At 38.7% G+C, this 72,089-nt stretch overlaps 1 protein-coding gene across 1 annotated transcript; it reads right to left on the bottom strand.

The window, feature by feature from the left end:
* Positions 1 to 29,916: 29,916 nt before the first annotated feature.
* On the bottom strand, positions 29,917 to 59,069 carry SPACA1 (sperm acrosome associated 1; the record flags this gene model as incomplete). The annotated part of the gene is made up of 7 exons (XM_081346553.1): positions 29,917 to 30,127; positions 32,659 to 32,779; positions 47,284 to 47,419; positions 48,620 to 48,726; positions 51,905 to 52,006; positions 58,196 to 58,252; positions 58,814 to 59,069. 7 exons carry the CDS (start codon positions 59,067 to 59,069, stop codon positions 29,917 to 29,919), a joined length of 990 nt encoding a protein of 329 aa, XP_081202679.1.
* Positions 59,070 to 72,089: the final 13,020 nt, after the last annotated feature.

Raw genomic sequence — 72,089 nt, 5'->3', positions numbered from 1 at the left:
ATTCTTGTATAGTTCTTCTGTGTAATTTTGCCACCTCTTCTTAATCTCTTCTGCCTCTGTTAGGTCCCTGCCATTTTGGTCCTTTATCATGCCCATTTTTGCATGGAATGTTCCCTTCATCTCTCCAATTTTCTTGAAAAGATCTCTGGTCCTCCCTATTCTATTGTTTTCTTCTATTTCTTTGCACTGTTCATTTAAGAAGGCATTCTTATCTCTTCTAGCTATTCTCTGGAATTCTGCATTCAATTGGGCATATCTATGTTTTTCTCCCTTGCCTTTCGCTTTCCTCCTTTCCTCAGCTATTTGCAAAGCTTCCTCAGACAGCCATTTTGCTTTCTTGCATTTCTTTTTCTTTGGGATGGTTTTGGTTGCTACCTGTTGTACAATGTCGCGAACCTCTGTCCATAGTTCTTCAGGCACTCTGTCTATCAGATCTAATTCCTTAAATCTATTTGTCACCTCTACTGTATATTCAACAGGGATATGATTTAATTCATACCTGAGTGGCCTAGTGCTTTTCCCTACTTTCTTCAGTTTAAGCCTAAACTTTGCAAGGAGAAGCTCATGGTCTGAGCCACAGTCAGCTCCTGGTCTTGTTTTTACCGACTGTATAGAGCTTCTCCATCTTTGGCTGCAGAGCATATAGTCAATCTGATTTCTGTGTTGACCGTCTGGTGATGTCCATGTGTAGAGCCGTCTCTTGGGTTGTTGGAAAAGAGTGTTTGCTATGACCATCGTATTCTCTTGACAAAATTCTATCAGCCTGTGCCCTGCTTCATTTTGTACTCCAAGGCCAAACTTGCCTGTTATTCCAGTTATCTTTTGGCTTCCTACTTTAGCATTCCAATCCCCCATGATGATAAGGACATCATTTTTTGGTGTTACTTCTATAAGGTGCTGTAGGGCTTCATAGAACCGGTCAATTTCATCCTCTTCAGCACCGGTGGTTGGAGCATAGACTTGGACTACTGTGATATTGAATGGTTTGCCTTGGATTCGAACTGAGATCATTCTGTCATTTTGAGGATTGTATCCCAGTATTGATTTTCCTACTCTTTTATTGACTATGAAGGCTACTCCATTTCTTCTGAGGGATTCTTGCCCGCAGTAGTATACCTGATGGTCATCTGAATTAAATTCACCCATTCCTGTCCATTTTAGTTCGCTGATACCTAAGATGTCGATGTTCAGTCTTGTCATCTCTTGTTTGACCACGTCCAGCTTTCCTTGATTCATGGATCTTATATTCCAGGTTCCTATGGAGAAAAAATCTTTACAGCATCGGACTTTCCTTTCACCACCAGACACATCCACAGCTGAGCGTCCTTTCGGCTTTGGCCCAGTCGCTTCATTCTTTCTGGCGCTACTAGTACTAGCCCTCTGCTCTTCCCCAGTAGCATATTGGACGCCTTCCGACCTGAGGGGCTCATCTTCCAGCGTCATATCGTTTTGCCTTTTGGTACTGTCCATAGGGTTTTCATGGCAAAGATACTGGAGTGGGTTGCCATTTCCTTCTCCAGTGGATCACGTTTTGTCAGAACTCTCAGCTATGACCTGTCCGTCTTGGGTGGCCCTGCACGGCATAGCTCATAGCTTCATTGAATTACGCAAGCCCCTTCGCCACGACAAGGCAGTAATCCATGAAGGGGGACATATGCACTTACACGTAATTCTGTACTGGGAGTGCTTTGTAGCTCATATACAGGCAAATATACTAACACCTTTTGGGAAAAGACTGTTTTTAAATTAAAAATACAGCTCCCCCTTTTCTAATATAGTGGATGCAAACATAGCTGTATTGCAGAAGATTTCTAGGATACCATTCTACCAGGGGAAGGGCGTTCTCTGTGGCTGCGCCGGCCCTATGGAACCAACTGCCCACGGAACTTAGGATTGCCCCCGACCTTCGTTCATTTCGCCAGGACCTGAAAACCTGGCTCTTCGAGCTGTCTGGCTCAGACTGAGGGATTTTTAATTTTTAATTGGATTTTAGACTTAATTTTAGGGCTTAAATTACTGTTTTAACTGATTTTAACTTTTGTATTTTATGTTTTAATTGCCTTGTAAACCGCCCTGAGTCCTACAGGAATAGGGCGGTATATAAACTCAATAAATAATAATAACAACAATAATAGAAAAGGATGTGCTAAGATATCCAGAACTGATACCATGTGGGCCATAGGAAAGTGGTAGAACATGTGCTTGGCATTGAGAAGACCCCAAATTTAATAATTGGTATCTTCAATGCACCCGGTCACAAGAGATGGGAAGCTTGAAGCAGAGATGGGCAATCCTTCTAGCTAAGACTCCAGAAAGTTACAAGTAGACTACCTAATACAGTATGACAATAGAAGGGCAACTGATCTGGTAAAAGTCGCTTCCTATCTACATGCTGCTCTCTGTACATTACTTTCAAATGTTTATAAAAAGTAGAAGGCAGAGCGAATTAGCTTAATGCCCAATTCTGAAAACCCAATACCTTATAAGAAAATAAAATAAAACATAACACATAAAGGGACAGTGAGTAAAGCTAACAAAGACATCTTGTATTCTCACGCATGTTAGATCAATAAATAAAGTTAAAACTGGGACCATGGAAACAAGGGTTTATCTCTTCAGTTAACAAGAAAGCAAGACAGGTGTTAATAAATCTGTACTATCCCCGAAATTGTGCTTCTTCTAAATCCATAAAACAAATATACTTGCAAATGAAATGCTGAGAGAAAAATAAACACCCTCTCAAACATGAAACTATCAGCAGTGATTAAAACAAATCCTGTGTAACCATGTTTAGTCATCTATTCTACAGCACAGTAATTTTCACATTAAACTCAATTAATTTCTGAAAATCTAAAGGTAGAGATAAGTGTTTGCTGTCTGTCTACTGTATATCTAAGGGCCACATTCTCTCCAATATGATAAATTTAACAGCAGGTTGATTACTTATAAGGTATGAAGATGTATAAATAAGTATTTGTTTATTTATTTTTTACTTTACCAGCATTATATCCGGCCTTTTCTTCATGAACTCAAGGCATTCTTTTAATTCCTGACAATAAAAAAGACCCTTGGAGATAGGTTGGGTTGAGAGAGAATGAGAGACTGGCTCAAAGTCACCTAATTAGCTTCCACGTTGACGGCAAACTTGCACTTGGGTTTTTCCCATGTTAGTCCAAACCACTGAGCCATATTGTGTTTGTGTGGTATGAACTCTCTCCCCACCTACTTTTTCTCTCTTTCCATCAGTTTGGTTACTGTATAACAGACATGTCAAACACAAGGCCCGGGGGCCAGATCCGGCCCGCGAAGTGGTTTCATGCGGCCCGCGAAGCCATCCTGGAAACAGTGAGGGAACGGCCCGCACTGCCTTGGCCCTGGCCCTGAGACCCTCCTTCTGCCAGAGACCCTCAGATCTGTCCCACTCCTGCCCAGGCCCCCATAGGCACCCTTGATGCGAACGATGTAGAGCTGGCCACGCCCACCCAGTAGGCCATATGCACTCTAGCCACGCCGGCCCAGTAGGCCACGCCCACCCTGGCCACACCCACCCGGCCCCCTGAGGGCAACCGCAGTGCTGATGCGGCCCTCAATGAAATTGAGTTTGACACCCCTGCTGTATAAGGAGTAATCCCGTTTGGAACAGGGAATATCTTGTAGGGAGATAAAGCACTAGATTTATGGAAGAGACTGCTGAATTTTTGTCCAGGTCCACTATTGCAACCTTTAAATGATAGCTCAGTTCATTGCTTTCAAATATGACAAATGCATGTTTAAAGTACAAGCCTGCCAATGTCATGTCTTGGGAAGCCATAAGGCTTATTACTATGGAGAAGATGCTACTTCACCATGAGGGTCACAGCAATAAAATTTGCTTCTTATTTATTGATCATTTGGGCTTGGTTTGCTTGCATCATTTTCATTACTGACCTGATATCCTCAAACCTGTCATTTCTCCAAGGTTCAGCGTTTCCTTTTTAGTGCTGAGCTGCATTATTAATACTGCCATTGAGTGGAAGGTTTTTGGATGGAAGGCCTCTTAAACATATAGAAATTTTAACATCAGTAAAGGGATCCTAATATGTCACACAGCCGTCATTTCTGGAAAAACCTGATGCAACCATTTTAGGAAGTCATGGGTCCTAAGGAGGTGCCTCCTCCAGCATGGTATATCTCTGATTTGTTGGACAACAAGAATTTCAGTCTAGCAAACTGACTTGGGTGGCTAGGAATTCTCAAAGCTACAATCCATGCCAGGAAAATCCGAGTTTGGTGAGGGCTGCTTTACAAAACTTCCCTTGTGAACCATGACCCAAGACATAATGGAAGGTTCATTCTAAGGGCACACATTTTATGCAGTTCAACCAATGCTTGGTTCTATTGCTATTATTACTATTATCAGTGCTTTTTTTGTAAAAGAAAAAGGTGCCAGAACTCACACATGTCATACAACCGGCCTTGCCTACCCTACAAGGTTCCATCCCAAAAAGGTGCCGGAACTCCGTTCTGAGCGTTCTATGAGAAAAAAAGCCCTGACTATTATGTTTATAACTTGCATTTCCTCAAGAAGTTCAAGACCACCTACATAAGGGAGTCTTTCTCTTCCTTTTGCCTTCTCTGTGAAGTAGATTGGTCTGTGAATAGCAGTTGGCTCAACTTTCAACCCAACCCTACTCAACTTCAACATTTCATGGTTAAAGATACCATATTGGCTCAGAACAGTGAGAATGATTATTATTGCCAAGAAGAAGAAAGGCAGACTGAGAATTAGAAATGGCATTGTTCCTTTAATCTTTATATAGACCAAGGAAGTCAGCTTCTGCTTCAGTGTGTATTTTGACCAATAAAGAATGTTCAGTCTTCAAGAGTTCATTTAAATGGAACATAAAGGTACAAAGTATCAGCACCTCACAGATGGAAAGCCTTTATTTGCCTCCATATTAGAGATTTCTACAGTTTCCTCTAACAATCATGCAGACTAGGAAACTGAATTTCTATGCCTAATCTTGTGTGTGCATGTAAGTGTATATAAAACTGACTGGTTTGCACTTTCATGTGCTGTCCCTTTTAATTCCTAGACCAGGGATAGGCAACCTTGTCTCTTTTATGATTCGTGGACTATGCTGGCTCAGGAATTCTGGGAATTGAAGTCCATGAGTCATAAAAGAGACAAGGTTGCGTACCTCTGTCCTAGACTTTAAGAGCTTGCTGATTATGAATGATAAGTACTGCTGATGTTCAATCTTACACTCAAAATAAGCCAGTTTCTAATTATAACTTATTTTTAGTAATTAATGAAAGCAAAGGATTAGGTTAAAAACATTGGCAATATCCCGGATTAAGATTTTAAAATATGATTTATATACAATATATGGAAACTAGAACATGATAAAATAAAATGTAATTTGTCATTAAAGCCAGAACCTGTTGATGACCTAGACTCACAATGGAGCAAACTGACAGGGTGGATATGCCCCAAAAGTGAAATGAGTTCCTTGGGTTTTTGCATATTACAACAAACTCTGCAGAAAGTAAACAAACTGACTATCAACTTCTACAAACAGCATTTCATTTCCCACTCCGAAAGACCAGTTTTATGCTGCTCCTTTCCATTTCTTCTTCTTCCTCCTCCTCCTCCTCCTCCTCCTCCTCCTCCTCCTCCTCCTCTTCCATCTCCATCTGCTTTCCTGTTTACATTTTCTCTCTCTCTCAGCAAAGTGCATTATTGGAAAGTAACCTGCCACCACCATGTGTGGGGATGTAGAATATGACCTATTCCTTGGCTAAACACATTGTTTATACTGAGCTTGCAACCCCTGACTACAAATTATTTTTGGAGATTAATTATTCATCTTCATATTACTGAAGAGAACTACGGATACCTTGTAGAGTAGGAGGACTTAGGAATTTAGGCTAGCAAACAAGAGGAAGTACTCCATCTGCCCAAAGCTATAATGGCTGAGCTTGCAGCAAAACATTCTCAGTATGAAGCCACAAATTGCTCAAATTCCTCAGTGCTCAGAATCAGACAAACAGTGTCAAGACTACACAGCATTCTACACCCTACCAAGTCCTGCAGAATACTTTAATGATAATAATAAGGATATGAAGTCTCCACTTAGTTTTAGAACAAATGGACAACATCCTAGAAAATCATCTGGCCCTTACAACGAGAGTTATTTATTTATTATATTTTTCACATTTATTTATTATATTTTTCACATCTACCACCCATCTTCTTCAAAGTGGGACTCTGGGCAGTATACAGTAAATTGTTAAAATATAAAATGGTATCATCAGTTTCAGGTGAAGTCTGTTGTTCCCCATTCAGACCTCTGCAGCCTCAAGGCACCACAAAAGAACAACCACTGCATCACTCACTTCACTTGGAATGGAGATATATAACTGGATATCATAAGTGCATTGGATGATCTCATCCAAGGGTTTCAAGTACGTAAATGTTATAAAGGACCACCAATCCCTACAGCACCCTTAAATCAGGGGTCAAGAGCTGGACCTCTTACTCCTATTAATACTAATTGGGAGCAACCTCAGAGGGAGGAGATGAACCAGCACAGAACTATGCCACCCATCCCTAACCCCCTAAGTTTGCCCAAAAGGGTTAGCCCATGATCAACAGTATCAAAAGCCATCGAGAGGTTAAGAAGAGCATCTTCTTCTGTTGAAGATTAAAAAAAAACAAGGTCATGACCATATTCCAAGAAGAGCAGGTCACATTTGTGTTGAAACAAACAAACAAACAAACAAACAAAAAACTTCCACTGCCTTAAAGGTAAAAGGTAAAGGTTCCCCCGCACATGCGTGCTAGTCGTTTCCGACTCTAGGGGCCGGTGCTCATCTCCGTTTCAAAGCCGAAGAGCCAGCGCTTGTCCGAGGACGTCTCCGTGGTCATGTGGCCGGCATGACTAGACGCCAAAGGCGCACGGAACGCTGTTACCTTCCCACCGTAGTGGTCCCTATTTTTCTACTTGCATTTTTACGTGCTTTAGAACTGCTAGGTTGGCAGAAGCTGGGACGAGTAACAGGCGCTCACTCTGTTACGCGGCACTCGGGATTCGACCCGCCAAACTGCCGACCTTCTGATTGACAAGCTCAGCGTCCTAACCCACTGAGCCACCGCGTCCACTGCCTTGGATAGAGCTAAACATCTCTCCTAGAAAAGGGCAGTTGGAGGAGGGAAGGTCTTTTTCTCCATTCAGTTATCCCATCTAATGTCTTCTGGTGGCTTCCACAAGTGGACAGCTTCTGATCATCATAAGAAGCAGTCCTTTGAGTATTGTGTTGTCTTGTTTTGGATGCCTTGAAGCATTATAAGATTCAGAAACATCTTTACTGTCTAAGAAGCATCTTCAAACCAGCATAATTTTTAGTTATAGACTAGTGTAAAGTGCTGCAGAGAAGAAAAGGTTAGTTTATTCTGAGAGTAAAAATCCTAAAGCTTTGGTTTTGTGGCTCTTCATTCTAAACCACCATCTCTGTATGTACAGACTCTCATGAATAAGCCTTCATTGTCCCAGGCCAGCCTCCCATGTTGGAAGTGTCTCTGAGACAGCCTTCTGGGATTATTCTCTTTCACTTTTGAAAATTCCTTAGCAATGAGAAAAAGACAAGGAGTTGACATATATGCTTGGATTAAATCCATCATTAAAAATACTATAAAGTAACCAACAGCAGTAGCAGCACTAACAACAATAACAAAATAATGGGAGCAACACCAAAAGTAAAACCCAAACAAAGAATTGAGTCCTATGTCATCTGTGAAGAAATAGAAGACTTTTACCCTTTTGCTGTTCATATTTACCTGGGAAGCAAATCTCATTATTTTTGCGGAATTTAGTTCCAAGTAATTTTGTTTCATATTGCAGCTGCCTTTGGTTTCGTGTGTAACTGGGCAATGTACAGTCAATCAGCATGGGGTGACTGGGGGGAAAAAATCACCATATGGCGTGAGAAATTAGCTATGTGATTCCATTCTGGGCACTTTTAGCTTTGTTAGTAGATGTCACATTTAAACCTCTGAGATTGCCACAATGAAAGGCACTTCTTGTACATAAATACAACTTGGAAATGATACAGCTTCCCTGTTATCAAGAGAAAATGCAAATGGCACAGGGTGATGGGTTTTGGCTTAAAACCAATTTAGCAAATAATCATAATTTTGAGTGATGCACTTCAGAAGTAGGGTGACGTTTCCCAACATGTATTTATGGAGGAGGCTGTAGACACTGCTTTCCATATATTTACTTCTGTTAAATTTGTTCAGTGTTTATCCCATAGATGCCTGCATTATTAGAGGGGTGGGTTTTGTTTTTCTTTTTGTTTTGTTTCTTTGAATCTGCAGAAAACTTAACAAAAACTAAATCTGATAAGTGAATTGTCTTTTTCCCTGATTAAAAAAACAAACTTCCACTTATGCCAGAAATGATGTATCTATGGATCACAGGTGTTTGTCTGGGACAAATCACTGCAGCCAACTTCCCATGGTCATCTTGCTACAGCAGGGGTTTTCAAACTTGGCCCTTTTATGACTTGTGAACTTCAACTCCCAGAATTCCTCAGCCAGACACGCTGGATGAGGAATTCTGGGAGTTGAAGTCCATAAGTCATAAAAGGGCCAAGTTTGAAGACCCCTGTTGCTACAGCCATCTCACCATGGGACAACTCAATGCAGATAATTCTACACAGGATAACTTACAACAATATATGCTATCTGTCACTGTTTCTTTGACATTATTTTCATTGACAAAAATGGAAATAACATCAAAGAAACAGTGGCAGGTAATATGTATCGCATTGAGTTATCCCGCATGAAATTGTCTGCGGAAAGTTGTTCTGTGGCAAATTGGTCGTGGTGAGATGGCTACAGCAAATTGGCCACAGAGAAATGGCCATGGCAAATTGTCCCATTGTCCTGCAAATTGCATGTGGACAATACAACATCATGAATGACATCATGCAAAAGCCACGACTTGTGTCCTTTTGTCCAATGTGAAGATGCAAGAGTGCCATGAAAGCATTATGTTTATGATGTCATTGCAGGAATGACATCATTTTGCTGACATTGTTGCTTTGCTGGAGATTTTTTGCTGTTAACATCTTCCTTAATTTTCAACCAAATCCTTATTACACTTGATTTTAATTTTTTAAAGATTTATGTTTTTATTTAAAAAAATAACGGAGAGCTGGCAATGCTACAAAACAAAGCATCGGTTTCTGACATCATATTTTGAAACAAATTTCATAAACTTGTTTATACATGGTATCCACTATTTCTCTACTACAATTAGCATGTTTTGATTAGCATGTCTTCATTTTCCATCTTTGTTAAACATTCTATTAAGGTACAAAACCTCTTCTATTTGGTACAATTTTTCATTATTTTTCTACATCTGTCTATCCTACAATCAACTCAATTTTATCTGTCAAATATGCCTACCTTGGTATACGATGCATTAATTTTCACGTCAGTATTGTGCTCCTTTGTAATTCAAACACTCTGTTTAAAATTCACTGAAAAATTTCAAGTTTCAGCCAAGAACATGGCAACCTGTGCTTATAGAAGTGCATGTATCTTCTTGTCCACAACCAATACATTGCACATGTAACACAAGCATATCTTAAAGGTTTATTCATTAATATATAAAACAATAAAGGAAACATTATATGTCTTTGTTTTATTGCCTGGTGAGTTGCTATTCACTAAGCATTCCATTCATTCTTGTATGTGCTTTACTTCCTTCACATACTGCTCTTATCACATTCAGCAACCAATTCTCATATCCGCATTTGTGTAAAACGGTGCATCATTTAAGCTTATTCAATTTATCAACAAAAGTACATATTTTTCTTTCACACGTTCATATACTTTCAATTACTTGTTCAAAAAGAAAGATTTAATCTGCATACCCCATTTACCTCATGCACTATACTGAGCTATAATATGACTTGTTTCAGTTTGACTCAGTATTATATGTGAACCCAACTATTCTCCTTTCAATCAAACTGAGCTTCTGCTGATTACATGAACATATCAACATAGTTTTGGGGGCAATAGTATGGAAGAATTTTGCAAGTGTCTTCTTGCAGCGTGGTTTGTCTCTTTGTCTGTCTGTCTGTCTGTCTGTCTGTTTCTTTGTTGTTTTGAGTGTCCAGTTTAGTACAATCTTCTTGGTAGTCTCCCATCCAAATACTACCCCACCCCGCTCCCACCACAACACAAACAGTGTGATGCCTTACAATGCACTACATGCTTCTAGCATGTTAAATTTCTGAAGTGCATGTCCAAAACAGAGATCTAAAATAGATTATGAAGCAAAGAAAGAGCAAGTGGGGAATCTCCATCCCATAGCATGAGGGAACCAATAACAACATCATCCTCTTTGACATCAGAATTGGGATTTTGGCTGAATCAGGGCACAACCCTACTAGACAGTAAAAATTGCTGGAAAATGGTGGGTTTTTCCCCCAGGTAAAAGGTAAGAAGGGAAAAAATATTTTCAATGATTGATCTTGAGGCTGATTTAACCAATATATTTTACTAGGTTGTTGCACGTTTACTGGAAACACATTGCTTTGCTTATGTGGTGGAACGTAGTAAGGTGGTAGATCCCTAGGAGATAAGGGGTGCATTCCAGAGGAGTAAGAGGCATTCAACAGAATTTAACAGCTAGATTGGGGCAATTGGAAAATGACTGCCTGCAGAGGTTGTACTGAGGATAAAGGTTCTTGGATGTATCCACTGTATTTCTAATGAGAGCAGAAGAGTTGTTACCATTTTACTACTATCATAAGCATTGTTTGGCCTTATTGGCATTAGGGATGAAGGTCTCTGCATTGGGAGATAAGGAAAGAAGAGGAACTGGGATAGAACCAAGAGCAAGAGAAAACCAGAAAGTTTAATATGTACAGTGTGTGAACGATATGAAGAATGAGCCATTAAGATCATTCTCAGTGTTCCCTGTAGGGCAGCTTATGTATTTAAAGCTAAGCATGTGGTCAATTAACCAATTAAATAAAGTGTTACTCTAAAACTGTTAAACTCTAATGAAATCTACAGTATGTATGCCTCAAGATGTTAAAACACAACATATAATTAGGGAGAAACTGACTGAGCTCAGGGCTCCTGTGTATACTGTTGAAGAGAGGGAAGAATAACTCCATTGATAGAAATATCCTGATTTCTGTACACATACATCTCTAGGCTTAAAGCAGTTACTCACACTTCCCCCAATTACCACCGAAATAAAAATGGCATAAGGATACAAACACAGAGAAAAAAAGTAGGGAAAGATACAACAACCTTAATGTAACAACCCTCACAAATCCTGTCCCATAATATTTGTGGTGGATTGAAATTCATTGAGATAAACAGCAGTGGTACGTTTGGGCCAAACTACAATAGAGGTATTGTTTGGACCAAGAAGTTTGTAATTTGCACTATTCAGCTTTTCTTGAGTAAAGTAATAAGGGACCCTTAAAAAAAGGTTAATAGTTTTAAAAACGATAAGACAGAATTCAATCCAAAAGCACACCCTTATTTTCCTAAATCTAAGGAGAGGAGCAACAAGTGTGCAAATGTCCAAGGAAAATGGAGAATTGGTCGAAATGAGGAGATCAAACTCATCCAAATTGATAAATATAAATATAAATATTTAATAATATATTTAAATGTAATTTTTTAAATATAAATATTTAAATTTATGGCCTTCTCTTATTTTCTATCGATTATATTGGTATTCTCTATTCCCATGGAAACTTGGATGATGAAGCTGTAATTTAGGCTGGAGCTTTTCAAAAGAAGTGAATACATGTTTGGCAACTCTGTGATTGCAGTGATAAAACTGCATTAGTAATTAATAATCTCATAAAAATAGAGAGCCACCATTGGCTGTCATGAGTCTATTAACAAATAAATCTAGAAGGAAGGAGATCCCCAGTGGGAATCTCTTGATGGATGATAATAAATTTAATGGGAATACAATGTAATGTTTGGGAGGCAGGAAGAGAAACTTGACCAAAAAAGTAATTCAAGAGATTATTATACCAATTATTGATGCTTCAATAGGTGAAGATGTTTTAAGTCTTTGCCGATTACCACCCAGACACATGCAAAAGATGACTGGTTGTTTTCCTTTTTCTTCTGCCCATTTTATCTTCTATCACCTCCTACTCTCTTGCTAAAAATTCTCCATCCTTTTGTCTTAACCTTTCACAGTTCCCTGGATGGGTTGTGGCTCTGTTGCAGCCCTGCGGCCTCCTTTCTTGTTTTTATGGGTGTTCACTGGTTGCTGCTGCAGCTAGGCTGTCAGAAATGAATGAAAAGGTAGGTCCTGTTGACAGCCTATGTGACCACAAATGATGAAACCTGGAGCCTTGAAGTGACCTTCCTGGTGCATTATCCATAACATTAAACCTTCTTAAACGTGGTACCAGGACATTGGCTTAAGTTGTCACAAAATGTTTTGTTGCTAATTGGGAGTCAGGATTTAACTAAAGCAAACATGATAGTAGTGGTTGTGGTGGTAGTGAGGATGATGATTAAAAATGACAAAGATTAACAAAAGTATTGCTGACCTGTGTTATGTCACTTGAATCTCCAACTATGCTGTTGCACCCAGGAACATTCTGGCCTCTGTCTTCTCAGCTTATGATACAGTCATGCTTCCTTTTAACTAAGGTCGAGATCATTTCCCAAACCATTGTTTAAGATCACACCATCAGGATGCAATCTGATTTTCATCCTCAGCCCATGGCCGAAGCCACCCAAATGGAGTTTTCTTTTCCACTTTGAAAGGGGCGTCTTCTCTCTTTTACTACTACAAACCTAGCTTGGGCAGCAACTGTGCCGGTGATCCAGGAGGTACTGGGATCTGCCCAGCAATTTGTGGCCACTTTGGTCATGTTGCACAGCAGGCAAAGTGCAGGCAACTTGAATTGCCCTGAGGTAGGACATTCCGCCCCCCCCCCCCCGCCATACAAGCCAGCCTTGACTGATAGGCAGCTTGATCCATGGGGCATTTTGTGCACTGTGTGAGCTGTCAGCAGAAATTGCACCCCACCGATCAAAGTCTGCCTGTGAGAACTTTTCTTGCCCTATGCATCACCAAACCCACAAGAGTGGGCTGGCTGCCAGGGGATGATAGGGCTTCTCTATAAAGCAGGACAAGAAAGCCTCCCCTTCTTTATTGTAAATCTCCTAGCAGCTGAGGGTTTTCTGGCAAAGCAGGAACGAAAAATCTCCAACTGCTTTTTGGAATAGGTTCTGGCAGACTGCAGTCCACTATTCCAGCCTCTGTCAAAATTCAGTTCTTCCCTAGTCCCATCCTACATTAGGAAGAGTAATTGTCAGGTTTATTTTTTCTGCTGAAAGGGAAACTATCTAAATATCCAAGTTAACTCTTAGTAGAATTGTTAGTTCTTTTTTATTATTTTTTAGAAATAGCTATGAGATTTGTTTTATAATATAGTATTGAAATACATCAGAAGTACAGAAGTAAAGCATCCCTGATTAATTCCCTTGATCCAGTCAGTGTCAGATATTCTGCTTCTTGTCTTCAGCTTAAAAATGTTGCAGTTATTTTTTGACTGTCTCCTCACCCGCTTGGCCACCAGAACGCTTTGAGAAAAAGATGTAATATATTCAACACTGGTCCAAGATTAATGTCATGGCAAAGTTGAGAGGAAGAGAAAGATATAAATAAACATTGTGAAACAGTTTTCCTTCAGTTGCAGAGAAAGGAGAATCAGTTTGTGGGGCTTCCTAGAAGCAATTTGAGCCTTGCTATATGGGCATTACTGTTGTAAGCAGATCTGACCCAACAGATCTACTGTCTGTCTCCCTGCTCACCTTTACCTCATGTCTCTTCTTTTGGGGAGAGGCGGCAGTCAAAACTGTCAAGATCAGGGAGAGATGGGATGACCAGAGAATGTCAAATTTAGATTTGTGTGATAGGACATTCAGTAGTTTACTTTGTGAAGAATGTAGATGATGTAGTTATGTCAATTGAAATATAACAAAAATTGTATCCGCCTAATTGATATTGTGTGAGGGTCTGTGCTTTCCTTTGGTGCTCCAAATACTTACCGTATATTCTGTTTGCACCTATACTAGATGGGATCTTTCTTCTAAGAATTGTCTCAATTGATGAAATGCTGCTTTTTGCATCCAGCAACAATCTATTGAAGACATAAGAGTTCAATCAATCAATCAGAATAGAGCTGGACGGGATCTTGGAGGTCTTCTCCATTTAGTGCCATTTAGCCAGGTGAATTCCCAAATTGTAATGTGCATGTTCAGAAGTCCATTCCGCACCTCCACTGAGAGAAGAGTTGAACTGTTGAAAGAGCAGTTCTTCCAAGGACAGCTCCCCAAAGCAGAGTTTGCTCAGCAAAGGAGTAGCTGGGATTTGAATGTCTAAGCACTGGCTGGGATAAAATGCAAGTTGCTCTTGAGGAGATCATCTAAACTTAGGTCTTTAAGAAGCTGAGCTAATGGTCTTGTAGATTCTATAAAACCAGAGATGAATCTTCTTAAAAAGTGAGCAACGCCAAGAGAATACTTGAAAACTTTAATGTTTGGGGCACCTGCCATATACACATGAATTGAAATTGCATGGATACTCTGAAAGCTTCTGCCCATTAAATGATATCATCTGGTTCATCCTAGGAAGCGACACCTAGGAGCTGGATCTTCTCCATAGCAGTGCCTGCCCTTTGAAACAACTTGTCCCCTTTCTGGTTGGCCTTGAAGATGAAGACATTAGGCCAGGACAGGAGTGGAGCCCAGCATATGACTAGTATGCATAGAAATACTACGGCACCTTAATTGTTTGGTTTCAATTCTGTGGAGTTCATTTTATTGTTTATGTTGTTGTTAATCACATAGTGTTATATAAGGTGGGTAGTCATATAAATCTTTTAAACAAATCCAATACATAATTTTTTGCACAATCCATCTGCACTCCTTTGGTAGAAATCCAATATCTCAAATGGATGAAGATCAAATACCCATTTTCTAAACTCATCATGGAGCATTTTTTTTGTATAGTCACTGTGATACATTCCTGGCATGAGTAGAAGGTAAATAAGGATATTCTGAAAAAAATCAAAATGACATCCAAATAAAGTATTAAATATTTGTCCAAAATATCTGACAATATTTCATTCATTAATCGGGAGAACTTGATATGGCTGTTATCTAAAACATAGGGCAATTCTGTGTATTCATATTTGCCATATCAAATGTCAGAGTCTGTTAAATATTCCTGTCCCCTTTTCAACTCAATCAAGCTGTAAGCTCCTTTCAAGTCCAGTTTAGTGAAAATGTGTTTGATAGTCTATTATATCTGAAATAAGAGGCTCTTGAGTCGTGGATCCTAATGATCATACAGTTTAGAAGCATATAATCATAGAAAGATCTCAGAAAAGAATTATCTTTGTTGTTTATATAAAAAAAGAAGTAGATGCAGGAGAGAAATAGCAAATGAGTTCTTTCTTTAGATTGTTATCTAGAGATGCTGACTTTGGAATTGACACAGGATAGTGTCATTTAACTAGGATCCGAACTAGACATGTTGAGTTGATGGTACATTCCCACATTTAGTGAGGGGACAAGGTAGCAACAGATACTAATTCTTCCCCCAAAATATTATGCGGTCCCATATCCTCAGTTGAAGAGGAGTGAAGTATTGCAAAAGAGGGGTTGACCTCAGAGGGTTAGGGTTAGGGTTGATTGTCTCAACTTGCACAGGCTTTTCCAGCTATTATGTAGGTAAATGAAATGGTTGCACAATAAGTTCATCCAGAAGAGAAAGCTGGGTTTCTGACCCTGTTGGGGTACGGATAAGTAACAAAGGTAATAAACTGCAATTACCTGGTACTGGAAGCTGAAGCTCTCTTTAACTGTCTGAAGATCCTCCTATGGAGTACTGGGCCTATGTGGAAAAGATCGTTCTAAATTATTCACCGAAAAGGCTATTGCAGAATGGAACCACTTTGACCCGGCAGCCATCCTTGTAGCTCTCTGGGAAACGCATCGACCTTTCTTTCAGTATAAGAAAGGAAGAAGCTTAAGCTGAACTGAATCCGAGGCGGAATTAATTATTTATATTTTCATGAATCACACCAAAAAAATATTTTCTGTGAGGATGAAGAAGAACGGATTTGTCCGCAAATGCATCTATGGTTCATGAGCAATGAGCATAATTGCTGTGCTATTAAGTAATGTTTTATGGGAAACTTGTACAAAGCTGTAGCTTTGGTCTCTAGCATCTGAAATGAGCCCAGCTCCTGCTTTATTTATTTATTTATTTATTTAAAAAGATACCTCTCAGATTTCTAGCATTCTGTATGACAAATGCTACGTCTGCAGACCTGTTACGAAACAGGCTTGAAATTGGACAAGGGAAATTCCCTTGTGATAAGTTAATGCCAAAACAGACCTAGATTTTAGAAGGTGGATACCTAAAATTAGAATCCTGAGTGCTTGACTGCAGCCTAAATAGGCAGAATGCTTTTCAAAATGCTGAATCGCCAGTATCTTCTTCTGCCTTTGGACCACATTGATCACATAAATGTCCCCTGTGATCACAATATAGGAAAAACATTTTTTTTTAAAAAAAATCTCTTTGCTTATTGTTAAGCTTTTCTGCTGAAATTTCTTGCCAAAAAAGCAATTTTAGCCTTAAATAATTTAAACATACCGTAGTTGCTTTCTTTAAAACAAGTAGAATGTGTACAGTAATGTGCGTACACATACACACAGAGAGAGACAGATAATGTTCTCCATTCATTACATTACTTTCATTTTTATTTATAAATTGCCACTTTCATTAAAAATATACTTTATATCTACTATAAAATGATATGGGAAGTTAATGTGTGCTTTCTGTTACAAAATCAATATTTAGTGATCCTTGTATGAGAATATGAATATAAAATATGTTATTTAATCTGGGCTTTATTAATACATTTACTTATCTGGATTAATATCTTTTTATTACCTTTTTTTTTACAAAATGCAGTGGTTAATGAGAATAACGCAGAATTCCATTATCTAATAAATTACAGCTGATTAAAGTGTCATCTCATCATGCTACTTTTTTTTACTTTATAAATTAACAACAATGCTGCATATATAAGAACTGTAAATACTAAATCTATCTTTTACCAGTCCCTCCCTCCCTCTCCTCCCCTCTCTCCCTCTGTCTCTTTTCTTCCCATATTGGCTGCCATTATAAATAAATAAACCTTTATTGTCAAAGTACATGTGTACATTGAGATTAGCTGAGCCTCCCCCCGTGCTCTCTCCCCCGATTATAGTTCAGTTAAAGTCATAATCCAGATGATGATGATAATTTCCCACAAAAGATCTGTGTTTATGGCAAATTCCAGATTTTCTTCCTGCCCCTTACTGTGTATGTCCCTCACACAACGTGCCAACATTGGTAAAGGTCAAACAAATATATTTCACAACATGCTAGGTTAGCTTGAACCTTTGTGTTTTAGATGGGTTGATATTTTGTGTAAATCTGGCTCATGTTTAAGGATTTTTAAGTTTGGGATATGGATCTGCTCACGTTCTAAATACTCTGATTAGAAATAGCTCTGATTCATCACAAACTTCTGAAAAAGAGGCATTCAAAAACATAAGATGGGCATCTGTAGGCTACCAGCCTTTAGTCTCCAAACAAAAGAGGAACTGTTAATTTTGTGCCTGGACTCCTTTAAATGAATATATTTGGGGGGAAAAAAGATTTGGTTATTGCATATGTTAACCAATCAGACTTACTGTCCCATTTTCAGAGAAAATTATTCCAGAGAAAGGTTTCATTTGGGTATTAACTGCTCTTTGGAATTACATGCATGAAAATAATAAAAATAAATTAGTTCATTGGTACAAAGACATTTTTAATTCTCTTTGCCTTGCCCTTGTTCCAAGATCAGATAATGAACATGATTTTCTATATTCAGAAATCACTTGGTATCCCCATAGCCAAAACTAAAACAAATTCAATTCCTTACAAGAAACTCTGCCACTAATTGAGAATTACTATTACAGTTATGACTGCTGATTACCATTTACTTAGCATTTATCTATGTACTACAAATTGTACAAAATAAAAAAATAATCCACAGCAATTCAGAAGTTGAATAGAAATGGATTTGTAGTGCCACGAAGTGATACTTTCAACCCTCTATTTATATTATTTAAAGTAAAAAACAAGAATCCCTATTATGCTGACATGTCTTGTGCTATGTTTATGTGTAGCTGGACCAGCCTTTCTATTAGGCAAAATATGGCAGCTGCCTCCTTGGGATGGATAAATCAGCAAGATATTAGAGGACAAAGAATACAGCTATCTGTGCAAAGCAGCTTGCCCCTGCTCCATAAATTAGTTTATGTCCCAAGTTATGTTCCAACTAGTTGTTGTTGACTCTTAGTGACCATATAGATAGACCTCCAGATGAGTTGTCCCCAACCTGACCTTTCACATATTCCAATGGTGCACCCATTAGCTCTGTAATTAAGTCTTTGCTACTGTTTATCCTCAGGACCAATTTGTTCTATGACTTATTTTTATATTCTCTGAAGTCTTTTCCAACATCAGTAGTCTTGCTATCCTGGTTCTTCAAAGTCCAATGTTTGGTTTCATAGAGTGTCACAGGGAATCACTGACTGCATGATTCTGTCCTTCGTAGGCATAGAAAAAATAATGGCATCTGAATATCTTCTCATGTATCCTGTATATTGACATCCCTAGTGATGTGTATAGAATTTTAGTTAATTCCTTCCATGTCAGATCTTCTCTGATCTTTAGGAGACATGAGAGAAAAGGTGATCTTCTTGAGCATTACCAGATGGCATTCCCTACCAGTTGGGACCTACCAGTTGGGACCCAGAGCATCTGTCTCCTGATGAATCTAATCAGTTTTGTAGATGCAGTATGGAAGATGAAATAATTATGTGGGGGACTGCATCTACACATCTGGATCCATCAGGAAAGAGATGCTCTGGGTCCTGACTGGTAGGGAGTGCCAGGTGATAGAGCACAAGAAGACAACCTTTCGTTTCATGTCTCTTGGGACATCATCCCCAAGAGATCAGATAGACCCCAACCATACTGGCTTTCTGTAAGGTCTTAATAACTTGGTTTTGCCAAGGGATGGGGTCCCAGGTATGGTAAGGCCTGTAAAGTGGATGTGTTTATTACTGTGATGGATGTTGGTATACCTCAGCTATGGACTGTGTTGTACAGGTTTCTGTAGCATTTTTATATCTATGTTTTAATAATTTTCAAAATTTGAATAGAGTTTTAATTGCTGCGAGCCCTATGATGAATAAGTGAATCCAGATTCCCACATTGACTTTGATTGTTGGAAGCTAGCTGGGAAAGTCGCAAATGGCAATCATATGATCCCAGGATTTTGCAACTGTTGTAAATGCATGCTGATGGCCAAGATCCCAAATTTTGATCATTCCTCTATGGGGATGCTGCAATGTTCATAACTATAAGGACTGGTTATAAGTCACTTATTTCAATGCTGTTGTAACTTTGAACAGTAACTAAATGAATGGTTGTAAGTCAAGGACTACATCTACAGCATTTTAATAGTGAACAGTATGTGCTTGGTAAGATAAACATGGTCAACAATGAAGGTAAGGCTAGAACATTCTCAAACTTATTTGCTTTGGACCAAATTGGGCTTCCTCCAATCTGTACTTGGTAAAAGGTCATTCTGGAATCAGGAACATCCTTAGGGAGAAAAGAAAGCAGGTGAAATCACATGCATCATGATGTCATAATGCATGTGACAATTTCCATCTGATGTCTATTTTTTGAAAGGAAGTATTTTTTGGCTCAGTGGGTTAGGACGCTGAGCTTGTCGATCAGAAGGTTGGCAGTTTGGCGGGTCGAATCCCGAGTGCCGCGTAACAGAGTGAGCGCCTGTTACTCGTCCCAGCTTCTGCCAACCTAGCAGTTCGAAAGCACGTAAAAATGCAAGTAGAAAAATAGGGACCACTGCGGTGGGAAGGTAACAGCGTTCCGTGCGCCTTTGGCGTCTAGTCATGCCGGCCACATGACCACGGAGACGTCCTTGGACAAGCGCTGGCTCTTCGGCTTTGAAACGGAGATGAGCACCGGCCCCTAGAGTTGGAAACGACTAGCACGCATGTGCGGGGGAATCTTTACCTTTACCTTTTACCTTTTATTTTTAGCTGCAGTATCTAGATACCAAGTATTAATATTCCGGTAACAGATTGTTTAGACTATTACATTTCAGTAATGCTAGTGTTCAGGCTCCTATCTTTGAAATCAGGATGGAAACTGTAATAAAGGTAAAATACAACAAATTCATAGACAGAGACTATATAGATTCAGTAGTGGCGTGAGTTAAAATAATATTTCAGACTTTGGGAGGCAAGCCGATCGAATTGCACAACTTCCGAGACTATCTGTTTTATGTCAGTTCTGAAATACTGTTTGCAAACTCAGACCACTTCCACTCTATAACATTTCCTTTCCTCTTTTCTGAGGCAGTCTGGAGGTGATCTATGATTAGTTTTATTTCAACTGATCTTGAAATACTGAGACCCTGAAAAGAGCTATCGTGTTCCCTCAGCTGACCATTAAAAGTGCATGAAGAATGGGATACAATCAGTGCTCAGGGCCTTCAGACTCTATAGTCACTGAGAGTCCCATTGTTTGTGGTGATACCTTAAAGGTGAGAAGACAGTATAGGTTTCTTTGTTTAGCAACAATAATTGGTTCCAGTGAGTTGGTCATTAAGCAAAGTGGTCCCTAAGAGAAAATCCATACAATCGTGACTCTGCTTAGGAGTTTACTTCAGTTTTCCTTAGGAGGCAACAGAGACCTCCAGTATGAAAGTTACTAGGATCTTGTCAATTTCAGGCAGCAGCTGCCACTCAGCCAGAGGATTCTAGTCAACTAATTAAGGTGTCAGAGCTGAGCTTGTAAACTTGAACTTTTTAAGGGCTTGCTATGCTGCAGAGGAAAGCAACTCAGGAAAAGACAGCTTGTTTAAGCAGACTCTCTAGAAGAGGCAGGGATGAGAGGAAAAAAATAGGACAGGCACAGCACAATGCAGTATAGTACTACTTGTAGTGACCCTGACTGAAAGACGCTATGAGGAACATAAATGCAGGCATTGGTTGCAAAGTTACTTTTGGATCATTGCTGGAATTGTGAACAGTCATTGTCCAAGGTAGATGCTGAACAAGCCAGGGATCTAAGCGAGAGAACACAAACTGGAAAGTGGATTGTGCCATTAATTCCCATCCCAGGGAAATGGATAACCCACAAACTCAGGAGGGACTTGGTGTTGGGGGGGGGGGGGAAAGCTTGCTTCAGTTTCAAAGAAACTGGAGCTAAGCCAGGAGAAAAAAGCATGTTATTGCTATTAATAGTGGCCTGTATCGTGTAAGCTTCAAATCCAAAGCTACTTCAAATTGTCATGAAGCATTCATGTTCAGGTACTCCATGGCTTACAACAGTTCACTTAGTGACCATTCAAAGTTACAACTGCACTGAAAAAAGTGACTTATGACCATTTTTCACACTTATGACAGTTGCAGCATCCCCATGGTCATGTGATTTACATTTGGATGCTTGGCAACTGATTCATATTTATGACGGGTGCAGTGTCCCGGGATCATGTAGGATCCCCTTTTGCAACCTTCTGACAAGCAAAGTCAATGGGGAAACCAGATTCACTTAACAACCTTGTTACTAATTTAACAACTGCAGTGATTCACTTAACAAATGTGGCAAGAAAAAGTACAATATATATAATTTCTCACTTACCAACATAAATTTTGGGCTCAATTGTGGTCGTAAGTTGAGGGCTGCCTTAATGGTATGTCTTCTCAATTGGGATTGTTATCAGAAAGCGCAGGGACTTCCTATTGCAGGGGTCTTCAAACTTGGACCTTTTATGACTTGTGGACTTCAACTCCCAGAATTCCTCAGCCAGGCACGCTAGCTGAAGAATTCTGGGAGTTGAGGTCCTCAAGTCATAAAAGGGCCAAGTTTGAAGACCCCTGCCCTATTGATTTAAACCAGGATATGTAGAAGCTTGATCATTTGATACGTTTCTGTGAATACTCTAGGCATATTAGTGCATATAATCTATCAATTTTGGACATATTCCGTGAGAAAAAGGAGAAAGCTGGAAGAGTGTTTTGGCCAAACAAGGCTTTATTGATATTTTAAAGGAAGATTTTACAGAATTGTATTGGCAGGCAAAGTAGCCCCACTAACAGAACGAAGCAACTCTAATTTGAGAGAGAAAGGTGCTAGGTTTGTTTGTTGGGGACAGGCAAAGACACTGGTTACAAGAGAGTTTGAAAGTGAATGTTCTCCCTCTTCTCACGTTGAAGACATTTAATATATAGCATAAATGGATGAGATTCTGCTAGCATGAACATCTGCGGAAGCTTTCTGCTGTCAACAGGAGGAAAACAGTGTCACAATTTTGCATTGCAAGCTTTAACCCTTTCATAGGTACATGTGACGTCACAAGGCTGATTTAGAGGGGATAGAGTTTGCAGCACAATGTTAGAAAATAATTTTTGTCACTCTCCCCTCTTCTCCCCCTGCCCCACCGGGTCTACTATCTGCTACATACATACAGTATAGTCAGAAAATGTCAAGGAAAACAGATGCAAGAGAAATTGTCCATTGGGATTTGTCACTGTTCATGGAAAAATAGTAGTGACTGTGAACTATTTGTATGAAAACAAAATTCATGATAGAAATATCCTCATAGAAGTTAAAAGCAAACTTCTAAGTAGATAGATACAGAGTAGTGTTTTTCCATCTTGTCAACTTTAATAAGTATGAACTTCAACTCCCAGAATTCCCATGTAAAATGAATGAAAATCTATTTGAGCGGTTGCTTATAATGGATAACAAGGGATATATTTGTTCCTTCCTCTCCAAAACACTATGGTCAGACGGAAAGTCCTGTAGAAAACGAATTCCTAACTGGAAGTTTTCCATCTTTTCTGTCTTTGCTTTTTGGAATCTCTGAGATACAACTGAGATCTGCTCATTGGTCTTTGAACCACACAAGTATGCCTCTAGAATAAACCTGTTATACCAGTTGCCAGGTAGCTACATACTGTAGCCTTTCCAGATGATTTTTCAGTACATCTCAGACAAAGGATTATTTTGTCCATATAAAAGCTGTTGGACAATTGAGTTCAATGTCTGCCACCCTATTCTAAACATCACAGTTTTCCAAGATAAAGGTGGAGGCAAGGAATGAGCTTTCCTTTGGCATTCAGTTCCCAGGAAATGTTGACTGGTGTCATCTTTTTTTTTCTTTGGTGTTTTCACCCATTGATTTGTTTCTTCAGCTGCCCTTGCTGGAAGGTTGAGTAAAGCAGATTGCCTAAAGCTATTGTGGGAAGTCAGCCTCCCAGAGAAGGAAATAATAAAAGGGCAGAAAAATATATTTCCTCAAAGGATCTTAAAGAGGCAGGAAAGCATGCCCAGTTTTTCTTAATAGCCCCAAGTCTCCCTCCCCCAAGCAGAAACCAGCTCTGTAGAAATGCAGATTACAAATTCATTCAGGAAGGTTGAAGCTAGAAGATTAAGAAGACAAAGATACCTAAAATCTGCATACCCCACCCAAACTCTAAGACAGGACATAATAGGATTAACCCACAGATGCCAAAGGGGCACACTCAGACTTAGGTCAAAATACATGACACAGGAAATACAAAGCCTCAAACAGGAACAGGAAACAACCTCAAAAGCCTCAGAGGGTGTAAACAACCACTCCCTACATGTGCTCTCTCTCTTTTCTTCCAGAGCCATCTTTCTGTCTGGCTCTCCTCTTCAATAAACTGCAACCTTCTTTCTAAAGCAGTCGCCATGTTGTTTATTCCCAGCTTGGACTGAACCCTGATGAAGACTTTTCCTTCACCATCTCAGGTGTTCATTGGCAGAACTGACCATAAGAGAAGTTCTGTTTGGCTTCTTAGGGCCCTTGCTCTCTAAACAAAGGTGGTTCTTTTGAGCCAGGCAACCAAGGCTACATAGCAGCAACTAGCAATTAAAAAAACGTGCTGCTTTTTTCTGAGAAGCAATAATTTTGAGAGATTACTGCAAAGGATAATGAATTAAAGAATAAAGAAAAGGAAAATGTCTGAGTGCCCTTTGCTCTGGCTTTTCAGTTCCCACCCCCTTAAACTACAGCTAATTGTTCATGTCTATGGGAAGATTCTCAAACTGAAAGGCAGGAAAAATTGATGAGGGGAGCAGGGTTTTGGTTGTCAAAACTTCAGCAAGGAGATGGGAGTGCAGGATGAATAGGAGTGAATGAGAAAGGGAGTGCAAAGAACTTTCCATATGGTAGTGTCGAAATAAGGAAAAAGAAAGGAGGGGGGAGGAACCCAACAACAACCTAGGAATAATTAGATGGTGTTTTTGTGATATAAAGCAGAGGAAATAATTACTTAATTAGCAAGTTTCAGGTTTCCTGTCCTCATTAGGATTGGTGATATAAAGGGATTAAGGAAATAGAGTTGAATAATTAAGTTCACTTTATGCTTCCTTACGATATTACTGGACTAGGGTCACAAAAACAGACAATGTGTTTTTCTACACAATGGCCTTGAATTGCACTGTCTCCTGTACATAAAATGGCTGGAAAAGAAGCCAGCTTTTAAAAGATGATTTTCTGTTTATCAAATTTTTCTGGCATTATTCCTAATTAAAAAAAGTTCAGGTTTAAAATCTACATGTGTAGATGTGTAATGTATATTTAACATTACATGTACTAACAGCAGCGAGGATTGTATTTGCACAACATTGGAAAAATGAGAAGAAGAATTGTCAGAAGAAGTGACAAATAAGAAAATATTGGACTGTACAGAAATGGATAGACTTACATTGAGAATTAAAGAAAAAGAAGACACAGAGTACTTTCCAACATGGAACCTATTTTATCAATGGTTGGAAAAACGAGATAGAGAGTAAGAAATTAATTTTTATGACTAAGCAAAAATTAACCCAGACAACACGTTGTTCATTAAGAACAAATAAATTGCAATGATAGAAAATTAATAAAATACTTTTTTTAAAAAAAAAGATGGCTTTCTGGATTCCAGGCTCTTCCTCCACTTTGGCCACAGTGAAGCCAGGTGTTCTGTCCCAATCATAGTCAACAAAGTCCCTGATTTGTGGATTCTCCTCCTCTTGGAATGAATGAACCTTTATTATCAAAGTACAACATGTGCACAGTGAGATTGGCTGAGCCTCCCTTTGTGCTCCCCCCCACAACTCACAGTGACAACAAACCCATCATCTTGTTACACCATGTGAGCTAATTGCACAACACACCGACCTCACCAGTCAATCATACATAGAGTTATTTCCTGTTCAGGAGCTTGACAGCCTCAAGAAAGACATTATAAATTGAATGATTTAATAATTATACTTTATGGTAAGCTTTCATATTTAAAGTTTAAATTGCATACCGTGTTTCCCACCTAAATTACTTGTGAGGTCTGTTGTATACACAACACCTGTTGAGAACTACTATGTTAGACCACGTGAATCAAAATATTTGCTTTTTTCTTAACTAATATTTCTGACAGCTTTTTGATCTACTAACTATTACAAGGAAAAAGGAAACATGTCATTTTCTATATGAATTGGCGGATTCAAATACAGATACAAATGCCATATTGTTTAAATTTATATTAAGAAAACATATTGGTTTATGCATATAGCATAACTCTATGTCAGTCAACCCAGAAGTAACGCTGTGATCATTTGGGATTTTGGTACAGATAAATGGGCACAAGAATGCAAACTTAAAAACAATCTTCTATGTATGTATTCTGGAGTGAGGCCCACTGAACTTCATGATACTTGCTTCTAAATAAACATGGATAAAACCATACGGTTCAAGTGTTTTTTTATTGTCTGGAAATACCAGACTGATGTGTGCGATAAAGAAATGGAATTCCACTCTGAATTTGTATTATTCCCAACCGTAATTGCAGGTAGTCCTCAACGTATGACTACACTTGAAGCCGAAATTTCCATTGCTAAACAAGACAATTGAGCTTTGCCCCCCCTTTATGATCTTTCTTGCCACAGTTGTTAAGTGAATCACTGAGTTGTTAAGCTAGTAACATGGTCGTTAAGTGAATCTGGCTTCCCCATTGACTTTGCTTGTCAGAAGGTTGTAAAAGGGGATCACATGACCCCAGGACACATAAATACAAGCCAGTTGCCAAATGTTCAAATTTTGATCATATGGCCTTGGGGATGGCGCAATGGTCTAAAGTGTGAAAAATGGTCGGTCGCTTTCTTCAGTGCCATTGTAACTTCAAACGATCACGAAATGTATGGTTGTAAGTCAAGGACTGCCTGTAATTCAAACTTCTGGAAATTTTACTTATCAGCTGAAACTAGTGTCTGATTCACAATTCAAATTATAGTCTCCTGAATCTTAAGCACCCTGGAGAAAATATCTTCACTGATCGTACAGTACTAAATAGTCTCTTTCCATGATTATTTTTTATTTGTTCTATATGAAGCACAAAATCTTTAAAACATTGGTAAGATATCAGTGCTACAAAATTCCTGTTGCTTTCCTGTTTTTTATTAAAAGTCTGTGACTAAATTAAGTAATAAAATATAATGAACATCTTTCAGATTCATTACCTTCATTTTGAGTTAGACATTCAAAAAAATAAAACTGTAAAAAATATCTGTTGCAAACTATTAGATCCCACGTCAAGTGAAACTAGTTCATATATGATGATCTTTTAAAAATTAACCTACCTTCAATTTCTTGACCAATTTTCTTCCATTTAATTGTGTCCAATTCTCAGAGACTGCCTGGACAAGTCCCTGTCATTCTCTTGGGAAGGTTTTTCAGAAGTGGTGGGCCACTGCCTCCTTCCTAAGGCTGAGAGAGAAGGACTAGCCCAGGGGTAGGCAACCTTGGCTCTTTTATGACTCATGGACTTCAACTCCCAGAATTCCTGAGCCAGCTCTTGGCTCTTTTATGACTCATGGACCTCAACTCCCAGAATTCCTGAGCCAGCTATGCTGAGGGGAAGGGAGAGGTTTCCATGCTGAGCTATGCTGGCTCAGGAATTCTGGGAGTTGAAGTCCATGAGTCATAAAAGAGCCAAGGTTGCCTACCCCTATCCTAGACCAAGGTCACCCAGCTGGCTTTGTGCTTAAGGCAGGACTAGAACCAAACTGGGTCTCCCAGATGAACTGAAGGTAAAGATTTCCTGTCCAATCATGTCCGGTTCCAGAGTGCGGTGCTTTTCTCCATTATGTCCAAAGACATTTTCCGTGGTCATGTGGCCAGCTTGGCTGTACAACAAAGACACATAGAACGCTGCTACCTTCACACCGAAGTGGTACCTATTAATGTACTAACGTACTTGCATTTGCCTGCTTTGGAACTGCTAGGTGGGCAGGAGCTGGGCAGGAATGGGAGCTCACCCCATTGCGTAGCACTTAGGTCTCGAACTTGGGCTGTCAGCTTTCCAGTTGACAAGCTCAGCATTTTTAACCTGAGCCATTCCTCCTCCAATAGAACTGCTAGGCATTACTACAAAATCTCCAAAGCAAAAGAGCAAAACAGAAAGCCGGTGAAAACTCCCTTTGTGTAGGTGAATTCATGTAACAGGCACCCTTGCCTGCAAGAGCCTTTTGCAAGTCACAGATCTCCAGAGGGAACGCAACATGGACTCCCAGACTTTCCAGTCACAGAACTGTTGTCCCCCTCAGCTGGGATATCCTTTGGGGAAGGAGTGTCTGGATCACCATCATGTGATCACGAAGACACTGTGACAGCAGAACCAGTGGTAAGCACCAATCTTGTCTGCATTGCTGCAAGTTTGAACGGTTGCTGAGAATGGTTCTTAGTTGAGGACCCAAGGCCCCCCAACTTTTGGTCCTGCACTTTTAACTGTTATGCCAAACTGGCTCTCAATCAGATTTTAGGATGCTCTAATTCGTTCACTAAATGACAGACAAAAAAACCCCCATGCCCATTTCAGAATACAAATGTCTTTTTATTGGTTGCTAAAGTCTGCTTAGGGAAAATAACATGCCATTTTTAAATGTAGACTTTTATATCCAATAATGTTAATTTTGTTTCTTAAAATTAAAGGTACAGAGACAGTTGATAAGTGCTTTAAAGAGTTACAGGAGATGCATTTAGAAGACTTCCATCACTATCTGAATTGAAGAGAAATAAGTAAGGCTTCCTTCAGAAAACTCTCAAATTTTGTCCATTTTTTATTTACTGAATGTTTAAAGAAGACCTCTACGTACATCATAACCAATTCTATATATGCTTCCAGATTTTTAGTATAACTCTCTTATCAGTTATTTATTCTAAGCCTTTTGAAATTCAGCAATGTCTACTTATTATAGCATATTTATAATGTCCTACCTGATTCATAATTAAGTTTACAGTTTTAATTTTTTTCTGGAGCCAACTGACTCATATTTAAGAGCTTTGGTGGAGCAGTGGGCTAATGCCTCCTGAAGTAACACCAGCTGCCTGCAGTTAGTGCAGGTTCGAGTCCCACCAGGCTCAAGGTTGACTCAGCCTTCCATCCTTCCGAGGTAGGTAAAATGAGGACCCAGATTGTTGGGGGCAATAAGCTGACTTTGTAAAAATGCCGCTGGGGGGGGGGCGAAAGCCCTAATAAGCAGGCATATACATAGAATGAAGGCTATTGCTAAGCACATTGGTTTGTGCTTAACTTGTAAGCCGCCCTGAGTCTTCGGAGAAGGGCGGGATATAAATGGGATTAAAAAAATAATAATAATAATAATAAAGATCTCAAATTGATCTAAAAATACCCTCACTTTCATACTCTAATCCCTTTACATGCAAATTTAACTATGATTTGTACAACTGAAAATAAGTTCTCTGAATTATACAATTTATGTGTTTATTTACATTTAGGTCCTGTCTTTCTTCTAGGATCTCAGGACAGTTAATACAGTACTTTCCTCTATTTTTTATCCCTACAAGTCTTGAGGTAGGCTGAATGGAGATGGTGAGCAGTCCAAAGTCATTCAGTAAGTTTTCATAACTGACCGTGGACTTGAACGTGATTGAATGCTAACCACAATGTTCTATTTACATTTAATTGTAACAAGTGTTTGGAAAATGTTGCTTAATGTACGGTTGTGGTTATTTTAACAGTGTGTTTGACCCATGACACAATGGCTTACTCAACAATCTATGCTTAATGTTTATTGTTGTTTAACGTTGTATGTGAATCCACGTTTACTATATCATTTATTACTGGGCAACACATATGCTTAGTATGAGATTACATCATGTCATCTCATGAAAATATTAACATGTCATATCATGAAAAAGTCTTTCATAGATTGCTAAATATAGCTGCAGAATAGTGCAATGAATTCAGTGGTATTCAGGAACAAAGGTCTGTCCTGGCATACAGCCAAATGCACATATACATCATAAATTCCTTAAAATATCACATATATCAGCAAATCTGCTATAATAATTTTGTAAAAATGAATAGCTCATAGAAAGATACAACAAAATAAATATTTAGAATCAGAGTGCCATTTATTGATTGCAAGTTTGGTTAACTCCTTATTAAAATATTTCATTTTTGGTTTTCAAGAACCCTGAAAGGCAAAAGCCTCCGGTGAATTATATTAATTGTTAACAGCAGAAATCCACCTTTAAATCTGGTTCCTACAGTTTCACACATTATTTCAACGTTTCAAAGCAACATTCATCAAAGCAGCAAAAGTCACTTTTTCAGAAGTGGTACTCTTTAATATTTTGTGCATCTTTTAATATAATCTCTTCGATATAAAATATTTTTCCCTCTTTCTTTTAATAATTTCCTTTGTCTCCTTCCCCTTCTCCTTCTTCTCCGCCCGCTGCATTCCATTCCTGATAGGAACCTTGTTCCTGTGCAGAGGTTTCTGCTTGTGACATCTGAGATGCTTCTACTGTGGTTGCCGGCCCAATTGATGTTCTCACTGAACCCAAGTCATCCTTATTCTTCCAAACTTTTGTCTGCCAGAAGCTTTTCACAGCAGCCCTATAATAAAAAATGACACCCAAATATTAATAGAGCAAATGTCACCAGAGATAAGATACCTTAGATAAGCTATTACTAACAAAATTAACAAAAGGGTCCCTCCCTATATTGTAGGTAGATTTTTTACAGTTCTATCTATCATATTGAGTAGTCAAATCTTATTTTTCCACTCTTCAGAAATCATCTAGCCACGATTGTGAAAAACTGACAGCACAGTTTCTGCTATTTTGAGATTGAGGACAAACAACAAAAATGTAAGTTCTAAAATTGGGCAGAGGGGTGGGGGTGACCCAATCATGATCATGTATACTGTATGTTACCTAATTTATTTTATAATCTTCAATTCCCCCCCCCCCTTAAATGTTAAGCATAGCCTTTGGCATTTTACGTAACATCTCTCAATTCTAACCGGAGATGCTAAGGAGTAAATCTGAGGCATATGCCATTCAAAAGTGTGCTCAGCTACTGAGCCAAGGATTTTCCTATTGAATTAAGAGAAATCCAATTTCTCAATCCAGCCATTTTTGTAGGCGTTTCTAGATATACAGTAAATATATTACTTAATGTAACTTTGTTACATTAAAGGACTTCTCAGCTATGTTAAACCATGTAAGAGCCTTGGTGGAGCAGTGGGCTAATGCCTCCTTAAGTAACACCAGCTGCCTGCAATTAGTGCAGGTTCGCATCCCACCACGCTCAAGGTTGACTAAGCCTTCCATCCTTCCGAGGTAGGTAAAATGAGGACCCAGATTGTTGGGGGCAATTAAGCTGACTTTGTAATAATGCCGCTTGGGGTGTGTGTGAAAGCCCTAGCAAGCAGACATATACATAGAATGAAGGCTACTGCTAAGCTTGTAAGCCGCCCTGAGTCTTCGGAGAAGGGCGGGATATAAATGAAATTAAAATAAAAATAAAAAATAAATAATTCTAACATTTGAATTTCTGATCTAGTTTTCTCTTCTTTCATTTTCTTACATTCTCTCTCTCCCCCTCCTTTCCCCCTTTGCTAATTTGCCTTTTAATTTTCTTCCATTTCTGTATGCTTTCTGCCACGGAATTTTCAGTGGTGGTTACATCCTCTTCCCAACTCAGTCGAGTTACTTCCTCTTCTTTTTCAACAGTCTCCTTTAATGATCATTAGAGTGTCATGCCTCACTTGGATCTCTCTTGAGAAATCTCTATTATAGGTTGCAAATCTCTATCTGCATTCAGAGGAAGGTTGGCCTTACAATGAAGTTATTTGAAATAAAAAGGTAAAGGTAAAGGTTCCCCCGCACATGCGTGCTAGTCGTTTCCGACTCTAGGGGCCGGTGCTCATCTCTGTTTCAAAGCCGAAGAGCCAGTGCTTGTCCGAGGACGTCTCCGTGGTCATGTGGCCGGCATGACTAGACGCCAATGGCGCACGGAACGCTGTTACCTTCCCACCGTAGTGGTCCCTATTTTTCTACTTGCATTTTTTACGTGCTTTCAAACTGCTAGGTTGGCAGAAGCTGGGACGAGTAACAGGGGCTCACTCTGTTACGCGGCACTCGGGATTCGACCCGCCAAACCTGCTCTGAAATTCTGGAGAAGGACTATAAGTACGGTATATCATTAAGGAAGGAATGTTATATGTAATTTTGAATATATATTAGTAAGAAGGCGGCTATTATCATAAACAATCAACATATTGTTTATGATAATTAACTATATCCATCCATCCCGTTGGATGGCGCCCGACCTTCGCTCCTTCCGACGGGATCTTAAGACTTACTTGTTTGAACAAGCCGGCCTGGCCTGATGGGTGATGGGTTTTATTACTGCTTTTTAATGTACTTTAGCTTATTGTTTTAAGGTATTGGGCACTTTAATTTTTTCTTAATTTTTGTATTCTTGTATTAGTATTTATTGCCCTGTTTACCGCCCTGAGTCCTTCGGGAGAAGGGCGGTATACAAATAAAATAATAATAATAATAATAATAATAATAATAATAATAATAATAATAATAATAATAATAATAATAATAATAATAATAATAATAATAATAATAATAATAACAACTGTTGGTTAAAGACATTTACCCAGATAATATGCTGTTTGTTAAATATTGGAAATGTTACTTGGGAAAACTCCAACCCCAACCCTAACCCAAACCCCAATCCTAATCCTGACCCCACTCTATCCCTAACCCTATAAAAACTAATAAAATCTATATATATATATTTTTAAAAAATGTGTTTTTCTGCCCATTTGATCTGTGTATGCATGACTATGTACGTGTGCGCGCCTGTGCAAGGCTTTTCATCTCAATTAAAAGCATCTGGCAGTGTTAGAAATCTTGTTCTCTCTCTTAACTGCCAGAGAAGCAAGTCTGTGCTAGTGTTTTTGTTTTGTACTTGAACATACTGCAGATACCTTCTGGAGTTCACACATCGTCCTACCTCTCTCCTGAGAACAGCACTGCTTTTGGAGAGAGGAGGGGTAGTGGGAACGTTAAACTTGAGTAAGTGCAAATCCTAATGCAATTAAAATTTAGGAACAGTCTACCTACCAATTAAGAATGATGAAGGTTATTGCAAAGATAACTCCAACGCAAACTATAACTCCAGTTATGAGGACAAACACCAACACGATATCTGTACTTGGCTTCCTGAAACGTCTTGTTTCCAGCTCTAAAGAAAAAAGAAAATTCTCATTGCTCTGATGCCTGTTATGGAAATGTGAAATTAAACGGCATGAAAATTAAACGAGATAAAAATTAGAAAAGAGGGTCTTAATTTTCCATGCATTTTAAGGGCTAGATGGTATTTTATAAAAATTGAAAAAACTCAAAGAAAGGATTTTGTAACCCTACACTATCATAGATTGCTTTAAATTGACAGAACAGTTCTAAATGTTCTATAACAAAGAAATTCAATTAAAATTGTGCAGTTTCTGTGACACAATAAGACATATAAAGGAATATCTTTCAATAGTAAGGTCAATAACAAGATAGAGCTTTACCACAGTCTCAGGCAAAACTGACCTTCAAATAGTTGGAAAAAAGCTGCATCACTCTGATAAGATTAAGAGTATAACAGCAGAAATAATTTAAAAGAACATGTGGTAAACTAGAAAAATAAATAGATACAATTGCTTGCAGTAAGATTTCCGTTAAAAACTGATTTAAAGTGCAATAGCCCTTTGAAGTGTTATATAAAAATTTTGACGAGTGTGGGGTTCAGAAGGGCTAAGTAAATAAAACACGGACAGTTCAAAACAATACACAATATTTGAAGTAAAGTTGAAGTTACAGTCATGACTACTGGAGTTATTCTTTATATAATTCAGAGAATGACTCTAACAGAGAAAAAGCTAAAGTAAGAAAAGCTGTGGTGTACTCCCAGGTTGATGATTTAGTACAGAACTAAATAACAACAAAGGAAATTTTCACGTGTCATTGTCTATTATCTTAAAAGTATACTTTACTTACTGGCTGTCTGTATTTGAACATCTCTATTTATGGCATTCTTGAAATGTTATTTTAAGATGGTGGTACACAATGACAGCTTAGAAGTACACATTTGTCACAAGACTGAATTACTAGATGACATTCAAAAGATTCTAAAAGAAATACTCCTCTGTCCTCTAACCAGATTTAACTACATTTTAATGATTCTATTTATACATCTCAAAGATTAAGCCTGAAACTCAAAATGAGAAATTATAGTAGGATACTATACCGGTACTGGTCTAGCATGCCGGACCAATGTAATTGTGTTCAGACTGGATATAAAACCTTTATTTTTGCTTTCTACTCTTATGTCTGAAGAGGAATTGTCTGAGTGTGTTTGTTCAGATTTGTTTGTTCACATTTAAAATATGAATTTAGTTCAGGTATATAGAAGTTATTCCGAATCAAATAAACATTGTGGGGGCTCTCTAAGTGACCCACTAGATTTAAAACCAGGTCCTGTCTCTCTGTTAAAAGTCCTTTTTGCCCTAATCAGTAACTAGTTACAAATGATAGCTTCCTCTGCCTGTTGTAATGATTAAGGTTAAAACATTCCACAATGATTCATTTTCAGAAGTCACTACAGCCCATTTTGAACAAGTATCTTCCCCATCTTTTTACATGTATACATGGGGTCGAATGTTAATTGGACATATGAATAGAACAAATGTGTAAGGAAGAGGATGGTTTATCATCAGGTTTTATGAATTTAGTGTGTATGTGTAGGTTTGCTGGGAAAGCACATGAGAAGTAGTTACACCTGTCAGCCCTTCCAGGTAAACCGGACAGGAAACACCATTAGATGAGGTTATCCTACTTTATTGCAAGGCTACATTAAGTATAGTCTTGCAAATCCAAAGATACAAACTTTCCGCTACCACTTTTAACTGCTTGATAAACTAGAGCGGATGCTTCTTTCTCTGACCATTAAGCTAATGGGGGATTCCTCTTTCTCTTGTCTGATTTGTTTCTTGGGCAACATCTTTCCCCTCATCCCCCAAGGTCATCCAGCCACACACTCCATTACCTGCCTGAAGTTGATATCCCTGCTTGCTCCAGGTTACGCTCAACTCTTTGCAACTATAGATTGCCCGGCTTGCCTGGAATAAGTTTAGTCTTTGGACCAACACTAGTTCACTACCCTTAATTAATTTTAATAAAGATCAGCTCACTTGCTGTGTCTTCCTGTTGTTGGTGAGCAATGAGAACTGCAAACTCAAATACTGACCAATCTACACTCTAAGCTTTCCTTTCTTACAGCTTCTAATCTTCCAGTAAGGCACAGATTAACTACATCTTCCACTCTCATGTGACTATTCATCGTGATGCCTAGCCCTGCTGAAAAAAATGGAGTTCAGCAACATGCAGAGAGCCACAAGTTTCCTTCCCTTTCAATGATTTTTAATGCAATCTTTATGCCATAACATTTGGCTTTATCTCCAAGTCTCTCCACTATTGTTGTTTGATTTTTAGCCTCCTCCCGAGTCCCCCCTCACTTTTTTCATTGCTCTTTTTCAAACAATCTTTTTTCTATTTCTGTCTTCTCCTTAACACACATCCAACACCCTCCTATTTGCACTGCAGTGCTTCTCCAGGGTTAATATCATTTTAATTCACACACACACACACCAACTTAGGTGTTGTTTCTGTCCTTGTCTCTCAGTTATGTTTCTGTCAAGTTTCTCCCTGTTTCTTGCTTGCTCTTCAGCCAACAGTAGCCAAATTCCTGAAGACTGTCACAAAGATCAACCAAAATGTTATAATCCTGAAGCAAAACTATTGTACAGTATTCTTTTCTATGTAAGTCTAATATCAAACAAAGAATAACAACTGCAGCTGTCAAACTAGCTAGATTCTTTGCCAGTTAAAATCTAATTTCTTTAATCTTAATTTCGACTGAATATATCTTAGGCTAGTCAACGGATGATGGAATATCATTTTACATGTATTGCAAATACATGAAAGACCACATTATTTTAAATTAAATAGAACAACAGCTAATGACCCTCTTTTACCGGTCTACTATAGAGAGTGTCCTCTCGTATGGTATTGTGGTTTGGTATGCTGGTCTGACAGCCGCGGATAGGAAAGTATTACAGAGGGTAGCGAGCACAGCACAAGACATTGTGGGCTGTTCCCTGACACCACTGGATGACATTGCCAGGGCTCGTTACCTTGGAAGAGTGAGGAAGATTCTCAGGGATGACTCACACCCTGGACGGTATCTCTTTACTCTCCTACCATCCGGTAGGAGATATAGGAATATAGCCAGCCGTACCAACAGGCTGAAAAATAGCTTTTATCCGTGGGCTGTTAGGCTTTTAAATGGGACATAATCTTATGCAGAATTGACTTGGGAGGCCGGTGTGTGGTGTAGTTGGTTCACATAGTGTGGTGGGATGGAGGGTTTGTTGTCACTGTGTGTTGGGGGGAGAGAGCACGGGGGGAGGCTCAGCTAATCTCAATGTACACATGTTGTACTTTGACAATAAAGGTTTATTATTATTATTATTATTTATTCTTAAACTGCAAGTCACTATATTACTATTATCTCATTTGCATATTGAAAACGCTTCAGGTTTTGGTCAGTAGTACATCTATTAAAGATGCCCCAAACACACTAATAAAAAAATTGTTGGCAACATAAGATGCTGAAAGCCTAGCATGTTCATATAATCAGGAGCACTCTCACTGAATGCATCAAAATGTATCTGAATTACAAAAATGTCCACCTGGCTGGAAATTCTGGCAGTTGCATTCTAAATTTACATGGAAGACATTAGGTTAGGAGGTTTTTCATATAACACATGAGAATAAAAGCTCAGATTCAATTGGATAAATGATATTTTATTATTAGTTGTGGTGTGAATGGCTTTTAAAATATAAACTATAACTGCAAAAGCTTACTTGGATTACAACTATAGCAAACAGCTAAAGGGGATTTGGCTCTTTCTTTCCAGACTGGATTCACAGTCCTCTCCCGAAACGTGATGTGGGAAAGCCTGCACTGGCTCAAACAACAGGTATAGTCCTTTTCATTCAGCAGAAATCAATGAGTTCAACCTACATATTACTTCCTTAAGAATGTTAATACAACTGGTAATTGCCTAATAGATTTTTCTCTTTAATCATAACAATTGTATCTATTAGACTATGATCATTCACTCTCTAGACTCATAGCCACAATGCTTGCTAGAGCCACACCATTCTCTGGTGGCACAGTAGGACAGTGTAATCATCTGGTTTCAAATAGTCTGGTAGCTATTTAGAAACCAGTAAGAAGCCAAAATCTCTCCCTTGAGATAATCATCGGTGCCACTGACTTGATAGTAAACATTTCTAACAGAAGCAAAATACAACTAGAAAATGTGATTCCTGTTTTTTTGCTTTAAAAAGTATTCAGAGACTGCAACGTACACATAAACAGATATTAATAATCGCCAGTTGAATTCTACATTGTAGAAAAAGTATTCATTATAGTCATTTTGTTTTAAATAATACAGGAACCTTCTGATTCAAAGGTTTTCAAACCATTTGGCAGGTAGGATAGAATCAAGAAATCAACTGAATATTCTTTTTAGTGGCAAACATGTTTGTAGACAATTAAGCCATTTGACTTTAGTCATAAAACTAATGGTACTTCCACCATTATCTAGTATAAATACTAAATAAAATTTAAAATAAATTTAGTTATTAGGAAGAGTTTCATCATCTACTCAAAAGTTTCATTAGCTTCATATAAGGTGGTTACAGAATGGGTACGTTTTAATGACTTTTTGCTATCATAGAGTGAATATCATCGTGGCCTTTCCAAACACCCCTTTGGGGCAAGTGAATCACATATGATAAACTTTTGTAAGTGTAACTGTAATTGGTAGGACTCTATTCTAATTTCTTATGTGTGATACGGAAATCTATGGCCTTTATTTGTAAATGTACATACAGACAAAAATTATTTCTGGAACTAAATACATAAGCATAGTACATGTTAGAAAGAAAAGAATTGAGCAGCAGGATAGAAAAATAAACTCTCTAATATGCAAAACACTTAGCTTTCGTCAGCCAAACTGCCGACGTCATCAGAGTAAGAATAGGAGATCCGGGAGTTTGCCTATATAGCCGGCTGCTTTTGTAGCCTGCTCATTGAGCGGGTCACCGGTCTAATGACTTCAATCGGCCGTAGTGTTTCTAAGTGTCCTGCATTTCTTTGCATGCATGCAGGATCAAAAGTTGTTTTCTTATTCATGGTCGCTCCACTGGTGAGCGTATACACATCAGGGAGCCGATTACCCAGCCGCAGTTGTTTTGTGCCTCCCCCACCCTCTTCTTTGGTCGACCCTGAGCCTCCATCTCAAGACCTAAAGCCGGGCATGTGGTGGATTCGTCCTTCCTGGGAATCGTTGTTGTGGCCGCGCTCTCCAAATCGGGATCTAATACGGGGCATGTCCTGAAGTCTGACACAGGGTACATTGTAGATTCATCCTTCCTGGGGATCGCTGTTGTTCTGCCTGTAGCAGCGTTGCTCAGGTCCTGCAAAGAGCAGGCTTGTTGTGCCCGTCATAAGTCAAGTTTATTTTTCTATCCTGCTGCTCAATTCTTTTCTTTCTAACACACACACACACACACATACACACACATCAAATATGCAACATTCTCATCAAACATTCCACAAGTGAACAAGGAAGTGCAAATAGTATTTGAGTTTATTCTGATACAGAAGAGCCTAGGAGACCAAGTTTGGGTCTTGAAGGGATGGTGGTACATTATCAAAGTCCGGGCTAATAGGGAGAGACATACTTCTAATTCGAAGATGTGGAAATACTATCAGTCATATATAAATGGAAAATATAAGGTAAAGTTCTCTTCAAGTTGTGCTCAACTTTATGATTTCATGGAGTGATCTATATAGATTTTTTTTTAACAATATGGAGGTGCCTTCCTGGATGGTTTTTCTCAGTTTAGCCTATAGCCTATAAATCAGAGGCCCCCAACCTTTTGGGCACCAGGGACCGGTTCCATGGAGAGAGGTTTTTCCATGGACCGGAGGGGGCGTGGTTTTGTGTGCTGTCTGCTGCAGCACGGTACTGGTCCACGGACTGGGGGTTGGGGACCCCTGCTATAAATCATCCTGGTGATCTCCATCAAAATACTAACCAAATATAATCCTCCTTAGATTTCTGACATCAGCCAATGTTAGTGAAATGCTCCTGCTAAGCCAGGCAAATGAGCAAATCATCATTATTTTTGATTTTGCTGCAAATAGAGGGGTCACTCTCATTTGATCTTTGCTCTGTTTCAGTAATACAATAACTTAAAAAGATATGTAGAATATTATCTTCAGAATAAGAAAAGCAGAATGTAACTCTCCTCTGCTACTTGTCTGAAGCTACCACAAAGGCAGAAAAGATCTGAATACTCTCATTTGTTCCCTAATCTTGTAAATATGCTCCTGCAGAATGTATAGTTAAGAATTTCAGTTAAGAACTGTTTAAATCCAATGTTTATTTGAACAGTATATGGAATGTAACAAATAAAACCCCAAGATTTATGTTTTTATATTATCTGTTGCTATGGTGCAAACTCTCAACTTTGTGGTTAGCTACAACAATGCTTTGATAAGCGTGTGGGTCTTACATACCCTATACAGAATGATATGGAACAATACTTTTCCTTTTCTGTAGGAGAAAAAAAGCTTTTGAGGATTTGAGGACTTCATATCTCTAGGAAAAGGAATCCTGGATATTAATTTTAAAAAAGGGAGGGGGAGGAAAAAAGATTTCCTCGGAAATTACGACCCGGGACAGCTGTCCTCTGTGGAAGACAAAGGGAAATATTTTGTTTCTCAGCAGAAACAGCAAAACGGCTGAATATTGTGTTCTTTAGTTGTTATCACTATTATTGAACCTCTTTAGATGATTCCAGATAATGACAAATCTAGTTAATATGCTACATGTGTTTTACAGGGCAAAGTATTGCAATGCAACAGCCTTTGCCTGCAAAGGAAACCAACTGAATTAATGAAAACTGAGTGCGGAATTGCCTCAGCACAGCCAACTGTGCCATGTTCATGTGGGAGATGCTGCCATTTATGAAAACTGGCCAGCTGCCGCCTCCACCTCCTCCCCTGTTGTTGCCAACACACTCACTCACATGGGTGGCAGAACAAGGAGCACACTCTGGCTCTCGTCTGGCTCTCTCCTCACATGGCAAGATAAGAAGAACCATCCCTTTCACTTACAACACACTGCTTCCCCCGCAGAACTATTATCAGAAAACATGAATAAACTGCCTTATGTCACTGGTTTTGTCAAAAGCAAGTTACAAACCAAAATAGGCTAGAGTATGAAATAGAGCAGCAGTGTGGGAACCAGCCCATATACCAAATTCATTTATTAATGAGATGATGGAAAACAGTTAAAAATATAAAGGATGTTTAGTTTACCTCTACTAGGTATAGCCTTTAATATAGGCAACATGTAGATCAAGATCTACCGACAGATCTCCAGCAATTTGTAGTGTATCAGCAGTTTTTGTTTTTTTTAAAAAAATCATATATATTAGCAAAAATAATGATTTATCCTAAAGTTTTTGGAGGGAAGTGGAGTATTTAGGAGTGACTTTTTATAAAGACGGGGTATGCCCACAGTATATTCTGATGTGAAAAGCAATTTCCTGACCCATAATTAGAAGTGTTTGTGTTTTGCAACAGAATCCAGTTGCTCTAACTCATGTTTAACAAAAACAAACACAAGTTTTAAATCTGTCAGTTTCTGAGCCAGTATGTGATTAGAAATTGAAGCCACTTTAATTGTGAATGCAAACAACCAAAGATTAGTACAATGAAACAAACTTCGTCCAAAATGCTCCTTCTGGGTAGCTTTCACGCTATACCAGTCTTACTCTAAAATCCACCTCAAAACTGAAAGAAGATAGCTCAAAATAGTTGATGGCACCTTTTACGCTTGCCTGCACTGAGGTTCCTATTGCCTCCACATCCACAATGAAAACTTCTGAATTGTACATTATGCACAAGAAAATGGATACATTGTTTGTTTATTTATTTATTTATTTATTTATTTATTTATTTATTTATTTATTTATTTATTTATTTTTGGGACTTATATGCCGCCCTATCTCCCGAAGGACTCAGGGCGGCTTACAACAATAAAAACAACAATACAAAAATTAAAAAAGAATTAAATAACAGCCCCAAAATAGATTAACTACAGTTAAAAATTAAAACATATTTAAAAACCCATCATCAATCCAGGTCAGCCTGATGGAAAAGTTTTGAGGTCGCGGAGAAAGGACCGGAGGTCCGGGGCCATCCGAAGCTCAAGGGGAAGTTGGTTCCAAAGGGATGGTGCTCCCACAGAGAAGGCCCTCCCCCTGGGGGTCGCCAGACGACATTGTCTGGCCGACGGCACCCTGAGGAGGCCCTCTCTGTGTGAGCGCACTGGGTGATGGTTTATATATTCTAACCATTTGAAGAATGACATAGTTTTTTAATCTCTAGTTTTTAACGCCTGCAAATGAAAGACAAACTGCACTGCTACTTTCTTCATAGTAAGAGAAGACTCTATTTACAGAATAGCAATTGTGTCTATACTGAGTTTCTAGTTGATGGCATTAAATTGGGGCACTTATGATAGGAAAACTACTACTAGTAGAAAAACAGAACCCATAGGAGGATGGGGGAGAGCTGGCTAATAAGTTTTCCCCCCCCCCAACTTTTTTTAAAAAAATCAATTCTCAGAATCTTTGGAGAAAACCTTAAACTAAAAATATCATGCTACTGGTTTTTTTTGTTATGTGTATTTTGTTTACGACTGTTTGACAATAAGGCTGGCTGGTAAGAGATGAATCAACTTCAATATCATGAGATATAAGTGCTGCAAAACTATAATAGCCTCAAAAGAACGCATAAAAAATTGTGAAACTGTATGCAAGCAAAGCTCACCAGATGCCTCACCTCCTCAAGTATCCATGAATAGCCGTAAGCCCAGGGAAAAAAATGCCCTTATTTACTGGAAAAAAAGAACATTTTGTCTCAAACTATTATTTAAGAATGATGGAGGGGAAAACATAACTGTACATATCAATCTCCAAGAACAGAAGATGCAAACATAAGGGATGGAAGGGTAGAATGATGGAAAGAAAGGTAAGAAAGCAAAAAAAAGGCCCCAGCTTTGCTCTTCTCGTTGCTGTCTATAAATACAGGATGAGTGTTTGTTAGTATTCATGCAAACACTCTCCATAAATTAAGATCCTCAACTGATGGTGTCTCATCACCAGAGAGGCTGATGTTGGAAACTCATCTTGTGGGGGAATGATATGAGGATGAGATTAATACACAAACTGAACAGCGCAAGAAGTCCTAATTTCCTGGAAGTAAGAGCCATCTAACTCAGTGGAATTTACATAACTGACCTTGTTACTTGCAGCTGAGCACAAAGGTATCTACTGGTTAAATTTCTTGTTTCAACCATGAAATGAAATAGAAAACATGTTTTATACAATGGAAAATCACATTCTGGTGTATCAGGTATTTGAATGGACCATTTTGCACAGACCACTGTTCAGCCAAACCAAAATCCCAAATCCTACCAATGCTTTCCCCTTGATCGCTGTACTTGAATTCAAACATATCACACCCAACTGGTCTATCTGTGCCTCTTCTCTGTAATCTTACTGTGCCTTCCTTTCCCTTACCTCCCATTGGTTTCACTGCTGGGTATGATTTTTCCTATTTCTCACCCTAAAATGCCTCTGCTGAGACCCATTTGCATTAACCAAACATACATGATTTAGATTTACATCTGGACAAAGCATATGTGTTTCAAACTAGACATCGACACGTGGAAGTGCTGGTTTAACGGTGAAATGCTGGCCTAGAAACTAGGAGACCTTACACATGAAAACCGCTTGAGTGACGTTAAGCCAATCAGTCTCTCAGTCCCACCCACCACGTGGGGTTATTGTGGATAAAATAGGAGGAGGGAGTATGAGGTATGTTTCTGGCCTTGAGTTACTTATAAAGTAATAAAGACAGGAAATAAATAAATAAATAAATAATAAAAATAAATAAAGCTTATGTAGCTGAAATTAGATTTCTGCAGGTTTTTTTCCTTCGTAACTATGTGTTTGTGTGCCTGAATATATGTGCATGGTTTACATACGAAAGAATAGGCTGAGTATGTACTGTGTAGGTGAGAATCTTACAATGAAGTACTTTAAACCAGGGGTCCCCAACCTGTGGGCCACGGCCTATTTGTAACCGGGCAACATGAGGGCCGATCAGTGTAAGCACACAGCCCCACAACCGGCGCCCCAAAGGCTTTTCTCTTGTGTAAGTGAAGCTATGCATGCTCGCGCGCTGGCCTGCTGCTCAGGCAGTTTGATTTCCCCTCTTCCCCTGAGCTGGGCCAACAAGCTGCCTGCTCCCAATACTCCAAAAGCAGAGTGGTGAGAGCAGAAGCTAAGTGGGATAAGTACACCCTGCTCAGCTTCGCTGCCTGAGGCTGCCCGCACTGGAGCGTTGGGCAGCCTTGGTGAATCTGAAGGAGCACAAGACCTTCAGATTCTCTTCTCCGTACCAAAGGCTTTTGCGAATGGACCAAAGGCTTCAGGAGAACAATCTTGTGCTGCTTCAGGCCTTCCATCCCTTTGGAAAAGCTTTTGGTGTGGAGAAGCCTGAAGGAGCTGAGACCATGCCCCAAAGTCTACTCTTGCACGAGTAGAGCTGTGCATGCACACACCAGCCCACCACTCTCATGGCCTGGTTCCCCTCCCCCTCCCCCAACTAGGTCACCAAGCCGTAAAGGTTGGGGACCGCTGCTTTAAACTATATGTATAAATGTAATCAGTAATCACTAGTATTATTGTTTTCCCTGTCCCTACAATTTAGAAAGTATTTCTTGCAGCTAGTCAATTTATACTAATTCTTATTGAGACTTAGCAATCACCTTTTTATTGATAGGGTCAGTAGTATAAACATTTTTGTATGTGTTTATAAACTTTTCTTTAAATCTTTATTTTTTAGAATGTGAATTTAAGGTAGATTTCTAAAAAAAAAGAGAGATATCAAAGAAAAAAAGTTTATAAACATACAAAAATCTTTATACTGCTGAGCTTCCTTACCAATAAAAGGAAGATTGTCTCTGCCTAAATTCAGTGCCTTCCTTTGGATAAATAGTAATAGTCTTTATTTTTCTTTACAATTCAGGATTTATACAGAAATAGCAATGTCATCCAGAGTTACTGAGTCAGCTTACTAGAGCAAGTAGCTATCTAGTGACAGAAAGAATTTCCTCTGTCAGAAACCAGTGGCTCTACACACCCACACTCTTCCTCATGCTTTAGTTTAATAGCTTGATAATCATTGCTGCCATACCAATTTTCCAGGGACATGCTTATACTTGATGTCCTCCCCACAACTCCTATATGTGAGATAGGGCATTCATAGCCCATGTGCCTTACTGGCAAGTAAAAAGGGAAAAAAGATAATAAAAATTAAATTAATTCTACAATGCCACTTTCCTGACAGCAAATCAATACTCCTACTTTGGGAGACAGATCAATCACACAAGGAATAAAAAGAATTAAACTATATTATTTTTAAAGAAAAAGGTAAAAGTTCATTTTAAGTAGTTATGTATAAAAAAGGCAGATAAAAATACAGAGAAGTTCAGTTTAAGCAATATTCCTTGTTTCTTTCTTTCTCCTACTTTTTATTAACATACATATGAGAATTCATGGCACATTTCTTCAATGAATTTTATATTTTATGTCTCATTTCTCAAGAATAAACAGTAACTGGGTTATATGGAGGAGGAGGAGAAGCAAAATTGCCACTGGCAGCAGCAGTCAATTTGATATAACATTGAATTTACCCAATATTAAAAACAATACAATTGTCATTATCACAGTGAACTCACATAGCTTAAAATATACCAAGCAAGCAATAGCATACTTACAGTATGTATATTAAATAATATCTCAGAAACAGAATAACAGAGTTGGAACATTCATTGCAATTCTATTTTACTGTTATCAAGGTTGTTTCTTACTTTACAAATTTCAGTAATGAGGAAGATGGGTAAATGCAAACCAAGATCAAACTCTCAGACTTAACAGAGGTATTGAGATTAAAGTATTAAAATGTCTGCTTCTACACAATAATTAGAGGCATTGTTTTATACTCACTATTCTACTTCTATATACGTTCTCATTGTGGTCTGCATGTATTTGTCTTCTTCACAAATAGACAATATACATTCTTTCCATGCTGGTTTTTTTCACATGACAGCTTGGAATGGACTAGGACTACAACTACGACTAGGACTAGAAAGAGTAGAGTAGAGTAGAGTAGAGTAGAGTAGAGTAGAGTAGAGTAGAGTAGAATAGAATAGAATAGAATAGAATAGAATAGAATAGAATAGAATGGAATGGAATGGAATGGAATGGAATGGAATGGAATAGAATAGAATAGGAATAGAATAGAATAGGAATAGAATAGAATTCTTTATTGGCCACACAAGGAATTTGTCTCCAGTGCCCAAGTTCTCAGTGTACATAAGAGCTTTTTCAAGAGTTTTCCTGAAAAAACTACCTACCCTAATTAACAATAAGTTGTAACTACCATAGAAAAAGAACAGCATTATTTTGAAAGAAGGGGGCATTTTTTCATGTTGATTGGAGGTTTCATTTAAAGCCTTGGAATTATTATCTACTCTGGGTGTAAAATGCAGGATGACAGCTGCAGGTACCGTATCACTAAAATTTTCCTCTGTAATACAGGTAGTCCTCGACTTACGACCAAAATTGAGCCCAAAAAGTATGTTGTTAAGTGAGAATTTGTTAAGTGAGATTTGCCCCATTTTATAACATTTCTTGCCACAGTTGTTAAATGAATCATTGCAGTTGATAAGTTAGTAACCTGGTTGTTAAGTCAATCTGACTACCCCATTGACTTTGCTTCTCAGAAGGTTGCAAAAAGTGATCACATGACCCCAGGATGCTTCAACAGTCATAAGTATGAAACAGTTGCCAAACATCTGAATTTTGATTATATGATCATGGGGATGTTGCAAAGGTCGTAACTGTGAAAAACCGGTCATAAGTTAATTTGTTCGGTGCCATTGCAACTTTAAACAGTCACTAAATGAACTGTTGTAAGTCGAGGACTACCTGTATTTCAAGACCTTTACAAAGAGCTTGGGGAGAACTGGGCAGACACCAGCTACTTGTTGTTCTTGTCTTCCGAAATGCTAGATTAAGTGTTATACAGTACAAATAAAAAATGGGCATTTCTGAAACTTAATATAAATATATTGCAAAACATGCACTAGTCATACAAACATTGTTTTCAATGGGAATAATGAATCAAACACTGGTGTAAACATTTTTTCCACTAAATTATGGCTACATCTAGACTGCAGAACTGCAGATTAGGATTAGATGGCAGCAAAGAAACACACACAAAAATCCCAACTCTTTTGTGCCATCCAGTCCAAAAATTCCTATTTTAATGAATTTCAGATATCTACTCTTTCATATACAAAAACGCCCTAGATGATCCAAGAGATTTAGCAGGTTTCTCATCCATCTATTAAGCAAAGCCACCTGACAGGAACCAAGAAGAGGATATCTATACAAATCAGTATCGACCCCACCCTGATCTATTTTTTTAGACAATCCCTTGGGTCTTTCTCCAGGTCTTTGCCTAAAGCAGTCAAGAGCCTTTTGTGGGTCACATGATCTATTTGTTAGTGACTGTTTTCTCCAGACATTCCTTTTGTATTATTGTATGGTATAGTTATTTTAAATCTTCTATATTTTATGCTACTAGCATGTTTCCCTGAAAATAAGACCTACCCATAAAATAAGCCCTAGTTAAGACCCCACCCACTCCATCCCACCATCTGGTTGGATGGGGTGAGGCGAGGTGCACGAGTAAAAATCAAGCTAGGGCAGGGGTGCAGCTGACCCACACCCTCCACACCCATTTACCTGAGGACTGCCACAGCCAGGCCTCTCATGCCCCAACACTTGCCTCGCCTAGCAGGGGCGGCACCAACAGCCCCGTCCAGCAGGAGCCCACGTGACCACCACCGGCCCACTTCTGTACCCCCGCTGGCCTCCATTTTGTCAGCAGAGGCCTTCAAGAAAGGCCTCAACAGCCCAGAACAAAGCTCTGGATTGACGCACATGACCTCTCCCGGCCCTCATTTTGCGAAATGGAGGCTGGGTGGGCGACATGGGGGGCAATGCGCACATCAACCCAGAACTCTGTTCTGGGCTGCAGAAGTCTTTCCTGAAGGCCTCTGTTGGTAAAATGAAGGCCGATGGCAACGCACGCGAGCAATGACAAACAGCCACAGAAAAGTGGGCCGGCGGCAGCTATGCGGGCTCCTGCTTGACGAGGCTGTTGGTGCCGCTGCTGTGAGGCAAGACAGTGGGGGGAAAAAGACATCCCCTGAAAATAAGACCTAATGCCTCTTTTGGAGATAAAAAAATATAAGTCTGGGTCTTATTTTTGGGGAAACACAGTAGGAGTCATAAAGGATTGGGCACCTTAAATATTTAATTGAAAATAAATTAACAAGTCTGTTGTTCTTTCCATAAAGATTCATTTAAGAGAAATACTATCTGACTAAACAATTACAAATTTCATGAACTTACCAGCTGTGGTGTACACTGTATATTTTACAGATGCAATCAATTCATCATTTTCTATTGTATCACACTCAAATGCAACGGGATGAGTATCTCTGTGTACTTCCAGAATAGCTGAATCATTAGGAATAATGAGTGATTGCTAGTGATTCAAAGGTGATAAAAAGACAAAATGTATCTCATAATTAGGAATTTACATCAACATCTTGCAAAAACTTTGCCACCTTTTTCCCTTATAATATCCAAAACAAGAATATTTTGAAGACTCCAGTCATATCTTTTTTAAAAGATCCTATGCTCCTGTAAACATTGCTGAACAACACCACTAAGCACCCCTCAATTTGCCACAGTGACAGAGATTGCTGGGAACTATTTGGCAGCATCTGGAGTAAAAAATCAGTTACCCATGTGTTATTTGTTTAGTTATTTTAAATACATAAATCTAGGCTGCTAGCAATCCATACAAATCAATATTAAAAAATCCTGACAACAAATTAAAATAACCCAATACAAGAAATGGTGATTACATTACAATCCCATATAAACAAATGCACATATATATTTCCCTGATATTCTGGACCTAACATTTGGAGAGAAACCCAGGTTTTAATAGCTTCTGGAAGGCAGAGAATGTTAATTAAGATAAAGTATAGAATAAATCATAATTTTATAATTCTTACTGATTTCCGTTTACACTATATATTCCAGAGAAATATGTTTAAGGGAAAGATTAACATCAATATTATTAATTAAATTACTATTTAATTAAATAAGGAAAAGTGGAGATGAGGGGACAAATTTCTATAAAAATCTAGCTAACATGAATGACTACTATATAGTCTACAATTAAGCTCATTCTCATATTCTATTTCTGCCTCTGTTTCGAATGGTTTAATCCTCAATAAAATATTTTAAAAGACAGAATTCATCTGGACTTGGCATGGAGGAAAATAATATGGTTGAACTTGGAGGTGGATTTAGAGAGATTTGTTGCAAATAAAAATAATTCTTTCCTTAGGGAAATATAATGAAGGATGATACAAGGAGTAGAGATAGTGCCTTATTTAGATCAGAAAGCAATAAAGAATGAACTGTTTTTAAATGACTTTTGAATATATCTTTCATGTTAACTTTCAATTTTGCCATTCAGGTTGTATCTTTTTCTCTGATTTACAATGAGGATTCTTGAGGTAAAAATAGCATTAATTTTAGATCTACCTAATAGATTGTTAAATTAAGATAATTTAGATACAAAATGTAGGAAATAGGAAATAATTTGCAAAATCACACAATAAATTCACAAGATGCAAACATACAGTATAGCCTAAAACAAATTACTTACTTGGTCGGGAATCAACATTTTCCAAATATATTGAAATCGATTTTCTGGTGGTACAAATATACATGGTATCTTCACACTAAGAAGACTCTCAGAAATAGGTTTGCCCCCTACAAGAAAACAGCTTTCATCATATCTTTATGCCATTATTAAAATAATAAAATAATATTACCATATGATACTAGATCAGGGGTAGGCAACCTCGGCTCTTTTATGACTCATGGACTTCAACTCCCAGAATTCCTGAGTCATAAAAGAGCCGAGGTTGCCTACCCCTGTACTAGATACTATATTAATGATTTTTGGAAACTAAGTAGGGTTGGGCTTGGTTAGAACTTGTATGAGTCCACCAGAGCTGTAAACTAAACTGAGGAACTGAACTAAAAAAATCTTCTAGATTCTAGAAGATTACAATGGTGAACCACTTCCATGTGGAAACTGCATGGACACATCCATGTAATCACCAAGAATTGAACTCAATTTGAGGTTAGCTTTTCTTTTTCATTCCAACCATCTAAAGCAGGGCTTTTCAACCTTTTCACAGATTACACTTTTAGGACAGGACAATATTTGAGTACCACCAGTGCTTAGCAAGGTATCAAAAACTTGATGACTAAAAAAAAGGGGTGGGGGATTTTGATTAGATTCATTTGTTGTTATAGAAATGGCTAGTTTATAATATTATGGAAAAGTAAAAAGTTGAGGTTCCGTGTTAATGCTTCCTTCTACTGCAACAGAGGAAGTCTGTTCTTTTTCCCTTCTCCCCCTCACATTTTCCCCCTTTTTCCTCCCCACTGTCTCCTACTATTTGCTTTTGTATTTTATTCTATAATCTAATAAACTATTACAAACTGTAGGAAAAAAGTAAAAAGTACCAGTTTTAATTTCTTTGGCGGCTGTTCCTTTGCTGAATCACTTTCCCTTTGCACTGACAAATTTATCCGTGTTTATTATTTTTTTTATTTTTATTTTATTTTATTTTAATTCCATTTATATCCCGCCCTTCTCTGAAGACTCAGGGCGGCTTACAAGCTTAGCAGTAGTATGCACCACTACCAGCTAGTTCAGGGGTCTTCAAACTTGGCACTTTTAAGACTTGTGGACTTCAACTCCCAGAATTCCTCAGCCCTCATGGCTGGTTGAGGATTTCTGGGAGTTGAAGTCCACAATTCTTAAAGTTTCTAAGTTTGTAGACTACTGAGCTACCTGGTTGGCCCTTCTGAGCTCTTCCAGTGTAGTAAGAATTCAGCCCCCCCCAATCCCTTCCCTGTACCCTTAAAGACACAGGAATCAAGTGCAAAGCAAGAAAATAAAGAAACACAAACTCAGTTGTTTTTTTTCACTTCAAGCTGCCTCAGGCATGTCACAATGTTGCAATTCAAGACAGAAAGGCTCCTAATTGCAAAAAGCTTTAGCTTTAAATTAAGCCACTTTACCTTCAAAGAAAACTTTCTAAAAGCCACAGACAGATCAATTAAAGGGGTTAAAACTAATTACATTTGTTTAAAGGGATTAAACCTTTCCTGTTGTCTTTTTTCCCCTTCCCCCACCCAAAGTTCTTTTATAGCCTCTCCTCTCTTCCCTCCCTCCTTTTTCTTCAATTCACCTCCTGCTCCCAGCTGCTTCTGGAAGCACCAATCAGCTGGAGCCAATCAGCTGGAGCCCTTCTGCAGAACCCAGGCAGTCCTCCAGCTGCAGCTGCCTCTCCCTCTCCCTCAGGCTTGGCTCACTTAGGCTCATTCCCCTCCCCTGCTACACTTGGCTAGCAATCACCTACCTCCTGCCATGTGGCAAAGTACCACAAGTGGTACAAGTACCACCGGTTGAAAAGCCCTGATCTAAAGCTCTGGAAATAATAATTAAAGTTAAAATAATTATAAACAGCATGCATCTTAGCTTATTATTTTTTTAAAAAAAGTACCTCTGACCTAAAGTATTAGAGGACCACATCCAAATGCAATTTAGGTTGCTATTTGTTATTTATAAAGACGGTGATGGTGAACCTATGATACACATGTCAATGGTATCACCAACACCCAACAACTAATTTAAAAACACACCCCATTCTTCCTCAATTTTGGGAGGCTGCATGAGAACGCATGGCCTCCAGACCTTCTTGAAGTCAGAGTGAGGGCTGTGTTCTTGTACAGTCTCCAAATATTGCACAACCACAAAGTGTTCTTTCAGGTGGTTTTGAGAGGTGGCTGCAGAGGTGAGGAAGAGCATTCTCCGAAGCCACTTCAAGAATGGAGGCCTTGGGAGATCTGGAGCAGCCTCAGGTAGGCCTGTCAACAGAAAGAGAACACACCACCTGAAGGTAAGTGGCATGTGGCAGATCCTGGGAGAACTGGGCTATGGGGGCAACCATGCTATTCCCCAAGGTTTATATGCCTTGGGGAATGGCACAAAGCAGCTTTTTTGAGTGGCAGTGGTGTGGCTAGGGCTGAAGTTAAAGCCTGGGCCTCTACTTGGCTCAGCCTCAGCACTAATGCTGAGTAGAGAATTGTTTCTTGTGTGTGTGTGTGTGTGTGTGTGTGTGTGTGTGTGAGAGAGAGAGAGAGAGAGAGAGAGAGAGAGAGAGAGATCGGAAGAGTCAAGTTAGGCATTTCCCAATTTCTTGACCTATAAAGTCCAAAATATTTGCCATCATTGTTCTAGGGCAGGGGTCTTCAAACTCGGCCCTTTTATGACTCATGGACTTCAACTCCCAGAATTCCTCAGCCAGCATGCCTGGCTGAGAAATTCTGGGAGTTGAAATCCATGAGTCATAAAAGGGCCGAGTTTGAAGACCTCTGTTCTAGGGCTTTGCATTAGTTGTTTCTTTCTGTCCAGTCAGACCTGGCAGATTTGGCTCAGTCCAGGTCCTGTCATGTTGTGGAACCTCACAGAAAGGACTTTTCTGAAGCTATGTCTCTGCTCCAGGAACAACATTCGCCCTGAAATCGATACAAGTTTGATCCTTTTGAAGATGTGGCCCTTTTCAGCAGTTTCTAGAAGAGGATCCCTTGTGATCTGGCTTCCTGTTGTGCATTCTGTATTGTTTTTGTTAACTAGTTGTGTTATTCTCCCCACTGTGGACATTCTATTATCATTTGTTTGTTTCTTTGTCAGAATGCTGTTTTAGTTTTAACTATTATAGCTACTTGCCTAGAGTTTTTATTTTGATTGATGTAACCTATAAGTTTAAGTAAATAAATAACCAACCTCATAATGAACACATGCTATTATGGAAGAGAGCCATGAAATTCTTACAGGCCAACTAGAATTTTTCATTACATCCTGACTTACAGCCACAATCTGCTGGTCCTCTGCATTCTTCAACACGAACAACACACTTTGTTTCACCTCCAGGACATCCATTGGTTAATATAACTTCTCGAATGCCAATACCTTTGATCAAAATTATTAAAAAGAAGTATGTGTGTACATGTGTCTTTTATTTATATATCTATATATCCCCAGCTCACATTTTAATTTCCTCTCTTTGGAAATTCCATCTTTTAAAATAAAAGTGCCCAAAACCTAAAGGACTTCAGAAAAACATTTTCTAAGTAAAATGCTGCTTTAAACCACCTCTTAAATCATCATCTCACAATGCAAAAATATTCTCTTTTTAGTTGAATTCGATATGCACTTTCATTTTGTACACTATTGAAACAAACAAGTTAATTAAAATTTAAATATCAACGTTAGCTTGCAGCCTTCGTGAACCTGGCCTTTCAAAGCATCCACCATCTGGTGCCTGAAGCATTTTTGCTCTGATGAGCTCATTCCAGTCAGGTACTGAGCATCCTTAATGCTTATTGGTATCAATGGAAAAATCAGAATAGTGAACATGTTGTTGTATCTAGGAGTTCCAGAAAGAAGATACAAGTTAAGGATGTTTCAGATATTACATTCATATCAACCTCTAAGCAACTCTTGAAAGATAAATGTTATTTGTAAATTATTCACTAATGGCGTTTATGTGTGTGACTGTGTTTATGAATGATGTGCTCAGGAATAGCATGAATTTCTGTTATTCAAAATGTTCCTTTCGGTGGATTATATGTTTTATAGGGTTTTTAAAATTAATGTCTAAGATGTTGAAATAAATTTCATCTTCTATATTTTAGACTGACAATAATGGAACGCATGACCTGTATTTGTGGTGGTTTTTGATGGGGAAAATTGTTTCCATCAAATATTTAAATTTACACTCTCCAGAGCAGGATACTAATTTTAATTCAGTATTTGTAGATGTTTGATTTTGAATATTACAGTAACATTGCCACAGTCAGTGGTGTGCAGGTGAATATTTAACAACCAGTTCCCCCAACCCATTTTCCCAACACATCCAAGCCTCACTGATACTGATGGTCCATTGCCACTGCTGTGTTGTCAGCTGAATAGCATGTCAATATCATAGCTCAGCTCTGTTCTCACCAGCTTGCCAAACTCCAGAAAATTTAATGATCAGCAACCTGGTACTAACTTCAGCACATTGCTGACCACAATACAGTATAATAATGATCTCCACCACTTAACCTATTTTATATTAAAAAGTCCAGAGGCAGAATGACACAAACTCCTACTATTGAATGCTTAAGACTATAGGCAAGTACCGTATATACTTGAGTATAAGCCGAATTTTTCAGCCCACTTTTTGGGCTGAAAAATTCCACTTCGGCTTATACTCCAGTCAACAAAAAAACTTACCGAGGACTTGTGCGCGGCCGAGGCTTTGGTGCTTCCGGGATCGCGCGCACCTCTCCCAAGCCACCGCCGTCCGGAGACCTGCCGAAGTTTGGGGAGGTTTGGGGAGGTGCGCGCGCACCTCCCCAAACCTCCCCAAACGTCGGCAGGTCTCCGGACCTCCGCGCCCTGCCTGCCTGCTTCTTTCCGCTGCGGAAAGAAGCAGGCAGGCAGGGCGCGGAGGTCCGGAGACCTGCCGACGTTTGGGGAGGTTTGGGCACCTCCCCAAACCTCCCCAAACTTCGGCAGGTCTCCGGACAGCGGCGGCTTGGGAGAGGTGCGCGCGATCCTGGAAGCACCGAAGCCTCGGCCGCGCGCAAGTCCTCGGTAAGCTCCGGGCGGTCACTTGCTTCGCGTCTCCTGAGGGAAGGGGGGGCGACTGGAGCGGGCGTGTTTCCTCGCCTGCTGGGCGCCGCGATTTGCCTGGGGAACGCGCGGGCCCCGAATGGCAGCGTGGAGCGAGGAAGCGGACAGCCAGGGCTTCCCCGAGAGCCGCGGCCACACAGGGTATTCCTGTGTATTCAGGCTTGCAAAATGGCGGATCGAGCCTCTGCTGGCGGCAGAGGCTTGCAGAGCGCGGATCCAGCCTCCGCCAGCGGCGGAGGCTTGCAGAACGGCGGATCGGCTTATACTCGAGTCAATAACTTTTTCCAGTTTTTGGGGGTGAAATTGGGGGTCTCGGCTTATACTCGAGTCGGCTTATACTCAAGTATATACGGTAAGCAACTTTTTAAAATCTCTGCCTGCGTTCAGCCAAGTTAGCAAAGGAAAGAAATTTGAGCAGTAAAGGGCCAATCAAGCACACTCAGCAAATCAAGCTGGCCAGTAGGCAAAGTATAAATATCCAAACATTCTCTATTTATCTGACAAAAGACAGTTTTGGTATTTGGAGCAACAGCAATATGTACGTCAATGGAATTCTGGAAATAACTTACACGAAGAGGGTTGGGACTCTGTTCATCATCACAGTAACACTCCAAAACCTGAACAAAACAGGACTAAGTTTGGCATGGGAGGAGATGGTCAAGAGGCAAAACTGGTGCCTTAAAACTTGTAGAATTTTAATAGACCAATTTTTTTTCTCTTAAAAATCCCTAGGTCTCCCCCAAAACCAAGCCTACTTTTGAAGTGTAGCCATGAACATGCTATGCAAAGTCCAGCAGTCCAAATGAATAAATTACCTTATAACCATCACTGGGCCTGATGCACAAGCTACTATTGCTTATTACAGGTAGCCCTCAACTTAAGACCACAATTGAGCCCAAAATTTCTGTTGCTAAGTGAGACAGCTGTTAACTGAGTTTTGCCTCTATTTTACAATCTTTCTTGCCACAGTTAAGTGAATCACTGCAGTTGTTAAGATGGTAACACGGTTGTTAAGTGAATCTGGCTTCCCCATTGATTTTGCTTGTCAGCAGTTCACAAAGAGTGATCACATGACCCAGAACACTGCAACCATCATTTTTTATTTATTTTTTATTATTTTAATCCCATTTATATCCCGCCCTTCTCCGAAGACTCAGGGCGGCTTACAATTTAAGCACAAACCAATGTGCTTAGCAACAGCCTTCATTCTATGTATATGCCTGCTTATTAGGGCTTTCGCCCCCCCCAAGCGGCATTATTACAAAGTCAGCTTATTGCCCCCAACAATCTGGGTCCTCATTTTACCTACCTCGGAAGGATGGAAGGCTGAGTCAACCTTGAGCCTGGTGGGACTCGAACCTGCACTAATTGCAGGCAGCTGGTGTTACTTAAGGAGGCATTAGCCCACTGCTCCACCAAGGCTCTTAAATATGAGTCAGTTGCCAAGGATCTGAATTTTGATCACATGACCATGGGGATGCTGCAAGGGTCAAAAGTGTGAAAAACAGTCATAAGTCACTTTTTCAATGCCATTGTAACTTCGAATGGTCACTAAATGAATTGTTGTGAGTCGAGGACTTCCTTTATATCATTTCAGAATAAGTAAAAAAACATTAAGTGCACATATTTTCTAGTGAATATGCGAAGGATTCCAGCCAACAGAAAAAAGATACACATATACGCAATTCAAATCAGATAAGAGTCCCAAATTTCTATTGTCAATATTTCACTTAGCAATACCATGCCATTTTTTAAAAAAAATGTAAAGATATTAAACACAAATGCTAAGTTGCTTTGCTTTTTTCTTCTTTCTCTTATGCTAAATGCTGCATTCCCTGCTTGCTAAAATGACATATAATGTGAGGGAGGAGAGAATATTATGTTTAGTCACAGCAAATTATCAAAGAGATTATCATCCATTATAGAGACATTTGTTTATTGAACAGTACAGAGCAAAGAGGGCTTTAAAAATGCTTTGTTGACCCAGAGATAAACAGAATAAAATGTATTTGAATACTGAGTTGTATTTTAGGCGTATGAAAAATAACTTCTGATGTTTTGTACTTTTGAATCTATTGAGCACAGCTTGATGGATACTATAATATTTCTTGGACTACATGTAAGTCATAAAACATTACTTCAAGTGACAAAGGGAAGCAGCAATATTTACTGGAACTGTCACAAAATAAGGATTCTACAACATGGCTGAATATGGCTCAACTCAAAAATACAATAACTAGAAATGTAAATGGCTAGGAATTGACACTTTTATTGAAAATATTTTTCTTGTTTTGCAAACCTACGGAATATTTTTCATACACACAGAGTGAAACAAAAACTGATGATGACAAAGATAGTAGGGAGGTAGGGAAAGCAGCAGCCATATCAGGGAGACAACAAATAATTCCTCTAGTTCTTGGAAAGTATAGGTGGGATGGGAGAAATAATGGTTTCCCATTCGCTTTCTAAGGCCTTTTTAGATCGTGAACTCACTCTGGTATCCCATCCTTGCTCTTGTGCTATTATCATCCAAAGTATAAACCAGTGTCTATAACTGTCAAAGTTATTCTGACATTCATTCTGCTAAATTCAATATATTTAAGAAATCAGGCTGTTGGAGTGCTTGCTAACTATACAATTCCATATATTCCCAATCCACACCTATACTCATATTCCATACAACATATCTATCTGTTCACAATAAATACAAGCCCTGTGGAAACTAGCCAAGAGACTGGATGATTTCTCAGTACAATGGAAGCATTCAGAACCCAGGTGAAGAAAATATAATCAAATGATTACATAGATTTTAAATATAATCCTTTGCATCGTACCTATTTATTTCACAACTGATTTCTGAAGATCATGGAGAGGAGAGAAAAAATAGTTCTCAAATGGGTGAGAAAGAAATACCAACTTGAAAAGAACAGGAAAAGTTCTTCCATAGAAAAAAGGCCACTTCTAGGCAGGAATATGTAATTTTTTGCAACTTGGCAAGAAACAGAAAAAGAAGCTACCAGGTTACCCACTTGGTAATCCTGGCATCAAAGATATTTATTAATACGATTACAGAGTCTCTAGAGAACCAATTTGCGGTAGTGATTAAAGGCATCAGTGATCAAAGGCACCTAGAAACCAAGAAACTGTGAATTCTAGTTCCACTTTAAGTACAAAGCCAGCTAGGACTCTCTCAACCCTAGGAAGGAGGCAATGCCAAAACCTTGCCAAGAAAACTGTTCAGGAAGACACCAGAAGTCAACAGTGATTCAAAAGAACAAAAAAGAAAGAGTCCTTCAATAAAATATCATTAAAATGTTTATAGCAGCAACATATAGCTACATATAGCTATAGTTATTGCTAGGACTATAAAAATAAATTCTTTCTGAAATAAAATACAACACAGATAAAGATTATTGATTGAGCTGGGACAGGAAAAAACCTCTAAATCAGGCGTCTTCAAACCTGGCCCTTTTATGACTTGTGAACTACAACTCCCAGAATTCCTCAGCCAGCGTGCCTGGCTGAGGAATTCTGGGAGCTGAAATCCACAAGTCATAAAAGGGCCAGGTTTGAAGACCCTTGCTCTAAATCAGGGGTAGGCAACCTCGGCTCTTTTATGCTCTAAATTATAGAGGATGAGTTACAGATAGTTACTGCTAGTGATCCTTCTATTGTAATTGCTGAAAATCTAAGCACTGTAGTGAAAAGAACTGGGATAATATGTGAAACAGAATAAAGAACTGTTGAATGATTTGGATAGAGAAAGAATAGAGATCATTTGACTATAAAATAAATACCAACTGGTGGATTTTAATGTGTGGGGGGTTATATGATTTAAATAGTATTACTAACAACAAATGCTGCATGATTGGAGGATATTTCCTGTTTTACTGCAGAAATCCAACAACAAACAAGCCAGTTTGTTTTCTATCTCAGCTACCTGAGAAATGAATACTGTACACTGGGAGAAACACCTATCCAATTTGCTCTTCTCTGCATGAAGCCAGACATCTGTTACTAGACAATGAGCGCTCCACTTCTAAAAACCCTCTGCTCCTTCTGAGGCCAGAACTACCCATAACACAACTAATAAATTGTATAAGTGCTGAATAGGCTACGGAGAAGTGATTTGTGCTAATAGAGCTGGCAATATTGTAAGTGGGAAGACATCTGTGAGATGATGCATCAGAAGGTCTTTCAGCTTCTGAACATCTCACAGATGTTCAACAAATAGAGGGAAATTGTTACTTGGTGAAAGCAGCTCATAACCAATAAAGAAAAGGATTGGCTTTTTAAAAAGAGCTTACAGGCTGTGAAATTAACAACAGATCTGACCTAAATTTCTAATGACAATCAACTGGATTGTTTTTGTAAATTATATCTAACAATTATTGAAAATCACCATGAAGTAAATAAGAAAATACAACTTAAAACAATAAAAAACTACCCTTAGCATTATTTATATATATATATACTCACCACATGTAACAGTGCATTCTCCAAATTCTACTTCTTTAGGCTCTGTCAAATTTTCACCTGCAAAAGGATGTTACCACAAGCTGGTAGTTACCTAATTAGAGCCAAGTGTATTTCCTAAATTCTTCTTTAGTGCAATTCACCTGAAATACGAATAAGCTGCTCCAGTTCCCCCGCCCTCCGCCCCCAATAATGTGAAACAACCTGGACTCTGCCTCAATTTAGTTACCCAAGCATATATGGCAGGTATATTCTTCGTTTAAATTCCAAATTTATCACTTGACCCCTTAAACATAAAACTGCTTTTTATACCTATGGGATCCGTTTTAATGTTCAAAATTCAGCTCCGCATTTATTCCCTACAGCTGTGTAAATTTCAACGATGAAGCACATTACGAGAACATTAGCGCCAGGGACATATATTAATATATGCACAGTATTTTTCAGCCGCTCTGTGTTCCATAACACCCAGCTGCCCCCTTCCTAAACCAAAGTGCAAGCGTGCTTCTCGGCAGCCCGCCTTTTTTCCCCCCGAGCTCCTCCCTTTCTTTATGGGAAATCTCAGAAAGGCTCGGCGTCGGTGAGCCGGGCTTTCCGTTTTGCGCGCCCGGAGCCCCTCACCCGACTCCACGAGCCTCACGACAGGCTCCGCTAAAGCCGCTTCTAGAGACAGCGAGTCGTTAAAGACCATGTCGTGCTCTTCTTCGGCTAGCAGGTTCAACCACAGGTTCAGCAAGAAGGCGAGTGTGCACACGCCTCCCGTCTTGCGGAGCCCCATGTTTTTTTTCTTGCTTGCTTGCTTTTTTTTGCAGCGCCTGGACTGCGCCGAGCCCGCGCGGGAGCTGATCCCAGCGGGAACCGCACTCGCGGCAACCATTCAGGCGTCACAATGCGACCCGCTCAGAGTTCGAAGGGAGGCTCCCGGCAGGAAGAAAAAAAAAAAATAACAGGCGCCCTTTTTTTTTAGGCCCTCCTCCCCCTTGTTGTAAGATGGGACCATCCTTTCTGCCCCAGGCGTCTTTCCCCCCCCCTAACAGAGACCTTATAAGTAGACCTTGTAAAGGGGGTGGGATCTGTCCTGTTCACCGCCCTGAGTCCTTCTGGAGAAGGGCAGTATATAAATAAAATAATAATAATAATAATAATAATAATAATAATAATAATAATAATAATAATAATAAATAGACCATTATTATTATTATTATTATTATTATTATTATTATTATTATTATTATTATTATTATTATTATCCCGCTGCGCAAAACCACGTTGAAGCTGGCCGACTCGGCGTAGGGTTTCCTTGCGCGGAGTTTTCTCAGAACGGCGAATCGCTCCTCTTTCTGTTTAATGTATTTGTTCCCTAACCTATTAGATCAGGGGTCTTCAAACGTGGCCCTTTTATGACTTGTGGACTTCAACTCCCAGAATTCCTGAGCCAGCCAGCCACAAAATCATAAAAGGGCCAAGTTTGAAGACCCCTGTAATTAGATGGTTTCATGCACCTGGTCTCTTAGCCCCCCCTCCCCCCTTGTGTGGATAGCCGTATGCTGGGAAAAGTTAAGACACCTGTTGTCTGAATAATCCTCGAAGGCCTGGTTTGATTTCAAGCGATGTTTGTCACTTTCCAGTATCCAGCATCTCTGCCAAAGCTACCTTTGTTTATCATGGGTTGCTTGTCCCTGAGCTGCTTTCTGGACAGATGTAAATTCATACTCCATTGGCTCTCTTGCCCTAGGCTTTTTATTCAAGTATTATTGGCCTCTGTCCTGGGGCATGCATTTGTAGAACAGAGATGATGGGCTAGGCAGGGGATTTGCAGTAGAGCCATTGGCAGGGAGAGGAATATTTTATTCCCAGTAACTCCATGCCCAGTCGCAAGCTACCATGATCATTGAATTTTAAATGTAGTTCAGAGATCCCAAGTGAGGCTGTGCAACAAAAACTGAAAAATCTGCCAGTTACAGATTGCTTGATTCCTGTTGCTATCAAACTTCTTTAGTATTGAAGCTTTAAGCTTAATAAATTAAATGCACGTCGCAGAGGTTACACACCTTGCTCTCAGCTACTTCCTGTGCTTTAAATACATAATCAGACTTTGAGCTAGACCTCTGGTATGGCTCTCGTGAGGGTTCTTTAAACTTTTAAACTTCAGCCAGAGTGGTGTCTGCATCACAGTTATAGGTATTAATTAATTTTATCCTGTCCACTATTAGAATGAAGAGCTTACCCAATGAAATTGAATGTTATCTTCTGACAGCAATATACATTCAGATAACCTTAGGGCAGGAGGTAAGCAAAAATAGTTCTGTGCTTAATTAGTTACTCTGAATTCTTAAGACTGAAACCATAGCAAGATTATAATAACTAGCTGGCAAATATTAGGGTGTTCCATGTTTGTGGTCAGATCTCAAATCCTGGTTAGAGGAAGACTGAATATATAGCTATTCAGGGCACAAACTGCAATTTTTACAACCTGAATGACCTCAAAGTATTGAGAAGCTGTGTGATTCAGTAATCTTTGATGTCTGTTAATGCAGAAAGGCATGCCAGACAAGACGGAATGGGATAATTTGCCACAGCCAACTTGCCATGGGACAACTCACTGTGGGACAAGCCAATTTGCTTATTTAAAATAGTTAAAATTATTTTAAATTTTGTCATTCACATATCATTTTGTCCCTCCTTTGGCATCCTTTCTTCAATGATTCTATTCCACTATTTCTTTGATATTAGTGTAACTCTTGTCCTGTGGCAAGAGTTATCTCTGCAGATAACACTTCACTATTAACAAAAATTAATGCTCATGCATCTTCTATCTCTTTCCATAGTAACCAAAATGAAGCTTCTTTGGAATTGTTAAATGTCCATCAGTTTTTGTAAGAATACAGTCTTCAACACGGAAAGAAAGTTAGATTTGAAATTAGAGAATTTTCTCTAGTGGAAAATGGAAAATGTTGCAGACTTCTCTGTAGAAATCAAAACTAATTTAACTTAACTTCCTGCCAGTAATGTCTCCCACAGAAAGGAAAGCAAAACTCACTATTACATTGATGATGACATATTGAAGAGTAGTAGTTAAGAAATGTGCTAATCTGAAATCTTTAAATTAAAATCTCAACTTGGATTGTGTGTTACTTGTAAAACTTGGATTGCTGTTTTGTATTTAAACTGCAATACCTCAAGTCTGATTTAGATCTATACATTTATAAACAATTGCCAGCAGATGTTCAAGTTCCCAGCTGGCCTAAAATACTGTAACAACAACTAAAACACATTTTCCCCTAAGTTAGGGTGCTGAAAAAGAGCTGTAGGGAAACATTTTTTTAAAAAAAATGAAAGAACTGGGTGTTTGGTTTGATACCAATCATAGTTGAATATATGCTCAGAGCATCCCTTTAATTCTTACCATAAGTCTGCCCACTTGAGCCATTATTTCCATCTAGCCTAGTTAATTAACTTTGGTATTCTAGTAAAAAGCAAAATAGATCCCACGAAACTATAGTTATCTATCAGCTTTTCAAAGCATTGAATTGGATATTTTTTTTATCCTCCATATTTTCTCAATAAACCTCAATATTTTCCTAGGCACAAAGTTTCACAGTTCTTTTATTTCCCTTCACCAGGTAAGGGAAATGAGGAAACAGATTACCATCCAGAAAAAAAAAGTGGAGGAAGAGATCTGTCAGTACTTGATCAATAGTTTGCCTAAATGTGTATGTAGGAAGGCAGCTGTTTCCTAAGTGAAAAATTATCAGGATGAAAACTGATAAACATCAGGATGTTTGTTCCTGATCTTGTTAAAAAACAAGTCCTGTCTGAGCTTTCTATTTTGCCATATAATCCAAATGCTATGTTAGAAGGCTTCATTTTTTTCTGGTGTAACTAATCTAACCAACAAGGTAGCTTCTGGATGCTGTCTTTTCCTGCACTTCTATAGTAGTTAGGTAGATAAAATAAAAGTGGTATTCTACTATAGAATATATGAAAGCTGGTTCAAGATCATCACGTGGTGAGACTGAACTTAAGATGCTTTTTTAAAAATCTTGAATGGTACTCCAAAAATAGTCTTTAACTTTACATAATCTAAATGAGATTATTTACAATAAATGTACATAGAATGTAAATAATGTTCCCTGTATTTGTTAAAAATGAAGCTGAACTGAAATATCTGAGGCCAAACTTTCTAGGGCTGATAGAAATGAAAATCAGCATCCAAGATGCTGGTTGCCCATTTTCTAAAATGTTGGTCCTGTTCTTTAGGTGACAGTTCAGATCAGATATTGTTAGGTTAGTCATGGTTGAATGAAGCTTATTTAAATAGCATCATGGGAAGGGGGAAAAAACTATTAGACAAGGATACAGCCAATTCACAAGTTTCTATTATGGTTACTATGTCTGAAAGAATTGAAGCTGCCTAGAAATTTAAAGTACTTTCTTCTTTCCTTCTGAGATATAATACTAGATGGTAAGCAAACTCAAGTTCATCCTCCAGGTGTCAGAGGAAGTTGTCATTCAAAATATCTGGAAGGCACCAGGCTGACCCCTCTTGTTTTAAATCACTGTAATTCAGAGTGGACAACTCTTGGCCCTTTAATTTGTTGCAAAACTATTATTGGAAGATGTTGTCTGAGGTGATTAATGGCTGCACTTCAGTCATATCTGGAGGACCAAGTGATTCTCACATCTGAACTACCATTTATAAAAGGAAAGACAAATCATATTGGTGTGTTTTCAGTCCATCAAATGTGCTATTTCATGAATTCACATTAAAGAAAATTTTCGCAGCAATAGGATGTTTATTACATGCTATACAGTGCATACAATTGCTAATAATTATACATGCACATTCAGTTTTGTCTGTGCTCCCTTTAACATATTGGTATTTAAAAGAATATTTATTTGTATCCTGTCTTTATTATTTTTAAAAATACTCAAAGTGATGTACATATCCAACACACCTCCCTCCTATTTTCCCTGCAAACAACAACCTTGTGAGATGGGTTGGGCTGAGATAGAGTAACTGACTCAAGGTCACCCAGCTGGCTTTCATGGTTAAAGCATGACTTGAACTCATGTTCTCTTGCTTTCTAGCCTAGTGCCTTAACCCCTAGTCCAGGGGTGTCAAAATCGCAACGTCGCATAACGTGTCGTGACTTTTTTTACCATTGCCGGCAATGGGGTGGGCGCAGTTTCACTATGATGCATCTGGCCCGCGGGCCGGCAGCGTGACACCCCTGCCCTAGACCAAACTGGCATTTTGTTGTAAAAGAATTATTTGTCATAAAAAATTAATTTGTAAAAGTATTGTCAGCAGTTAAGCTATTTTTTTTAAAAAAAATCATATTCTGGCAATTTAAAGCTAATGGAATGAAGGAAACTATATACAATGCATTCAGAAAGTATTCAGACCCCATTCGCTTTTCTCAATTTTGTTATGCTGCAGCCTGATTCTAGTTGATGAAATTATTATTATTTCATTAATCTATACTCAGTACCTCATAATGACAAAGTGAAAACAGAATTTTAAAAATGTCTGTAAATTTATTAAAAAGAAAAAAACTGAAATACTACATTGGCATAAGTATTCAGACCCCTTGCAACAACACTTGAAATTTAGCTCCGGTGCCTCCCATTTCTCTTGCTGACATGTTTCTACACCTTTATTAGAGTCCACCTGAGGTAAATTTAATTGATTGGATGTGATTTGGAAAGACACACACCTGTCTATAGAAGGCCTCACAGCTGACGATGCATATTGTAGCAGAGCAACAGCCATGAGGTGAAAGGAGCTGCCTGCAAAGCTCAGAGAAGAGGATTATTGCAAGGCACAGAACTGGGGAAGGCTACAACAGCTTTTCTGCTGCACTGAAGGTTCCTAAGAGCACAGGGGCTTCCATAATTCTCAAATGGAAGAAGTTTGGCACAACCAGGACTCCTCAGTGTAAAACACATGAAAGCCTGTTTGGAGTTTTTAAAACACCTGAAGGACTCTCAGACTGTGAGGAACACGATTCTCTCATCTGATGAAACTAAGATTCAACTGTTTGGCCTCAATTCTAAACATTATGTCTGGAGGAAACCAGACACCACTCATCACCTGCCCAATATCCTAACAATGAAGCTTGGTGGTGGCAGTATCCTGCTGTGAGGATATTTTTCAGCATCAGGGACTGGAAGACTGGTCAGGATGGAGGGAAAGCTGAATGGAGCAAAGTACAGGGATATCCTCATTGAAAACCTGTTCCACAGCACTCAACACCTCAGACTGGGCTGAAGGTTCACTTTCCAACATGGCAATGATCCTAAGTACACAGCCAATAGAACACAGGAGTGGCTTAGGGATAACTGTGAATGTCCTAGAGCAGCCAAGGCAGAGCCCTGACTTGAATTCTATTGAACATCTCTGGAAGGACCTGAAAATGGCTGTCCACCAACGGTCATCATCCAACCTGACTGAGCTTGAGAGGATTTGCAAGGAAGAATGGCAGAAAATGCCCCAATCCAGGTGTGCAAAGCTTGTCATCATACCCAGAATCAGAATAGAGCTGGAAGGGACCTTGAAGATCTTCTAGTCCAGCCCCCTGCTCAAGCAGGAGATCCTGTCCAATCTATTCTTAAAAATCTCTAATGATGGAGCACCCACAACATCTGAAGGCAAGCTGTTTCACTGGTTAATTGTCCTCACTGTTAAGAAGTTTCTCCTTAATTCTAGGTTGCTCCTATCCTTGATTAGTTTCCATCCATTGTTTCCTGTCCTGCCCTCTGGTGCTTTGGAAAATAAATTGACCCCCTCCTCTTTGTGGCAGTCTCTCAAATACTGGAATACTGCAATCATGTCCCCCTTTTCTATCCTTTTCTCTAGACTAGCAAAACCCAAATCCTGCAACTGTTCTTGATATGTTTTAGTCTCCAGGCCTTTAATCATCTTAGTTGTCTTCTTTACACTTTTTCCAAAGTCTCAACATCCTTTTTGTAATGTGACCAAAACTGGTGTGATCTTACTAAGGCTTTATAAAGCGGTGCTAAAAACTTCACTTGATTTTGATTCTATGCCTCAGTTTATACAACCAAGGATTGTGCTAGCTTTTTTGGCTGCTGCTGTACACAGCTGACTCATGTTTAAGTGATCGTCCACTAGGACTCCAAGGTCCCTCTCACAGTTACTGTTTTTGAGCCAGGTTTTGTCTAATCTGTACTTGTACCTTTGGTTTTTCCTGCCTAGATGTAAAACTTTGCTTTTCTCCACATTAAATTTAATGTTGGATAGGGCCCTTTGTTCAATTCTGTCAAGATCTTTTGGGATCCTTGTCTTCTGGGTTGTTGGCTATTCCTGCCAACTTAGTGTCATCTGCAAATTTGATGAGTTCCCCTTCTATTCTCTCATCTAAGTCATTTATGAAGATATTGAAGAGTACTGGACCTAAGACATTTTGGTACCCCACTATTTAATTCCCTCTGTGTAGATGTAGTACCATTAAGGACTGCTCATTGAGTACAGTTTGTCAGCCAGTTACAAATCCATCGGGTGGTGATGCTGTGTATCCCACATTTTTCTAGCTTACCAAGAAGTAGATTGTGGTCTACTTTGTCAAATGCCTTGCTGAATTCTAAAGTATACTATGTCCATAGCATTTTGCTGGTCTACTAATTTAGTCACTTTGTTAAAGAATGAAATAAGATTGGTTTGACATGATCTGTTTTTAACAAACCCATGATGGCTACTAGTTATAACTTCATTTGTTTCTAGATGTTCACAGATCTGTTTTTTGACCTTTTTGACTCAGTAAGACTCGAGGCTGTAATTGCTGCCAAAGCTGCTTCAACAAAGTACTGAGTGAAGGGTCTGAATACTTATCCCAATGTGATATTTCATTTTTTTTCTTTTAAATAAATTTACAGACATTTCTAAAATTCTTGTTTTCACTTTGTCATTGTGGAGTACCGAGTATAGATTAAAGAGAGAGAGAAAAAAGAATTTCAACAATTGTAGAATCGGGCTGCAGCATAAGAAAATTGACAAAAGTGAAAGGGGTCTGAATACTTTCTGAATGTACTGGATATTATTCTGTAACTGTGTATGTATATCCTATGTGGATTTTCAAGAACTGTTATGAAAGATGAACATACAACCCTGAGGGTCAAATAGTTCTTGCTGTAGCACAAAATTAAATGTATAAGAGACCCTTGTTAAAGTACTTTAACAATAGTTGAACTACCCAATTGGTAGATGCACAACATTGTACTTGAGTATGTATGCAAATGTAATTTAAGCTATGTGGGAATTTTCTGTAAAATTTTAAATATACCCCAGATACCTTATTATGAAAGGTCACGATTTACATTTAAATAAAATGTTTTCCATGTAACAAAATATAATCACCAATTTATGTAGCAAAACTAGTAGATACACAGGGGAAAAAAGCCTACCTGGCGATTAAGAAAAAAATGATAATTTATGCAGGCAAAGATGCCTATGTGTTTAGAAAATGATAAGAGCAATTAATGTTTAACAATTCTCTGAACTCTTTGCAAAATCTCTACTCAACCCACACATCTAATAAATAATGCTTTACGTTATGCAATTGTTAGCATGATGAGATGGAGAAAGAGCCAGCTGAATTTTTAAAAATGAAATAAGGCCTCTAAATGAACTATTAATGGTTGTTTTTAATTGAATCTTTTGTTTTTCTAGCAAATTAGTTTGTTTAAATTATAAGTGCTTCCTAAAATTAATTAGATCTTAGAATACCTATTTAGATGTATCAAAAGAAATACTGCCCTTATTACTTTATGCAATTATCAGAGTAGTGCTTTATATCAAATTAAAAGAGTAGAGAAAATTATAATGTTCATTTACACTGGTTATCTCCTCTGTTTCTAATTTATTTGCTCTCTATAATTCTTGAATAGAAAAAGGAGGGGAGGAATTAAAGGAGAAGAGGAAAGAATAGGCCAGTCATTTTCAACTCATTCATATTATATTCATATATCTAATAGAAAGTCCTGTGTAATTCTGTTAAGCCTGATTAAACATGGAAGTTGTACTTTTGCATACACGTAGTCCTTGACTTACAACTGCAGCTGACACCAGAATTTTGGTCATAAGTTGTGACAGTCATAAGAGGCACCGATGGACTCAATTTTGAGACCATTTTTATGGTTTTTTATTAAAGTACATGATTGCAAGTCTGAATCCATTCTTCTGAATAAGAGTTTAGCCAGAAGCTAGCAAAAAATGCTGGAAACTGGCAAAAAATCATAGCAAATCATGGTCATATAAATTGCGGGACATGCAGTTAGTCATAAATATCAGCTGGTTGCCAAGCACTCCAAATGCGGTCATGTGACTTTGGGAGCGACTAAAGGTAAAGGTAAAGGTTCCCCCGCACATGCGTGCTAGTCATTTCCAACTCTAGGGGCCAGTGCTCATCTCCGTTTGAAAGCCGAAGAGCCAGCGCTTGTCCGAGGACTTCTCCGTGGTCATGTGGCTGGCATGACTAGACGCCAAAGGCGCACGGAATGCTGTTACCTTCCCACCGTAGTGGTCCCTATTTTTCTACTTGCATTTTTACGTGCTTTCAAACTGCTAGGTTGGCAGAAACTGGGATGAGTAACAGACGCTCACTCTGCTATGCGGCACTCGGGATTCGACCCGCCAAACTGCCGACCATCTGATCGACAAGCTGTGTCCTAACCCACTGAGCCACCGCATCCCTTATAAAGAAGCATAAATGTGTAGTTTGAGCTGGGTGCAGCTTTGGTTAGCAATGATTCCTCCATTTTCTTAAATTGTGTCAATGAGATATACAGATAACGGTGAACAGTTTCTCATTATGAGCTGATTATTTCTACTGTATTTTAAGGTTGCTTTTTTCAATTATATTTTCAGGTAAGAATGGTTTATTCTGAAACTATGATGATCAAGAAGATGTAGAAACCTGACAGAAATTGAAGAATTTCAATGTTTTGAGAGCTTTTTAAAATGATGAAACAACGGTTAAAAAGTTGGAAAATCAAAACATTTGAAAATTGGTGATTAGGGGAAAAACTGTACATTTTCTCCCCTGGTGAAAAAAAAAGTGTGTGTGTGTGTATGTGTTTGTGTTTGCATTCAGTTGCTATTAAACCAATGATGCATAAGCTTCTAAAAATCACAGTTATGTTTTCCCATTTGCCAGCCCAAGGCTTTTCCATTTCAGGATTTCTCATTTATGGATACCTGGAAGTTTGAAATTGCACTTCTCACTGCTTATGTTCCATGCCAACAGGAGATAATCATGATTTTTTGTTCTGCCACATCGCCATCCATTCAGTCCGCAAGTGACTACCAAAGCACTTTAAATATGTATTCTTCTTACCATCTTCAGGTTTGTTTAAAAGAAATGCCCTTGGCATTGTATTTGGCTTCTGAAACTTGCAGAGGGCATTTTCATCCAGTCATGGGTTAATTTAAGCCAATCAGTTGCTAATAAATGCTCATCAATTAATGTTCACATTCTCATTTCAGACTTACCAGTTGCTGAGTTTATTGCCTGTTCTTTGAGGAGTTTCATTAACAAATGGCCTCGCTTTTCTTCACAGAGAAAGTACAAAAATTTCTAGTTCCTGATCCATTCTCCCATGTATTTGTAGGAATATATTCATTTACAAAACAACCTTTCAGAGCGATTATTTGTAGGTAAAAACTAATTTTTGAACTATGAGCATGTGGACTGAGAAGCCTGAAATGCCTTCTTTTCTCCAAAGTGCTAGATCAGTCTTGCATGTGGGGTTTGTTATGTATAGCAGCAAACCTACAGTAGTGAGAGCATCATCCTATCAATACTGCATTCAGCAGCTTTTCCCCCAGGCTGGGCTGAATAAAAATAGTTGGAAAGAAGAGAGTATATCAGGCATCCTCTCTAGTAAAAATGAAAATGCTCACAAATACAGAATTTGTTGAAATATGACTTTGTCCCATAGTACAAGCAGGAGAAGGCAAAATGGTTTCGTGAAGATTTAAAAAATGTGAGTTTTTAGAAGAGTGAGGCATCAAAAATAGTTTGCTGTTCACTTCATCTGATTATTGGAAGTATATACTGTAAAATCATTCTAAAGAAAGATTCAGTGTTGTTGTCTATTTGTATGAAAATATCTGCTGGGTGAAAAGGTATTTCCCCTAAAATTCACTATTAAGACACTTTAGTAGACAAGGGTTACAAGGAGGAAGAAGTATCTCTACCTTTTTTTGTCCAGTTGCATATATTTTATCACCTTTTATCTTATTTTCAGTCTTTGAAATGAAACATCCCAGTTCAATTTTGTGGATATTTTTTGTCCATTCCTGCGCCTTTTTCCAGCTTTCTAGTATCCCTTTTAAGGTGTGATGAAAGCTTGTGACACACCCTAACTGTTGTGGGTGTTCTTCACATTTTTTTTCCTTTCTTTGAACAAACAGTAAATAGTTGTACATAAGTTTCCCTTATAGTACTATATAGGTTAACTTTTGGGGACTATTCTCTTAATTGTACTAGCACTAGTATCTGATAATTGACACAGGAGATGTCTCTCTTTAGCTCTATAGGCTACTAATCTTTGCCTTTCTAGATAATATCTAGTGCTAATACTATCACTCTAACATGTGGAGCCTTTCCTTGGATTATAATACTCAAACTTTATCCATACCTATCCTTCTAGCCATACCTCTGGAAAACTGCTGCTTTTCCTCCAGAATTTAAACTGTGAAATTGTATGCTACTGTTCTTTGAGAGACAATTCTAACATCCAGTCATCTGGTATTCCAAGCTGGTAACACTATACATTTGTACAAAGGCATTGTTATAGCAGTGGCTTAATTTTTTGGTTCCTTAAGATCTCCTATATGAAACAAGAACCCTCAGACTGAATTAATATATTTCCAGACCTGAACTCCAATCTCCTTTTCTTTTTCAGTCACTGCTGGTTCAGATCCAATCAATATATGTATGGTTAGGATATTTTTGCCTCAGGATGCAAGGCATACTTGCTATCCCCGATTTAGATCTATCCTAAATAATCTGATGCTGTCAGCAAAACTGACTGCTTCCTTGCTCACCTTTAACTCCAGCTCATTTAAGAACAGCTGCAATTCTTGCTGTCTTATTTTTATCCAAAGAATTGTTGGCAATAAAATGGTATTTTTTGTGTTTTGAAAGCAATTTATATTTTTTTGTTTATGGAAATACTCTCTTGCGATAATGAGGGCTCAGTTCCACAAGTAAGTAAATTAGGATAAAATATTTAATGAAGGCTGATCAACTCCACAATGTGAAAATTCAGTAATAGGTGAAATTTTGGAAACTGATTTTTCATTGTGATAGCCTTTAAAATAGGATGATTTTAATCCAAAGTTTTAGATGCTATGATTTTGTAAATTCTTACCTTCTTAAAACAATATTTTCCCCTGGTTTTTAAAATAATCTTGTTTTTATTTCTCAATCTTCTTTTTCAGTGTATCTTTTAGAAGCCTGTTTGCATTGCATTAATGTGGATTTATCTATGTAACCCTTTAGGAGAAGCCTCCTCATATATGTTCTGTTTGTTTCTATATATTCCTAAATTTTCATTACTCGGCAACTGAACATCCTATACCGCTATAGTCATTTCACTAAATGATATTTTCTCCTATCCTTGCATTTTTTAAAATTAGTTGTGTGCATTAAACAGTTATTTTGGGATAGAAAGAACAAGAAATAGTTCTTCACATGTGACATGTATATCCACAGGTGTTCTGTATCTGGCTCTCTGCAAAGTTTTAATATCTTTAGCTTTAACACTTCTTTCCATTTTTGTTTTTATACTGTAAGTCTTAATTTATAACAAACAGTTTGAGACCACCAGGTCTTCTGTTTCCAAAATCTCTGCAGGCAGTCCTCAGTTAGTGAGCACAATTGGAACCAGCAACTCAAGTTATTAAGCAAAACTATCACAAAGTGAAACCGTGACTGTGCTGATGATCTTACTTCAGCTTTCCATTGCTATATATATGAGCTGCAAAGGTCATAAATGTGAGGATTGGCTACAAGTTACTTTTTTATCGCTGTCGTAACTGCCAACAATTGCTCTCAAAGACAATCATGAAACAAAGACTACCTGTACAATGCATTTTTAAGTAAACTTGGACTATCTACAAGCTATCTTTCATTTTTTCAGACTTATGTCAATACTCATTACACTATAATCATAGATAATCTATATTCTTGCAGAGAACATTGTGTTAACCCTAATTTCCTCCATTCTAGTTTCCACAGTTAAATATCCTTTGAGCCTGCCATCAGGTTTTACCTGCCATGGATCTGAGTTGTGAATTTTCCTCTTACTCATCTATACATGTTTTATCTACATTTGTTTGCCTGGTTGCAAGAAAACTTTTGAGACACTACTGTAGAAAAGGTGAAGGGATCATTAATTGGCAACAGGTAAATGGATGTCTGGGTGCTGCAGAGACATGGCGGTAACGGTAAGAAATTTGCATACGGAAGCCTTTTTGAGCTGCAGCTATCCTGATGGTGCATGCCTACAAGTTGGTGACATGATGCTCAGCCTGCATAAGAGAAGCTCTTCTGTGCAGATATGAGAGGAGGAAACTCGGTTGTAAACAAAGACCCAAACCTTAGAAGCATATTGAACAAGACTTTAGATCTCTTGGGAGAGGCAGGAGGAAGAGAAGATTGGTTTCACATAAACGTAATGATTCAGCTAAGTACACTTAGAGGCAGTGGTAACAGATCATCTCCACCGTCTGCTGAAATTGCAAGAGAACCTCTCAGCGATTTTGTAACATTATCAAAGAGATTTTTTTTTTTCAGAGTCTGGGAAAATTGCAGCGGGATTGTCTCATTCATCAGATTAGAAATGGCTACTCATTTTCAGATGGGGT

Source organism: Vipera berus (assembly GCF_964194415.1).
Source record: "Vipera berus genome assembly, chromosome: 1".
NCBI classification, from domain to species: Eukaryota; Metazoa; Chordata; class Lepidosauria; order Squamata; family Viperidae; genus Vipera; species Vipera berus.
This window is presented reverse-complemented; position numbering and strand designations above follow the sequence as displayed.